Raw genomic sequence first — 70,252 nt, 5'->3', positions numbered from 1 at the left:
TAAAATTAACTAAACTAAGTTTTCCACTGACAGAAGCTGTCTGGAGGAACTTCTACCAATTCCTGTAATAGCTGTGAGGCCGGACAGACTGCACAGAAAACAAGTACAATCAAAAGGCTGTTGAGGAAGCAGAGCCAGGCGACATTCAGGTCCAGGTATGAAGGTATTCCCATGGGCAGAAGAAGGAGCACAGCCAGGAAAACCAGGAAGAAGGTCCATGTGTGGAGAAATCTACACAGGGCTTGTGAAACAAAACGTCTCCTGGAGTGAGTTTGACTTTGGTCTACGGTTAGTTTTTTTTGTGGATTGTTCAGTGATGGCAGTTGATGCCTGAGCATCACAGGACGTCCAGCATGCAGTGCAGTGCAGCCCAGAATGATGAGCAGCAGCAGAGCTATATGTAGGATTTGTGAGGAGGGGAAAACCCAGCACCTGTCTATGTGGTGGTAGGTAACATTCTCCAAGATGGGAATGAAGTCAGACAACAGGAAGATATAGAAAGCAGCAAGACACCACAGGAAGAAAGTCACAGATAAATAGACAAGCCATTTTGCCCTGTGAGTGGCTGCATCCAATCTCTGAGTCACAGTGCAGAAATGGTCCAAAGCAGCTATGACTGCAACTGGCCAATGCAGCACTCTGTGGACTTGTCCCATGATTTGTATTAGCAAACATATATGGTAGCTGGTCAGCAGGTAACCAAGGACAATGATGACTTCATCACTGCAGATGTGAATGGTGGTGACAGTGAGGGTCAGGGCTGCATCAACAACAGCCAGAAAGACACTGAAAACTCCCAGGAAGCTTCTGCTGGCGTGCTGCTTCTGGAAAAACACCAAGACCCAGTTGAGCAGACATTTTCCTCCCAGGGCAAGCAGGATGGAGGTGATGGAGATGAACATGATAAGTATGAGGAGATTTTCAGCAGGACACCAGGAGCAGTGAGCCACTCAAGAGACAGTATTGAAACTGTAAAAGAAAAAAAAACACACATGATCCAAATTTAGTTTCCATTGAAACTAAAAACTAAACTAAAAATGCCAAGCTTTACTGTATAACATTAGCAACACACATCATTTCATCTTTAACAGTTGATCTTTGTGTCAGGTCCACCTAACAGGATCCGCAAGATCACGAAATCACAGGAAAAGTGGAGACTCTTGTGATTCTCCACTTCTAGGATAAACGTCTCGTCGTCTACGATGACAGAAAAAGACAACTGAGACCCCCTGACCGGTTAAACGCGTAATGTTTTCATGGTTCAGTAGCCCAAATCTGCACTGGGACTTTTATTTTGAAAAATACCGAAAGCTTTTACACTGCTCCTGTGTCTGACTTCCTGTCTGTCCATATCTGAACTGCCTAAATTGACGCATTCTAGGTGCGTAGAGCGTTAAAAATAGACTCGGCGCGTAAATTTAGCGGAGCGCCGCGACAACGCGCTTCTGGGACGCTTCTAATGCGTGCTGCGGCGCACCCGGTATAAAACAAACCATTGACTAAAATGGCCACGAATAGCAGCGGAGGCGGCATCGGTATAATTCAGCCTCACTTTCTCTGCAGTTTTGACGCACAGAGGCAAAAACCAGGTTCATGCTTTTGACTGATGGTTTTGACAACTTGGGAAAGAAACTGTTAAGGAGTTTTAGATCTGAGTGTCCAGTATCCAGTAAAGCTAGAAAATGCAGAAACATTAATGTATAGTCAATGTATATAAACCCTTCTGACTAGAATGTCACAGTCAGTTATGAATTATTTATTATAATTTGTGAAAGATAAGTTAAATCAGAATTTGTCTACATTTTGCCCCCCATCACTACCACTAAATTTCCTTTTTTTTACCAACTGAAATCTGATCCCCCAAGTCAACTGAGTTCCTTGCCTGAGAATATTTAATATGAATTTTTGAATAAAAACCCACATTCACTGAGATAAACACGGATTTAGGTATTTTTAAGAGACTGAGGTTTTTATATCATAGTTTTTCCTGTATTCACTCTTACAACAAAACAGCAAAACAGCAGTGTCTAGCTCCTAAAACATGAAGACAGTGTCACTTAAACCATTTGTAAATCAATAAAATACCGATAATAACATCATCCTGTTTAACCTTCTGCTGAGCAAGGATTTTATAAACATGGCAGGACCAATTCAAGAATCTTCTACCAACATAAACAGTCAGAAGTTAGTTAAACACGTCTTTCAAGGCAACAATTAGTGAAGTTAACTTAATACCTCTGACTGCTTATGCAAGTCCTCAGCTCAAAACGGACTGGCCTACAAGAAAGACCACCCCTGGGGGGCTCATGCACAAACGCTGCGTACGCATTAAAATGTTCCGTACCTCATATTCTATGCACACGTTGGGATGCACAAAAAAGAACTTTACCTGGATCTGTACGCACCACACAGGAGTTTCAGACGTTTCAAGAGCAGAATCTTCTGTGAAAAATAATAACTCCCTTCATTGTAGATGTTTAGCTGTATAACTTTATAGAGTAAAGAAAAAAGGAAAATCTAAAAGTATAAAATGCTCCCCTTTAAGTCTGGCTGGTCTTTGTCCATTTAACTTTTTTTTTTCTCATGTCCACCAAGAATGAAGCCACATGTAACCTTTCATATGTATCAAAGGTGGTTTCAGTTAAATCTTTTTAAACTTTTCAATATTGCAGCCAAATAAAATTACAATGATTGCACTGATAACAAAATTTATTACAGGATCAGCAATTAATAGGATATTATACCTTAAACACGAATGTAGGAAGATGGAGAGACAGCCTAAAGACAACATAATTAAATGGACCAAACATGACAGTTTTATACAACGGGTCAATGAGATAAATTGATAAATGGATAAGAGTATCTCAGTGGCTAAAAATGTACCCTTTGTGCTTTTCTCTGAATGATTCGTGGTTTCAAAAAGTGCAACTTCAGCACATATAAGAGTACAAGAGTTTAATTTAAAGTGAAAGATAATGATTAGAACGCATTTATGTTAAATTGGCTTAAGAATAAAATGAACTGGCATTTTTCTAGGAGTTTTATCCTGTTATTTAACAAAACTGGAAATGTCATCATATCACACACTCAATTTTAGGAAAAAAATTAGAATCATCAATTGACCTAACAATCACAAAAAAGCATGTTTTTGAACTAAAGGAGGAAGCCAGAGTACTGTAGTACAAACCACCATGCCACTGTACACACCCACTTCTGCTTGTTTAATGGAAACCTGCTCAAACTTTATATCCTTTTTGTTGCAGGTTTGTTGCTCCCCACATGGGCTTTCAAACTGCACAGATACCCACGACAGTTTTCCATTCAGTAAGAGAATAAATCTATAAGTAACTTAGTGACTTTTTAAAATATAAAAAGAATAAATATACAAAGATCACTCACTTTTTATGGGTGTGTTTTTTAATTAATTTTACGTTCTTATGACTGCCTAAAAATCTTAAGAAACATTCCTTTTGAGGAAAATAATAATATTTTGGACAATTTATGTGTGTCAGGTCAAGATGGCCCTAACTACCCCCCCGACTCTGCCCCCTCTGATAATCACCAAGAGCTCGAGCTTCAGATGACCTTGTCTTACTTATGTACAACCTGTTACCATGGTAGCCAAGGCTGTGTCTCAGAACAGTATAAAGCCTACTACACCTCATCATCTTTTCTTCTTCATAAACCCTTGATGGTGTAGGAGGCATCCCTGTCATGAATGTTGGGTTCAGTCTCACTTTATCCTTTTCCTGTGAACAGTGTGCTTTAAAGTACAAACACAATTTTGTAGTGAGTAACAAGAAAATGACAGAAAATAAATTGAGGATATTTTCGATGTGGCCATCATTAATCAAAAAACATTTTTCACAGTGTAAGGAGCACTGAAGGGGATTTTGATGCTTTAGTTTCTCTTATTGTAAGCTCTGGTTGAATCTTCATTATTCTGCATCTATAAAATCCATGGCAGGTGTATCTGCCTGGGTTAAATGTGACGTGGACACTTGATTGACGCTGTCTCAAAGCTCGAATACAGTGTTAGATATTATCTTTAACCCAGTATCCAGGGGGATAAAAAAGACAAAAAACACGACTCATCAGATGATCAGTGTTTTCTGGACAAAATCCAAGTCAAAGTTAACTTGCATACCTGTGAATTCAGTGGAGATTCATGCGCATATCCATTCCTCCATGTCTGTTTCATCTTGTTCAAGGTTGCAGTGGCCTTTTTCTGTCAAGAAATTGACTTTTAAAAAACAAAGAGAAGTAAAATTTCTCAAGCTTTTGCACTCTGAAGGTCAAGCCATATCATGTAGAAATAAAATTTGAATGCAGCCATCTCATATGAAAAGTAGCAGAGCGGGTTAGTCTTGTATCCCCTTTCAGTTTAGGAGGTGTGGCTGTCACATTCAAGGAAGCGAAGCCAGTGAAGGCAACACCTTATCACACATGAACGAGGAAGTTAAGAAGTTAATGCTAACGCCAAAATACATTTAAACAATCAACAGGCACAAAATCTACACACAAACGCTTATTTTGCAGAGAAGCTTTGTGTGGACCAATCAGAGAGCTGCAAAAAGTGTACAAATATTGACTGTAATGAAAACCAAATGCTAACAAACCGTGGCCATTGAATGACTGAAAATGGAAATCAACATATTTAATGTCTAAAGGGGCAGCATGTAACAAAATCCAGGGTCAATGACAAAAAAAATCTATGTACCATTAAAAATTGGTAAATGATCATTTTACTAAAATAACTATGTTTTTTTTGTTATTTTTTCCCTTAAAGTAAGACATACTGTATCTATAGCCCATAGATCCACTTACATGACAGCAGCCATATTTGTGCTGCCACTTTTACAATGGTGTCTCTGAATGGACAAACGGCTTTATGAGTAAAGTGAGAAGCCTCTGAGCTTTAAAACTATAGCTCTGGCTTTGTTTGATAGGTGCTGAAGGACTGTTTGGGATAAGCAACACTTTTAAAGGTAAATTAAAGAAGACAGTACATGTTTAACATCTTTTGAGGACAATGGATGGAAATATGCCTTTGTCAATAAACTGCACTGTTTACATTAATATTTTATGAAATGTTCATTAACTTGCATTGTCCTGTCCCAATAAATAAATAACATACACTGTTTTAAAGTAGTTACCTGTAGTGCAGTCTGAGGCTGATCCACTTAAAGGTGAAGACATGTGTATGTCTGGAAGAATTTTGGTCACTGACGACCACCATCCATTTACAACTGTGCTTGGCATTTGAAATATTTCTATGGCAATCCAACTCCAACTCCACTTTATTTATATAGCACTTTTAAAACAACATGGTTGACCAAAGTGCTTCACACCAAAATAAAACAATAAAATATTAAAAGAGAATATAAAAACCAGGCGATGCAAGGCAATTTTTTTTTTGTATAGCACAATTCAACGACAGCAATTCAAAGTGCTTTACAGAAAACCATCTTTGCCACTAAATATCAATAATTCTTAAACACTGTACCTTTAAATGAAAGATTTGGGTGAACTCTGTCCTTTTAGATGCTTGTTACCTTGTATTTTAAACTTTACAGTTTATGCCTTGTACAAACTTATAAATTAGATTTTTTTAAATTTAATTTATAAATCCCCCCCCCCCCCCCCCCTCTCTCAATCTTTTTAAGGCAGCATTGTTGAGAAGCAAAGGCCCAGCTGTCATCGAGTCAGAAACAGGGTTCACCCTGGGTATGTTGCTTAAATAAAAACACAGTACTGGTATAATTAAAATTTAATGAAGACAGAGAGAGAGCAACAGCAGGTCTGTACATTAGAAGCTACTTCTTTGTGCTATAAGATGCATAATTAACATCAGGTAATTTAAAGTAGTTCAGCGGTTAGCTAAACAACACAACACAACACTTCTTGTCCAAACAGCGTAAAGGCAGGCCATCAGGATCACCAGCACTTTTAAAATGATGTTTTTTCAGTACTATTTGTTTACTGCTCTGGTGATAAATGCTGCATTAGAATACTAGAAAATATAATTAAACCCAGTAATCAGAAACATAAAGGAACTTACACAACTGCTCAGATTCGGTCAGCTTCACAGTTTTAATCCTTGTTAGTATATCACCAATAATTGAAAAAATTTGACAACTTAGAGGCAGAGATCGTTTTTAAGTGTAATGATAAACATTTTCATAATTTAAGAACGTTTATTTATTTACTTATTTATTCTTTACTGTAGTTCTGTCTGTGACCTGCAGGGGCAAGTGTGGCGCTGTAGATTATTTGTGCAGTGGTCACACGCAGAGAAGGAGCTGCCGCTGACTGTGACGTGTGTAGAAACCGTAGAGAAACGTCCCCTCTACCCTGGTCATGTTTCGTTTTGTAATCTGTTGAATTATTTAACGTCTGTCTTTCTTTATCTTTCTTGCGCTACGTCCTGTAGCGTCTGAACAACTTAACCACCGTGAGCCAGTGTCGATTTGAGCTTGTTCGCTTGTTTTTGAAGAAGTAAGACACAATTTCATTCAGCTTTACGGCAGTTCAGACCCGTTAGCTTGTTAGCTATTGCTAGGTAACACTAGCTGTCAACAAATGAACGGTCTGTTGTGCCGAGGCTGACAGTTGACATCTAGTTGGTTTATTGGTTGTCTGATAGCTTTTTTGTTCGTGTGTTACACAAACAATTATCAAATCTGGACCAAGGCCACTGCTGTGGGTGTGATATTAGATCTTGGCTTGGTATGATGTGTTTTTAATATGCAGTGTAACCACAGTAATATAACCTACATACTTTTTTTTTACGTCAGACTATTAGTCCAATGAAAAGGTTGAACTGAGAAGATGACAGATGGAAAAATAATTATTAGCAACCATTTAGATAATCAGTTAATTGTTTCAGACATTTCTTTTTAACAATGGGATTATCTGCTTATCTTTCAAAAATAGATGCATGAACCTTTCAAAGCAGAAAATTAACCTTTGCACATCTTTTCAACATGTCAGATATGAAGCCTTTTACTCGTTGATGCATCTCGATTGGAAAAGCAAAACGAAACAGAAGCCCACTACAAGAAAAACTAAAAGAAAGATTAGTATCAGTTGATATTTAGAGAAAACTAAAAATATTTAATAATTTACTTTTTTTGATTAACCTATAGTTTTTCATTTAATCCTTTGAGCACTTATTTGTGGTTTTCACTTTGAGTAGTTACAACTGTGATGCTTAAAATACTTAATATCTGTCCTGTGTAAGTAAGCTAATTTTTAAAGTAAACTGACTCATAAATTTAAGTAAGTTAATTAACCTTTTTGTTTGTGAACAAAAACAATAATCAGTAAAAACATGCAGGATCATTTCTTTATCCTAATTTAATCTCCTGATAGTATTGTGTAAAGATGAGAAGTTCAGGGATCAAAACTGGAATATAAAATTATCTAATGCAATGAACAGCAGCAGCAATTGCTTATTTATAGAAGCTGGCATCAAAGCATGTATAACATTTTAACTTAATAACTGATTAATGATCATCATAAAAAGTAGCACATTATTAGGCATATCTTGTTAAGCATTCAATATTTTTTCATGCCAACAGTATTTTTTCCAGGATTTATGCAGCTATAACTTTCTTTTTAACTTCAAAGGTGTATTTTATTTATTGTTCTTTCTCACAGAATGGAGAATTCAGAGACAAGTCAATCAACAAGACCACTTCCAGCGCCTGATAGAGGCATGTTAAGACCATCAGTCTCCTCTGATCAGCAGTCAGATTCAGCCAGGCCGACCAAGCACAGGGAGCACCCATCCAAGTCGCCAAGGAGACGGCGGGACGGAAAGAGGTCGCAGCGACGGGGGGGTGGTCACGACCAGCTGCTGTGGGAGATGGAACGGCGGAGGTTGCCAGGCCAACATGAGCACTTGGAGACCCCCGGTTCATCGTGCGACACAGCAGAAAGCTCTCCTAAGAGGTTTGCTCTGCAGGTTGCCAGCTGGTCTTCTGTGCCACTGTCACGAATGTGCTGCTATGGACGGGAGATGATGTCCTAAGTTTTTTTTTTCCCCCCTCTTCACAGAAAAGCCCACTTTCTACATGGACCGTATCCAGCCACTCACTTTGGACCCAAAGCCTGTATTCTTCCCAATCCAACTTCTGTCATGTAAGCATGAGGATGATGAATTAATCGAACTTTGTATGTAAACTGCTTGTTAGGACATTGACACTAAAGAGTTTGTGTAACTGTGAGATAAGATAAAATAAGCATGTTGTGATTGGCTCTTTGATGAGATGGGAAGGCTCACTGGACAGGCTATTTATCCAAGTTGTCCCCTGTTCGAAAGAGTTTCCTAGTATATACACTGAAATCATTTGCTGGTGAACTTATCTACATAATGCCTATCGTTTCCCGTGCCAAGAAGAAAAGAGAGAAAAGGTAAAGGAGAAAGAGAGTGGCTTTGTTTTATATTGCCATCTTTGAACCTTACCTATACTAAAGTGTCATAACTGTTAATGATTGATTCATCTGCTTGAAGAATGGTATTCAGTCTTTATTTAATTCAGAAGAAATGGCGTCACTGCAGCCCTTGCTTCCATTTGAAGTTTGTAAGGATCTGAAGGCGCCTGAGCCAAACTCTACAATGTAATTTATCAAAGTTAACTCACTTAAAAATATTTTTATGTTTAACCTAGTGTTTGAAGTGTTTGTATATTGCCTTAGACAGTCAGTATGAGTGCTTCATATGTACATTAAAGTGCTTGCTTGCTCGTTTATGTTTATATTTTCTGCTGTATTTGTGTCTCAGGCACATCCAGGATCCTGCCAGCCAGAGGCTCACCTGGAATAAACCTCCAGTCAACGTACTCGTCATCAGAAAAATTAGAGATGAGAGTCTGGTTGAGCCTTTCAAAGAGCTCTGCAGGTTCCTAGTAGAGGTAAAGGAGAAAAAAACAAAACTTCTGATTTTTTTTATTTATTTAATTATTTTTTATATAAAATGTATTTGAAAGACTGCTGTGTCATGTTAAAGTGATTTAGGAGACAGATTTATAATCTAAGATAAAACAAGAACTTTCTTCCTTGACTTGATGATCACACAAACATTAATAATGCATCAATGCAGTTGTATTATGTTATGGGCATGAAATCTCCAGCTCTGTTCTTAAAACAGATATAAACATACTGTTAGCCACTTCAGGCTTATGGTCGTACAGGAGCAGTGGTCAGTGGGTCCAAACTTGGAAGGAACAGTGAAAGATTGTTGCTCCAGAAATCAAAAATCTTGTATTGATTGATCATGACTGATGAGAATGTGGTGCTGGAAATGCTGTGTTGGTGGTTTGGAAACACAGATCTACATGTTATAGTGTTTTGTTGCTAATCGGGGAAGTCTGTGATATAATGTATAGAAAACGGTCTGAGGTGAGGGCTCAGTTGTGTTAGTGATAATTTTGGTTATAATAATATTCCTTTAGCTTTGCCCTGCTGTAGAAAAGACAGCAGTTGTTGTGGACCAAGATCTGCTTGGTGTAAAATGAAGCCAAATGCTGACTTTCAACCAGTAAGCGTTTGGCCCACACATTGCCTAATCTCAAAGGACTACGTGTAGCTAATTTTCTGGGGGACTGTAATCATATGTCTGTGCTGTTGGTTAATTACCTAAAATTCTTCACTTTGCGTGAGGTGAGATCAGCACAGATGGATACACTCTTACATGACATAGACTACTCACACAATATTAAGGGTATTTGGCTTTTTGTACGTCAGAATGTACTTAAAATGCACTATAACCTTTAGAGGCAATCCAAACTTTTGAATGCACTTGTACAACCTTTCAATATTTAAGTACTTATTGCACAACATGCTGTTCTCTAACAGGGTGATTAACTGTAGTGTATTTTGAACATCTGTACTTTGTATGCTTCTCAGTTATGCTTTAAAGGCACTGCTCTAGTTAATCTTGCTCTCATACTGCAGGTTAGGAATATTTAAATTTAAATGCATATATATTAATTATATTTATTAAGACTCCATGGGATTGTAGTTTTGCTACTGACTTTGGTATCTGGGCAAACAGCATTAATTGGTTTTGTCCTAACCCGGGTAGTTGAATCCTTGTTCCTGCTAAGAAACATTTATGGTATTAAAGAGCAACAAGTCTTAAAAAGAATCCAGGAAACGTTTCAGACATTGGGGATAAAGCAATAGTCTGGTCTCCAGCAGCTTGAGCACCTTTTGGCCACATGTTTCTAAAACAAGACTTCATGAAACCAAACTGTCTGAGCTGGCTAGTGAACCCACATGTTTGGATTCCACACAAACACTGTCATTGTGAGCTGCACATGTCTGGCAAATGTTCAGCTTTATTTTAAAAAACATACTTTTGAAAGATGTATTTATGTATTTTGGCTGTTGTCACTAAGCATGCTTTTGTTTATCAGGAGAAGCAGATGATGGTGTATGTGGAGCGCAGGGTAGCAGATGACGCTACGCTGTCAAAGGACGAGGCCTTTGGCTCCATCCGCAATCAGCTCTGCACCTTCAGAGAGGGTGAGACTCCTGCAGCTTTACAGTATTATTCTGTCATAATGGGAGCATTTGGGAGTATTATTTCTAAAGAACTTTTTGTAGGATGAGTCAGAGGTTTGCTGTTGGACAGAAAACATGTCTGTGCCATTCTTCAGTTATTTTGGGTTGGATGAATCACTGAACACATATGGTAACTGTTTCCTCACAAGTCTTAAAAGGTATCAGATGCTGCCACGAAGATCTTTGAGGATATATATATAATATAAAAAATGTATTAGGTCTATCAAATGATTAAAATTTTTAATAAGATCAATCACAACTTTCAAATGAATTAATCATGATTAATTCGAACATAATGCAGAATTCATATATCATCAGCTCACCAACCGTCTCCATGGTGAAAATTTCTGTCATAAATATGACGACATCTGAAACTCTGATAAAACTGATGATCTGGATACAAACAGGTTTTTCCTTTTATCATTGAAGTGTGAGTGTTTATGCATTGGTGATAAAAGTCCTACAGCAGCATCACCCAAAGTAAACACCTGCTGATAAAATACATCATTGGCTGCTTGTTTTACACATTTTTTTTTTTTTTTTTACATTAGATGATCACTTTAGTTGTAATAATCAGTTTAATATTTCGTAAGATCTAGACCTAAAAAAAAAGGTCTCTTTCTCATCTTTCTCATGCGTGCCCCCCTTTTCCTGGTCAATGCTCCTGCTTGGCCCCCCATCAGAACTCTCCCCTGAATAGCTGAATTATAAACCCTCGCTACCACCAGCCAGCTGCTGTGTTAGAGAAGGTCCTGCCAAAAACAATACTTTGAGGTAAATATACAACAGTGTGAACCATGAACCACTTGTATCCTCCTTCTCAGATGATAAACACATGCAACAAGAGAGCCGATCAGCTGATTATCGACAGCTGTCATGATTCACTAAACAACATGAGAGGAGAGGAAGGAAACAGTTGCGCTGCTCAAACATAGATGACCAGAGAGCCACCAGAGCAGACATGTGGCTGGATAGCTCAGCTGGCAGAGCATCAGTCTCCCATGTAGTCAGCCAGAGTTTGATTCCCCCAGGGGATGAATATTAACACCTTAGGCATGCCTTTAACGTTACTGCCTGACCCCTGTAAGCTGCTTTAGATAAACGCTTCTGCTAATGCGACTGTAATGTAATGTTGGTGCAAACGTTGGTGTAGGATAAGTTTAAAAAATATATATATTTTTAATTTTTTTTTCCTATAATGCCACAACAGTGTACACCTTTAATGTTGCAAAAATGACATGTTACATAAAACAGCGCTGTTTAATTTCAGGTTATGATGATATCTCTGACTGCATCGATCTCATCATCTGTCTCGGTGGCGATGGGACTTTGCTGTATGCATCGTCTCTATTCCAGGTATCACTGTGTTTTATGAGTTTACTGAAGGTCTTTGCAAGATAATTTTTAAAAATTAGTCACACCCACATAAAACAAAGGTTTTACATAATCTCTTATGATTCTTTCATCTATGAATTTCATGTTTCCCTTTTACTGAAAGAAAGAACAATTAATTAAAGCAGGTTGTAGAACGTTAGAATTTCCACTTCAGTATTTTAATAAGAAGCATTTATTTCAGTTGTCACATAATGACAGAGAAATTACTTTCTGAATACCATTTCAAAGGGCAATAAATCCCATAAGTTTGGCTAGTTACTTTTTTTTAAGACACTTCCTGGTTTTCCACAATTCATCTCAGTTGTACACGTTATTATGCACACAGATTTTCCTTCCATTGTGTACTAAAGAGAGTCCTGTTATATCCTGGGATGGCTAATAGAGCATTTTGTGATTGTGTGGCATCACTTCCTTGCAGGGCAGCGTCCCGCCAGTCATGGCGTTTCACCTCGGCTCCTTGGGGTTTCTGACACCATTCAAGTTTGAGTCATACAAGACCGAAGTGGCCAAAGTGTTTGAGGGTAAACTTGAACTTTTTATGAAATAAGTTTGTGTAAACCTAAAGATGTCGATCATTAGCAGTGTTGACATATACATCCGTAATCTGATTCTTATGATTATAATTTAGCTTTCAACGATGAATGAAGAGATCTGTAAAGTTGGGTGTTTTCATGCTTTTGACATATAAAAAGTGGGCTCAGTTGCTAATCTTTGGGGAAAAAATAAGCAGAGAGGGAAAGTGGACCCTTATAACTCAGTTAATTTTGTCCCACTCTCTGGGAACTTGGACATGTAACTCAGAGGATCTATGACTAAATTAGTTGTTAAGGAATGGAGTACTGTTAAGATATTTAGCTTAACTCTTCCAAGGTCCAAAAAAAAAAAAAAAGAAAAAAAAAAAAAAATACAGACCATTTAAGTTTTTACTTCCACCATGTTTCTTCCTCTCCTAAACTCATCACCCCACCTAAACCTCCACATGGTTTGAGCATCTGCAGAAAGAAAACATTCATTTCAATCACAGAGAAACATTCAGACTAATTGTATACTCCCTTTTGATCAGATTAATTAAATGTCTACACCATCCCTCTCGATCTGATTAAATTAGACAAACTAATGTACATCTGGGCTCTCAGGCAACGCAGCAATAACACTGCGCAGCCGTCTGAAGGTGAAGGTGGTGAAGGACATGCTTCAGAGAGCTGGACAGCAGTCCTACAGCAGAGACATGCAGCAGCAGGTGGAGCACAATGGACTTCTTCCTCATGGACACACCAACAGTGAGGCTGGCAAGGTTACACTGCAGCTGCAGGTGAGCTCACGTGTACCTAAAGGCAGCTGCTGGACTGTTAATGCGCACAATATTGTTTTGTTTCAAAGCTCTTACTGTTCACTGCTGAGGTTTTCTGGTGAGGATATCAAGATATTTTGGATAAACATGAAACTAAGCAGGACAAAAGCTAAATTGAAAAGGGAGCCTAACTCTAACTTTTCTACTCAGCCGAAGAATAATTTAGTATCTGATAACCAAGAAACTATTGTGGATTTTTGCCATTGAACATGCTGCAGACTGATACGAACCTGCTACAATTTGTGTAATAGTTTTGTTCGATCAGTATCCTAACAAACAGGATTTAGCAGTTTTCACAAATTTTACCATCCATCCCTCCATTATCTGCCGCTTATCCGGAGTTGGGTCGCGGGGGCAGCTGCCGGCAATGCTGACCAAGCTCTGACACCGGTCGTACAGGGACCGGACAGCTCGTACAAGGGGGTCCGGCACGCCATACTCTTGGATTACTACCCACAGGAGTCCCCGGGGGACACGGTCGAATGCTTTCTCCAAGTCCACAAAACACATGTAGACTGGTTGAGAGAACTCCCATGCCCCCTCCAAGACCCACGTCCGGGCAAGGGAAACCTGGGTCCATGATTTGTCGTCATCATAGGAGTGTTTTGAGCCGCACTTCGTCTGTTCCCTCTCCTAGACCCTTGCCATTGGTGACCCTACCAAACTCCTCCACCACGGTAACGTGGCGGCTCAGGGAGGAGACAAATTTTACTTTCATTAGAATTTTCTATTATGTAAGAAAGGCACCTACTGGACATTTTCATAAACTATTTCAGTCAGTAATTCATGGCAGATAGATGGCTGCACAGCCTCTGTCTTTGTCAGTAAGACATCACAGGTTTATACAGATACACCATAGTTGGGGTAATAATAGTAAAGCCATGTCTTTATGTGTATTTCTAGTTTTTAATCATTACAGCATTGGACCAGCATGCCTTGCAACTAACCTGAATCATCCCAGTCTTTTTAAACATGGTTGTAGTGCTGTGGTCCTCTGCAGGGTTTCTCACATGATGCAAAACTGCTCTCAAAACTTTACTCCGGCTGTTGCCTAGCAACTGATATAAGTTTTCTTTATTTATTCTATTTTTGCACTTAGATTATTTTCTTCTAATTTATTCTTCTTTGCATTTTATTCACAGCTGCTAATTGTTTAATTCAACTTGACATAATCATCGTGAACGGTTTCTGAGAGAACGATAAATTTGCATATTGTTATTATTATTATGGTAGAAGGCTGCTTTTAGTAACGCCAGTTTACAGATTTTAGCAATAATGGACCAGCCCTGTTTAGAGGTTTCATTAGAATAGGGGTTAAGCAATTCTTATAATGTTTATTGAACATAAAAAACGAAGTTATGCGGTTAAAACGTCATCCTCTTTTTCATAAATAGAGTTAAATGTATTTGTTGAACAGGTTGAGATAATGCTGAGACTCTGGAGCCACATTCTCGTACTTCATCCCTTTGCATGTCTCCTTTAGTTGTTCATAAGCTCCAGGCAGATATCAGAGTTTAATGTCAGTGATGTCAAAGAACAACACAATAACTTTATTGTTATTGTACCTGTCACATGCACTTAATATTTTGCACCTGCAACCTACTACCTGCTTTGGTACTGTAGATGTTGTGTTGGTGACAAAGGGCACATTTTACTGCTGTTGGATGCTGAAGTCATTAAGATGATGACTGCCTGAATAAATGTGTTTTTGTTTGTGTTCCATTAACATCCCAGAAGTGTTCTCATGTGCATACATTGTGTGTGGGTCAGTGGGAGAGCATCAGCTGTGTTTCCATAGTGACAGTCATAATAAAGCTCTGGGTGCAGATACAGGAGAGAACATTGAATGTTGTGAAGTTCTGTTGAGCCAGTTGCTATGGAGACAGGGGCGTCAACAGTGGAGTCAGCGCCAAATGGTTTTTTAATGATTCCTGATGCTCTCAGTCTGAAACACTGTGTAACTAAACAACATACCTTATTGCCGGAATCGTACACACACACACGCACATGTACAGACACTTTTTTGACTCACCCTGAACTTTTTTCCTCTAATCTTTATGAGATAGTGATAGATTGTCCTGAACTCTGAGCCCCAGTTAGATCTGCCATTACATCACGTCTGCTACGTCCAGCAGGATGTTTGAGATGTGCTCAGCTGACGTCAGAACATCTGCCAGACATCCCAGCTCAGCACTGCAGCATCCTGTTTGACTGAAGTGGGAGAACATGATTTGTATGCTGCCAGACTGCTTGTAGCTTCCCTCAGGGATGTGAGACTGTAATTCAGAGCAATTCTGAGTTGACTGTTGGGCAATTTATTGTTTTTATTGAGAGCATTAATTAGATTTAATGTCCATAAGGGGAAAGTACGTATTGCAAATGCCAGAGAGCTTGGATATGCATCAGAATGTAGTGATTTACTTTGATTGATGGCTGTACAGTTATTCCACCATCCACATCAGACTCAATTATTTCATCTGAATCATCCAGCTAGGTACTTTTGTTTTCAATAGATTAAAATTCACATATACAATGCATAGACTGTACTCCACATATTGAGAACATTTCTGTCATCTGGCCTATAGATGGCACTATAGTAACATTTTTAACTTGCATGGTCATGAATCTGTGATATTGTCCACTATAGTATTTCTGCACAGAATTTGGATTTTCCATGCCCTCTGAAAGCCCTCTAACCTGAAGTCAATGTGTGTGCAGGTGTTGAATGAGGTAGTTGTGGATCGAGGCCCTTCCTCTTACCTGTCCAATGTAGATTTGTACCTTGACGGACGTCTTATCACCTCAGTACAGGGAGATGGTGAGTGGATTGACCCCTGTAATGTGAAATTGCCATATGTACTTTTTTCATGTCCAGGACAACTTTACACTAGTGAAACAAATATGGTCAAAAATTTTAAATAACCATCTGTTTTAAATGTCCTCTAGGTGTGATTGTGTCCACACCCACAGGCAGCACAGCATATGCAGCTGCAGCAGGAGCCTCAATGATCCACCCTAATGTCCCTGCCATCATGGTCACACCCATCTGTCCACACTCACTCTCCTTCAGGCCCATTGTTGTCCCTGCAGGAGTGGAACTCATGGTAAGAGTGGGGATGGAGACATAGAAAAAACACTGATGAATTATTGTTATTCTTCAGGAGATACGTGATTAAATGAAATCAAGTTAAAATCAGCTGCCTCTGATCATAGTCCGACCTCATCTCCTTTGAAACAGATCACCCTCTCTCCCGATGCAAGAAACACTGCATGGGTGTCGTTTGATGGCAGGAGGAGACAGGAGATCCAGCATGGAGACTGGTGCAGTTCACGATCTGACCTTATCTATTTCAGTTTTACCATTAGATTCTTGTTTACTCATAATCTGATTGATTTTCTGTTTTTCTCCTGACAGCATTAAGATCACTACGTCTTGTTACCCCGTGCCGTCCATCTGTTGTCATGACCTGGTGTATGACTGGTTTGAAAGTCTGGCTCAGTGTTTGCACTGGAACGTACGTAAGAGGCAGGCCCGACTCGCTGACATCTCAGACTCATCAGACACAGAAAACTGAAGTCCCCAAGTGTTTTTCCTCGGTCATGTCATTACATTCCAGTGCATACACACTGTAGTTTTATCTGTAGCTTCCAATTAAGAATGCATGTTTCCCACCCAGGAACGGTAGAAGTCCCAATGATTACATCATAATGCAAAATGACTGAGGATGATCACCCAGACATTTCATTTATATTCTGAAAACTTTCTTACTTAATTACTTAACTAGCACGTTTAAATGGAAGTGTTGTATGTTGGCATGAACTTAGTTAATTTATTGACAGGTTAAAGGTGAAATTAAGTAGACTGAACTGTTCCTACTCAGCTCTCAAATGTGAAATTGTACATAAAGGATTCTCTTAGTTTATTTAACGTCATATTTATGTGATATTTATATATTTTTAAAACTTGAGTTTGGAATTGTCGTGATAGTAATTTAATTAATACTTAATTGTTATTGCTTAGTCAAATACACTTGTAAGCAATTGTTTTTGCATCATACAGAACCTCTGCTCTGTAGTTTTAGCTGCCTTCCAGACCGCATTTAGGAGAAATGAGGCAGAGAATCACAAACCAGGTGTGCCAATTTCATGACTGATAACCTGTCAGGCTGTGGCAGAGGGTAGCAATGTTAAAATAAAGCATAAATACTGTTGATTTCTTTTTGTTTGTCTGGTTTTGTGTCAGTAGCATGTTCTCAGTCTAGGCCAGGGGTGCCCAAGTCCGGTCCTCGAGATCTACCATCCTGCAGCTTTTAGATGCAAGCCTTCTCCAACACACCAGAATCAAATGACTGGCTTGTTACCAGGCCTCTGCAGAGCTGAATGACATGCAGATGACACAGTGACGTGCGGTGAAGTTTATGGTTGGTGAGGCACTGATTTACAATTGTAAGAACTGAAAAGAGCATCTTATTTCAATATTCATTTAATAGCATGCAACTACTGGAAATGTTTCATATCCTATCAGCATTCCTCTTTCAATTACACTCACACACCCACTGTTACTAACTCTTCAGTGAGAAAAGTAGCTACTGGCTGTCCTAAAACTTGCTAAATCGCTAAATGACATCATCTAATGTGCATAATAGCCTGGTACATAGTAATGGAGGCTGCAAAGGAAAGGCAAAAATGGACGAAAAGACAAGCTAAAAATGTTTAAAAAGGCAAAATTAATAAAAATAAAACAAATTCTTTGGTTAATATTTTCTTTTTTTCTAGTTTAATTTTATTAAGTGTAGGTTGCATGTTTTCTAATTAGGAGGCTGCAACATTTCACAACACTTGTTTTCCTTCATACTCTTCATAAATAGACATTAATATTTGACGGTAAGCCAGCGTGGGATCGCTCTGCAGCAACTTTGAACGTTTCATTTTCAGCCTGGTCGTGAAACAGGTGATCATCTCCTGCTCTGAATGCAGCTACTGCTGCTGCCAGAAGCCTCTTCTGGTTACTTTTGGACAGGAGAGGGGCCTGCGCAGCAGCACCCACTCCTCATTGAGAAGAATAAACTACTTTGATATACGTCAGTCTACAAAAGTCTCCAATACTGAAAAAGTCGCTAGATTTGTCGCTAGTCGCTTTAAAAAAAACCAAACAAAAAAAAGGTCGCTAAGTTGGCAACACTCACACACCGTGTTGGTGTGCTTGTGTGCCTCCTTGAGGTGAGGCAGAGTACTGTTTGCCTCACCTGCTGACTTTTCTCTGCACTTTATTGTACGATAAACAGGAATATTTCTCTCACAAATACAATTCATACATTACATAGACTGTAGAGAGTCACGGTGTATAACAAATATTTCTGTAAAGTTGATATTGGCGATATGCTGAGGAACAGAAAACGGCATGTGTCATGCAACCCAGTTTGTATTGGATGGTACAGTCAGAGCTGAGGCACAGCTCGCCCGTGCCTCCACTGGGGTTTCTGCACTGGATTTGATCGGGAAATACTCAAATTTGGCAATTTTTACTTAATGAACTGTCAGAAGCATGTTAGTCATACTGAAAATGCATTTTTAACACAGATCAGTGGAAAATATTAATATTTATTGTATGTTTTTTTTCTTTATCCTACCCTGACCGCACATCACTGAGATGACATTTGATTCAAGTGTGTTGGAGAAGGGTTGCATCTGCAAGTTGCAGGATGGTAGATCTCGAGGACCGAACTTGGGTATCTCTGATCTAGGATATAATGCTTTTAAGTACTGATACGAGTCATCCTGATTTAAAATCAGTCTAGCCTTCTTTCAGCTGTGTTAATTCATTTTCATCAACTTTTCAAACTTTGGATTATTGAGAAAAAGTGCAGGGAAAAAATAGAAGTCACAACATGTGCTTTGTATATTTTTATTGCAATGATAACACAGTTATATTCCAGACATCCAATTTTATTAAATTACACTCCAATATTGCAGGAGACGGTCTTGAGAATGATATAGATCCAAATGTGGACAACTAGATGATCAAAAGACGGTTCTTGACCAGAGATAGAATGTGGAAAATTCAACATTTTCACTTTATTTCCCCCAGAAATGTGCGATGAGAAGCAGCAGCAAAGAGAGTAATACTACAATACACAAGAGACCGATACTGTGCAACAGTCAAGAACAACTGGGAAAATAGACTTTTATTTTTTTATGTGAAATGGTTATGCCAATATTCTTAGTCTAACAACGGGCACGCTGGCAACTGAAGAAACAAGAGGTGCACTTTGCCTGTTTAGAGAAGGGAAGGAAAAGAAAAAAAAATATATAAAACATGGAGACATGTAAGACAGACAGAACTACACACCTCAGTGGGATAAAACCAAATAAATATAGTCTGGACGAGTTTGTTTCAAAGAGAAACAAAAATAAAAAATACAGCTGTGTAGAAATATAAAAATATTAAACCGGATTGTGTGGGAGCTGGTAGGTTTGTGGCAGTGTTACACAAGCCACTGGTTTTATAACCTGAAGTTAATGACTGATCGTTGATGGAGAAATGCTGACGTGGCAGCACACAACCAACCAGATCACATTGAACAAAATAGTTGCAAATGTAAAAATCCTGATATTCAATAGATTCCCACCATTTTTCTAATGCCAAATGCTACATTTAAATGAGTACATGTGGTGATTGTAACAAAAGAAAAAAAAACAAAAACACTGGCGAACGATGTTTCACCTGCTAACATAAAAAAAACCTTGTTTCATAAACTTTAGAGTATTGTATGCATATATCTGATATATCAATAGAGTTCACATATAAATGACATATAAATCACTATGACTAAAAAGAGTATCTAAGACAATTCTAGCCAGAGGATAATGTGAAGGAAATAGCTTGGACCTCTGTAACTGGGCCACAGCCACCAGCCTCAGCTGGCTTCAGGAGCTAGCTTGAAAAGGTACGCTCTGTATTCATATGATGGCTTGTGCGAGTTTTTAATGGTTTCATTGAGACCAAAAAAAAAAAAAAATCTTTGTTTAGCTGTTTCTGAGATATATATTGATATATATATATTTTTTTTTTTTTAAAGAATGGAGGAGTTTGACACTGCAGTTACAAAATAACCAAATTAACAAGTCACAACCCCCCCTCTATCGTTCACACTCCACTTTGTGTATTAAAGTATGATTTACAATTATTATCAGCTGTATGGCACTATAGTTTACTTTGTATGTGGTTCTGGTAGTAAATAATAATAATAAAAAAAAACAATTTCTTATGACTTTAGTTGTTCAGCAAATTCTACAATCTTAAAAAAGTAAATGAACATTAATTAAGCCAGCTGTGTCCCAGTTGTTTATATTTACTCTTAAGATAAGTCACATGAACTAGAAGCATTTCACACTGGGTGGAGGATTGCACTATGATCATGAGCAATTTAAAAAAGAAAAAAAGAAAATGACTAGTACCTCAAGAGCCAAAATACTCTGCTGTCCAAACACCCAATCTTCCTCAAAATGGTTGATAACAGTTTTCTTTGACTTAAATACAGGATTTGGTCCAATCTGGCTAAGTTCAGGTTTCAGCTGAGCGCATTCTGTCTAAAGTGCTGCCCGAGAAAGCTATCAGACTCACTGGCATTCAACAGGACGTGAAGCGTGCTCCACAACTATGGTGATTACACCTGCAATGTTAAGCTTTAAAGGACAATATAATGATTGGAAAAAAACCCCCCCAAAAAACAAAAAAACAGGACATGGATGCCAGTCTTCTCTTACTGGTCATTCAAACATTGTGGCTCATCTAAATCATAAAGATCTGACTTCATGAACAAAACATCCCAATGAATATGGTTGGACATAAATAGAACATTGAGCTGAAGTGACAGAAAACATCATGACATGAGGGAACTAAAAAAGAAAGAAAAAAACCATCAGAGCTGTTGATTTGTCTGATGGGTTCCTCAGGCAAACATGTCTGGCAGAAGTTTTATTTTAGCATAAATAACATTTGGGTTGGTGGAATCAGATCCACCATAAGGCTTTTTTTTTTTAAACATGTTTTCCCCATTGTCATGGCCATTAACCTTTAAGTGTGTCTATCCCGGTACTGTTTAGTGGAAGATCTCAACAACATGAGATGGAGCTTCTCTGCAGGCTCAGAGAGGCCAGACTATCAGGTCCTGGGATCACAGCGGGGAGGGAGGGAAGGACAAAGAGAAGAAGAGACTGATGGAATTGGAAGAAGTTTATGTTTCAGCAGTCTGGAGTTTAGTCTCACTCCCATCCCCTTCTTTCCTTACTTGTGTCTCCTCCTCCTCCTCCTCCTCTTCCTCCTCTTCCTCTGTGTGCTGCTCCAGCTCCTCCCTGGTAATCATCTCAAAGTCGTTTCCGTTGCTATGCTGCGAGCCTTCGTCTTCTCTACGGTCGCTGTCTGTGTCCGAATGGCGCTCCTCCGTTCCCTCCCCCTCCGCTTCTTTGCTCTCCTCTCGCCCTGCCTCTTTGCTCTCCTCCTCGTCATCCTCTTCCTCGTCATCAGCATCCTTCTTCTCACTGTCTGACTTCTCGTCGCTGTCTGACTTCTGAGCCTTCGCTGAGGCGCCACCGTCCTTCTCGTCTGTCTTGTCTGAACCCTTCTTGTCGCTAGTTCGAGGTCCTTTGTACTCGTGAGTGTAGAGTGGCCTGAATGAGTCGATGAAACCAACATCTGCTGTCAGGTTGGGGAGGAACCAGAAGTGATGGCGCCCACCGGTCACCAGCCAGATGATTAGGAAGAGGATGCAGCGGGCTGACGAGAAGAAACGGTAACATGTTAAAAGAGTTTATGCTTTGTTTCTACACTGTAACTATTACAGGTCAACCATCATTTTTATCAACATCTTAATTTATATATCTTTTCTCCTTTTTTCTGTTATTTTTAGGATGCTTTTTTTTTTTTAAATCAATGTGAATCACTTAATTACATCCGAGTCAAATCTGTTGCACAATTGGTCAATACACAACAAATTTTTTACAACTTTGTACTGAATTTAATAAAGGTGCTCAGGCTAGGGATGTTGCAGAGACCGTGCAGGTTTGATTTTGTGCAAATGCAACTTGTGTCTTGTTTAGTTTTCTTTAGCACATCATATAGACTTTCACATTTTAAAAGGCAGTAGCTGCTTCTTCCTTCTGTAATTATACTTACCAACAGCTAAAAGCAGTATACTGGCAACAAAGCAGCCGGCTGCAACACTTAAATAGTAAACTGCAACACGCATTTCTGCTGGCCACAGTGGGAACAGTGTGGCGGCTATAACTGCAATAACTGAGACACAAAAAGAAGAAAGATTAGGATGAGATTATCCTCCATTTCATGTTGCTGCTATTATTTTTTTTAAGTAAAAATCCATAAAGGGTTTTAAATCGTACTCACCGAGGATCAGACCCATAGCAAATGTCTTAAAATGAACAGGATCGTAAATCCATACATAAACCTGCAGAGAGATGCAAAATGTTGGATTTCCACATGTTAAACTCTATTAACCACCACCCCCCCCCTCCTCTTTTTTTTTTTTTTTTTTTTTTTTTTTTTTTTTAAATTCCTGGTTTCTCACCTCATTTCCATCCAAGAACAGCTGATCTTCATGAGGCTCCAGTTTAAACTTCTTCTTCACCTCTTTCTTCTTCTTGGGGGTTCCAGGGCTGTCATCCTTAATGAAAGAAATAAAATGAGCATTTTAAATGACGCTCGTCATGGAGTTTCATATTGTCAGCGTTATGTTATTTTACTTTAATGCAGGATTTCAATTTGATCTACAGAAAAGTGGCTCAAAAAAAAAAAACAAAACAATTATTGTCCACATGATCATACTTTTTTCTGACTAGTACCAGACCATGTGTAAACATGACTTTGAACCTCTTTCTGGGATCTCTAAAGATCTGCACTTTAAACTCATTTACCGTCAGGTTAGGAAGAGGATCAGTTCAGCAAACAGTCAAGACAAATCAAAACAAATATCCAATGCAGAAGTCAACTATTTGTGTCACATTGATCCAAAAATTTTAACATCTGACAGCAGAACATGGCCAGCTACACCACTGATGTATGAATATTTTCTCAGTATCTTAGTTGCCACGTTTTCTGGTATAATCTGGAGTATTTTTTTTAATTCATTTATTTTTGGTTAGCGTATTGAATCACATACACTTTTCTCTTTCTTGGTTTCGGCAACCTCAGACTCTTTCTTCTTCTCTTTCTTCCCTTTTTTCTCCTCCTCTTTGCTGCTGTCGCCCTTGATTTTCTTCTCCTCTTTCTCTTTCTTGGCGTCTTTCTCAGGTTTTTTCTTCATTACCTTCAGAGCTCGGTGGAAGAACTGCTTCTTTAGAAGTCTACAAAGGACCACAGACAACAACTGATTAACAAATACTGAATACTTTAGATCATCATGACAAAAAACAAACTGTGCCCAGACTTGAAAGTCATGTAAACACTGATCTGCAACAGGAAAAACATTTGCCTTGAATTTGCAAAATTTGATTAATCTGCTAAAGACTGGGTCACCAGTCCATTGCAGGGCCAACACAGAGAGAGACAAACAACCTTTCACACTCATTTCTAGGGCGAATTTAGATTGATCAATTAACCTAACATGCATGTCTCTGGACGGTGGGAGGAAGCCGGAGTACTCGGAGAGAACCCACGCATACACAAACCAGTGACCTTCTTGCTGTGAGGCTGTGGTGCTAACCACCACACCACCATGCAGCATAAATAATCAACCGATAAGAAAATTATTTATAGATAAAAACATCTTTACAGTCCCACATACCAGTCTCTCTAGCCTCTTTTTAACTTCATGGTACAGCACAACTTCACTTTAACTTTCAGAAGCAGCAGCATCGTTCTACTTTTCTAACTTTACTTCTACTACAGATAACAACCCACAACATTTAATTAGGCAGAAGAGATTATGAAACTGTTTTGGGAACGCACAGCGCCGAGTGGATCGCTGACTCTTATAACCAGCTCTGAACACACAAGTGTTAACATATTTGGGGAGTATGGCCTGAGAAAAACATGGTGGACAAACACTGTTGCTAAGCCTGCAGGAAAAACTCCTCTCTTCTGACCCGTCAGTGTTTGTATTGTTGTATCGCTGCTTTATATGTGGACCCCTGGAAGACAAGCTGCTGCATTGGCAGCAACTAATGGGGATCCTTGATACAAATAGATGCAGAATAAGCTCAATTTACTTTAAATCAAGGTCACGCTACAAAACAGTAACTGCACTGAGTATCAATTACTATCAACAACAGTGAGATGAATTGATCCTATTCATACTAAATAAGCACAGATTTTGAGGGATGTCTGAGGTGTAGCAGTGTGTGTTACACAGCAGACCTGTTGCAGTAATCCACCACCGAGTCCCTGGTGGTGAACAGAGCTTCCTCTCCCTTCTTGGCTTTGGCCCATTTTGAGTCCAGCAAACAGTCCACTGCCTTGGAGGCTAAATGCAGAAGCACAAAAAAACAACAGCCTGGTTATGAATTAAAATGTCATGTAGTGATTATTAAAGATGATTACAGCAAAACACACCATAGCTCCTCAGTTACACATCCATCCAGTCAATTAATTCATCTGAAAACAGAGCAAGAAAGAGAAGATTGCAGACTTTACAAGATGACATCCTTATAACTGCTTAACTCAATAAAATAGTGTGACACTGGAGCAGAAACACACTGTGAACAAGTTTGTTCGCCGAACTTGCTGCTCGATTGCAAACTCAGGAGTAATAAACTACCTTTACAATTAATCCTGATTGCTGTTCTTGGCTACCTGGTGAATGAAATCAATATTTTCTCTGAAACAGTTTTGCTTTCCATTAACAGTGTAGTAAGCTACACACAGAGCCTCCTCTGTGAAAACAGCTGCCTGTCACCACTAAATATTACACCACAATCAGTAACTTTGTGGACTGACAGCTTTACAATGAGCCGAAAGAGACTACTACATCATCCACCCACACACAGAGGCTTCCACAAGTCAGTCAGGTTGCAGTATACTTTTATGCCTCTCCAGATTCATACTGTTTTACATGTAATGAAGACCGAAGAAACTGAATGGAACAAGACACAAGAACAGCCTCCAATTCAGTGTCTAACAAAGTGTGAAATATGGTCACAGCTAACACTGAAATTGTGTAAAAAAAAAAAAAAAAGCTTTTTCCTGTGAAGTTGTGATGAAGAGGAGTTACAGATTGAGGTCACAATTGTTTTTAGATTCATATACAAGAAACATTGTTATAAACAAACTAATTTTAGCTGCTTTAAGAACAGCATTTAATTAGGAGAATGATAAGTGTAAAGAAATTTATCTGCAGGAGTCAGACCTCTAGTGAAAGTTTGGAACTCCTGCCAATCGTTTTTCTGCTTGTTGGCAAGATTTCACAAAAACTACTGGGCTGAATTAAAACTTGGTAGAAAGGTTAGGAATGGCTAATCATAGAGCATGTTAGGCTTTTGGCAGACAAGGTTCTGTATATGGAAAAAAAAAAGGAAAACAGAAAAAAAGAGCAGCTGAAAGCTATGCAAGGCACTTGAAAAGTTATGTGATGCTTATGAAGAATAACAGGCTTCGGTAGTCATATTATGCTCCACCCACAGCTACTGAGTAAACAGGATTTCCCAAAAATGACAGATAGGTTCCACTGTGTCACAAAACAAGATAAATATAAAAACAAATGTGGGAGAAAGAGGTTGTAAGTATTGACTAAGCATTCAACATGTTTATATGTGACCAAATCAAGTGCAACTCTTCCATAATGTCGGTGTCTGTGTGTGCTGGATAACAAACAGAGGGTGGGTTTGGACAGCCCTTTACGGAGTCAAATCCTAGCTGATGAAAATGTGTGTTCAGCTGGGCACTAACCAACGAAGTAGTCAACTCGGTGGCCCATCATGTTCGTGGACTTGGTTGGGCAATTAAATCGAAGGTACTTTGCCACCGCCTTCTCCTCCTTGGTGGGTTCACTCACCTCCTGTGGAGCAAAGAAACAATCACATGCAATTCTCCCAAACAAAGTAATGCTTCGCATTTTTGTGGGGATGAACTACAGTCAACCACAAAGAGCAGATCTTCCAGCTACCTCCTGGGGTGGATAACAACATTACATTACACATCATACATTAAACCAGATGTTTGCAACCAGCCAGTCACCTCTCAGTTTCCTAAATCCAATCAATTTTTCATTTTAACTTAATCAAGTCAAACATTTGATCTGAAGTCAAAGAAGGAAAGTAAAAAAAAAACTGCAGTGGTGGTTCATTGATTTTTTCATTATTTTAAGATTTTTGTATTAAGCAATGACACTTAATGGTAACAGGTGTCAGAAATAAAAAAGAAACCACTGCTTTCTTTTTCTTTCAGCAATGTTTAGTGGAAGGTCAAGTTTTACAAGCATAATGGGGCCATTAGTGTTTTATGGAGGGTTGTCTATTTTCTTTTTGAATATAAACTATTATAATTTTATTTTGCACTGTGATCTGATATTTGTCACAATAACTCCACATCTGTCCTGCCAACAGCATGTTTTCTGTAATGCTGTCTGTCAACATCTCCATGCAAAAACTATGAGGACAGATTTAATTAAACTTACTGAAGCTGGGACTTTGGGCAAAGAATGAACCCATGAAATGTTGGTGAAGATCTGGATTTCTGTCCATAAGCCCTCCGCAAATGTTTGTTCTAATATAGTTACATAATCTAACTGTATTTAACAGGTAACTATTAACTGTAGACACTTCATTCATTCAATGAATTAATTAATCAAGCTTTATTTATATAGTACTTTTCATACAACATGTGCAACCCAAAATGCTTTGCAGAACCACTGACATATGTCACAAGAGATATCTATCCAGTCAGACACTGTGGTTACATGCACAGTTCAGTCAAGTCATTGTTTAGCACAAGCTTTCTGTTTAGTTGGACTATTGCACTTTACTCAGTAGAAATGAGTGGGACAGCAATCGAGTCATTCATCCAAGTATGTTGGAAGGGAAGATCCACTGGAAGAAAAGTCAAATCTACTGCACAGAATTCACCTTTATGTTAGCTGAATGTTGGAAGTTTTTCCTTTTTAAAAAAAATACATATAGAATATGGAACTTTGAAGCAGCTAGTATACGCTGAAGGAATCAAATCAGCACCATCTACATTATCTAGGTGAGACCTTGACATAATAGTTTAGGCTATTTCATTTTTTAAAAATGCACCCAACATGAATCGAAAAATGAAAGAAAATAAAATAAAATGTTCTCCTAAACCTAAAGAGAATTGCAATTCAAATACGGAGGAATCACAGTTATCATTTAAATCTAAATCTCAGGAGAACAAATTTAAATAACAAATAAACCTGTGGTAAATGTTGATCTTTGTCATCTCAGGATACTTTATTTTCTAATTATGTGTCTTATGTATACCTACAATTTATATATTTAGTTTTATTCTGATATATTTAATACAAAAAAGTTAATCTCCAATTGCCCCCAGTATGAAAGTGTATATTGTGATGGTTTAAACGGTCAAAAATGAAATAGGTGATGTCTTGTGTACATGCAATGATGTGAAGCTATATAATAGGCTGTGCTTTTCTTTCTCAGTTTCAGGGAATTGTTTGGGAGTTTTTACTAAGAGCGTCCAACTATAATTGATCAAAACACTGGTTACAGACATGTTTATTTTTTAAATTCCGATTTAAAACAGCTACAAATGCATGTTAGTATGTTATAATTTCATTTCATTATCATGTTCGGAAAAATGCAGCAACTATAGGTCCCTATAAACACTTTGTAAACTGTTGAACTAACTTAAAGTGTTGTAGTGCATAGCGCTCCTGGAGACACATTAGGTTTCCGCTAACTACAAACTAACATACAGAAACATTTATTATGTTATGTATTATGACTTACTAATTACATTCTTACAGATTGCCCCATGTTATGTAAACACGCCTGGTTAAAGCTGACGCAGCTTAGCCAGCAAACGTTTACAGTCAGCTCAATCTCAATTAACATAAAAATGGCTGCAGAGCCAACTCAATAGAAAGTGTATCAATCCCAATAGATAACTTAAACCAAGATAAGTGTTGCCGGCAACGAAGAGAACAATAAACTCAGAAACATCTTGACAGAGTACAATTAAATAAAAATGTTTGTTTTCTGTACCCAGCTAATGCTAGCTACCGTTAGCTATCATTTGGCTTCAACAGCCGCCTATTAAGGAGTCCTCGTGCAAAAGCAGCCGTTTACAAAAACCCAGAAACTGCTGCTATGTCTGCTCTTTAATTCCATTAGTGCCCCATCAACTTGAAGGAGCAGAATTTTATCAGCAATAAAGTGATGTTACCTGGACCCGCTTCTTGTGCCTCTTGCGCTCCGCCATGATCCTCCAACTCAGCTTCTTCGTGCGCGACGCTACGCACGCGCGGTAAGTATCGCGAGATTAGCTGAGTAACGTCGTGGAAACAGTATGCGCAGTCCTCTGTCAAACTTCAAATTTTAGAGTTTACAAATAAAATACCAACCATTTTTCTATTTAGGTGAGATACAACAGCATAATAGACAATGTGTTTGATCGTTATATTTGGTTTGATGCAAAAGGAAAAAGCACAGATCAGAAATCAGAACGTATGTCAGTGGATCATTTTCAGACTATATTTAGATTTTTTTATATTAAAAATATATTGTCTTTTTCTACTATGAATCATTAATGAATAAATAAATAAAAACATACAAAACAACTAACAATAACTAGATTTTAAGCATTTTAAACCACCTAAAAGGCATGACTACGGATTGCAAAGGTTTACAATGATTGGATTTTTATAATGATAAATCCTGAAACCTTTACTACTTGATATTGACACGTTTATTTATCAGGACAGAAAGCTTCTGCAACAAGTTTCTATGTAGAAAAACACTTTATTTACAGTCCAACAAATGAAAAAGTAATAAAATCCAATCCAAAAAATATTAATCTGATATTTTAAATGTTTTTCAGTATGATTTCTATGATCCTTCTTTTCAGACTACTGTAACAATTTAATTTAGCAATGAATAGGAAAAAGCTACAATCAGACACTGATGTGTGCAATGAAAGATAAGAGAAGCCATGTAGAACTTTCTAAATATTGCATTCCTCAAATTTTACATCATACTCACTCCAATGATTTAAAAAATGTACATATGTGAAAATACAAATATTTAGTGGACATCTGGGCATGTTGCAGACCTGTGTAATAGTAGGAAAGTATCTTAATTTCAGTGAGTCATGTAAATAAATCCACCACTGCGGCAGTTCATCAGATCTGAGGATGCAGTTGAAACCTGTTCAGTTAGCATTTTTCCACATTATTACTACCGATCAGGCTGTCTCACTGCTGGCAGATGGAGGGGAATTGTTTTCTGCCTCGTGGAGGTGCTCAGTGGATTTGAGGACCTCAGGGTCTCTCGGACTCCCCATCATGTCCTCACTGTTGCAGTTAACAGGGGAACCAATCTCTGGAGAACGATCTCCAGGCTTTTCAGGGTTGGTCTGCAGGGTGGTGCTGGATAGTGGTAAGTTCATCATATACATCATGCTACCAAGGCGTCGTGACACCTGTTGAGGAGTGAGGAAATTCATGTTGTTACATGATGTTGCACTGCAACACAATCTGCACAAGTTTTCTCAGTAATTCTCTATAAGACACAGTGTGATCCCATTTATGAGTTGCAGTTTCAGCATCCTGGTTCAAAGTCAAGAAACTAAATTCAACAAAACTGTTGCTGATATAGATCATCCCATATTTTTTTTCTCTTGAAATATTAAAAATGTATATTCTGAAAATGGTAAATGGTCCGTATTCATATAGCACTTTACTGTACCTGGGATGATACCCAATGCGCTTTACATCATACATAACATTCATCCATTCACACACACATTCACACACTGATGGGGGAAGCTGCCATGCAAGGCGCTCAACCACGACCCATCAGGAGCAATTAGGGGTTCCGTGTCTTGCCCAAAGACACCTCGACATGAACTCGACTTGGCCAAGGATCGAACCGGCAACCCTGGAGTTACAAGATGATCGCTCTACCTTACCTTTGTTGCACAAAAGGCCTGTTGTGCTCTGTTTTATTAGAACAGTTGTTTAGCTACTATTATATAGCCACTTCATGGTTTAGATGCAAAATACTTTTGACTTTACATCTCTTAAACAATTTAATTTTGTAATTGATATATTCTTTCTTTCTCTTGTAAAAGAAACCTCCACCTATGAGTAACTAAGCTGGCGATAAACATCTCGAATTTTGTGTATATTCTTTGCAAACATCAGTCTCTGAGGACAAAGAATGGGGAGGTGTAAAACACCAACTTATACATTTAAGCAAACTTTCATTTAAAGAGGTTCAAGTTCTTTAGTGACTCAATACATTTTCAGTTATTTTCTGTTTGTGTACCTGTGAGCGGATCTTCAGAGCGGGCCCCAGTTTGAGCCCCAGTGTGTCCAGTAGGTGCTCCTCTGATAGAAGAGGCAGTGTCTCCCCGTCAATCATGTGGTCCTTGAATGTCTGGTAAAATTAATCTAACATTAGTACAAAAAAGACTCAACAGATTGAGTACAGAAAATGAAGTTATAAACATCACAGTTACCTACCTGAGCATATTCAGAACATGTGGGTATACTGCTTATAAAGTTGTAAACATCATTAACTGTCCACTTCCTTATGTCTTCAGGCACCTCATCACCATTAAGAAAGAGATTTGGTGGACCTTAAAAATAAATTATGAACAAAAATTAAATGATTTAGTGTTTTTAAGCACTGTTATTTGCCATATATTTACTCCCCAAACTCACCAGGTGGAAGGAAACCATTTCCAGGGACTGGGAACACGTAAGGCACCCCTGTCAGAGCTCCACCAGTGGAGGGATATATGAATTTCTCCTGGAAAGCAGAGCATTGGCTGGATATGTCTTTATCATTTGCACCGCTGTTGTTCACATCTGAACACCCATCTTGAGAGGTCACACAGGCCTTACGCAGGCCTGCCTCCCCTTCCTTGTAGTTCTTTCTGCTTCCTGTGGTAATTTCAGAGTTTATTTTGTTCTGATGGTGTGTCTTACTGGTGGGGCATTCTTCTCCCAAATCTTCCTTTGCTTCCATCTCTTTCTCTTCCCCTGATGTGGCTTCTGGGCTCTGCTCTACACTTTTATCTTCAGTGTGGCCCTTCAGGTTGGCCACCTGGCTCTCTGTACTCTTGTGAACATTCGGCCTCCTTCCAGCCCTCCGTCCCCTCTCTCTCTGCAGTGTGCTGATTGGTGGGTAAGGGCTGGCTGACATGAGTATGCTGTTGGAGTGCAGCTCATCCAGGGATGGTCGGTGGATGAAGACGTCATGGCCATCTGGCATGCGCTGACGACCTCTGAACAACATGGGGTTGGAGGGATATGACATAGGATTTTCGATTCCCATCAGTCCTTTCTGGTGAGCATTCTCCAGCTCTTTCTGATGCAAGATGGCATTCATCTCCATTCTGAAAATGAGTGCACACAAATATTTGTGCAACAGTTATGACACAAGCACAAACACAAGCTTTGTTGCATCAAAATGGATCAATTGTATTCAGAAGAATCTAACTAAAAACTATGTGTAGGTGGAATCATGTTGTGAGATGCTGATGATATTCTGCATGCACTACCTGGCTATATTTTGCTTGTGTATGAGTTCCTGTCGCCGAGCAACTGTTTCCATGGGTTCGGAGGGCAAAAAGCCATAGCCAGCTGAGAAACAGAATAATAATAATTAAAAAAAAAAAAAAAAAAGAAAAAAAAGAGAGATAGACTGGTGATGTTTATTCTTACTTAAAACTGTACAGCCAGTCTGAGAAATCATCTCATGTGTGACTGCTGTGCTCACCTGGTCCGGGAAATGATCTCCCTGGCAGAACATTACCATGGTGGGGTAGAGGGGGACCGAGGTGAGGTCCCATGTGCATCTGTCTGGCATCAGATGCTACCATCTCACTAGGAGGGACCAACTCCCTGGTGGGAAAAAGGCAAAAAATATAAGTATTAAAACAGGTACAAAAAAAAAAGTATGCCGCTGATCACTAAGCTATATTCTGGCCTTGAAACATTGTATTTGCACAAAAGCTCCTCCACACTTTCCATGTCTACTGTTTAAGTTTGAGAGTGAATTCAAGAACAGACCTTTCCATGAAGCGAGGTTCGAACTGTGCCGGTACCCCCTGTAACCTCTGCTGCCCCTGTGCAAGGATCTGTGGAGCCATGGCCATCTGGTTCCTCATTATCAGCTCCTGCCTCTGCCTCAGCTCTGCAAGAGGGGAAAGAGCACCTCAGGCCACCTGAATGCCAGTTTGATCACAAAGCTTGGAACATGTACAGACTGCAGAATCTGCACCCTGCAGCTGCTGCTACTGTGTAATCCATAAAATCCCAACATGATGCCTCATACAAGGTTGCAAAGTTTTTAACTTGTTTCCACTGCAGACTTTTACCAAATTTAAGCACTTGCGTCATTATTGATCAAATTAAAGGACAACAAAACTAACTGTTATTGTATTATTTTATTGTGGTTATTCTCACCTCCAGCTGACATGCCGTTAACCAGTCGATACCAGTGCTTTTCATCCAGAGTTCCTTGCTCTCCTAGCGTTGTCATCTTCCTCAATTGCTCCCGTGGGGTCATGGCATGCACACAGCCTTCCACCTACAGGCGAATACTGTTAGTAAGAAGATTCACATTAATAATATGATTTTTACCAATCTGAAAAAATACTGTAAAGTCCTAAAATCTGTTGTACCTGTTTGATTCTGTTTAGGGAAAATTAAAGTAAAATGGCAGATGTTATGTTAATACTTGAACTTTAACTGGTTGTGATTTTGAAAAGTCAAGATGAGGTACACAGTACAAGCTATGTTTTTGTAGTTTCCTCTCATGACCACTGGAGTGCAGCAGTTATCCATCACACGTAACATTTAACTGCAGATTACTGAACACTAAGACTGCATAATATCACATGTATAAATTCTACAAGTATACAAAAAAATAAAAAAGTGATATTTTAAGACTGCTGAAAACACTTTATTCCAGCAGCAACTAAATATTCCTGCTGTTGCAGAAACACCTGAATTGTGAACTTACTGGTTGAATTTTTAGTGGCGGAGATGTGCTCTAATAGACGATGCCTGGACCTGTACAGCTAGCACAGTAACCTCTGACCCCTACTCTCACTTTTCTCACCTGTATAGCATTAAGTATTAATCTTAAACCCACCTTAACGCTAACCTTCACTGGAATGCAAATTGATCCTAAACCTGTAAATCCAAATCCTATCATGTGATGACCTGCAAAAATGCTTCCTCACTGCAGAATTGTTCTCATCTTTTAAAGAAAACAGACACACACTTATCTCAAATGGCTTTGTTGTTATTGGCAGGGCCAGCAGCCTGTATATAAAAGTATTGTCAACTTAAGCATCTTTAATTAGCCATCTCTACTGCAGAAATCTCATTAAAAATATGATAGTGTAAACAATACATTAATCCAGCTCTGCTAATCCAAGGCCAGTCTGTGACAGGCATCTGGTTACATGAACATGAACACGCACCATCCTGAAATTCGCAAACTACCTCCTTGTATATATTAGCTTGTGCTGGTTAAAACATTGTTACATATCTGTCTTCGTAGGGGGCATGCATAAACTGTACTTGTTTTTTTTAGCTTCTCCCTCCCCCAAACAAATGCTGCTATAAGAACTGCCCTGAGGCTCTGTGCATTATCCACAGTCCCTCAAGTTCCTTCTGAAACCCGTATAATCTGAGGGCTGTAATCCTCCTGTTAGCCCTGCAACAGTCTGCTGCCTACATCTGCTGACCTTCTTGCCCTGTCCAACCCCCATCCCCACCTTCTCAGGCCCCCACTACCCCCAGGATCCTATTAGCTAAGTCCTGGCTATACAGCACTTTAAAGGGATGTGTTGGAGGTAATCTGAAGGTTTAGAGTTTTACCCTCAGCAAACCTTGCCAGTAAGCACCCCGTACAATACACCTCTAAGTGCTAAGCCTATTAGTGTCCATTAGATTCCTGAATGTCCTAAAAACACCTTGAGGATAAATCTGGGGATGCAATCGGTTTATGTAGAGCTATGGGGCGCAAACACATGCACCCTCCACCTCCTTTTCCACCAATGCTACAACAGCTCATATCAGCAAATGAGAAGAAATGTTTTTGTTTTTTAATTTTTAATTTTTTACATTTACTATTAGTAACACCCAAGTGGGCACCAAGCTCCATGCCTCAGGCCCTGTTATGATATCCCCTTTAGATACTTGCAGCTGGGAGTTAAATACAGCAGGACATATTCAAAATGATTGGATCTCTAGGGTTGTAATTTGAGAGGCTGAGCAGCTCAAAAAGTTAACAACTCAGTCTTAAGAAATTATTTAACATGTCAAATGAGTAAAATAATTTTCATCCAAATGTCAAACTAAGCATTAGCATTCAGGATGCATTCAAAAACCATTGCCTGTGTTAGCATACATGATGCTTATTAGGTGCCAGGACACTGAATTCACAGAATTGCCAATGTCTAATCTTCATTCTACCTCTTTCATAAATTCTCAACAATCCCTATATCTACCTGCACAAAACTTTAATGGCAGTAATTTCTTGAGTGAAAAGACTTAAAAACTTTTGAAAACAAACAAATAAAGCAAACAAACAAACAAAAAAACAATACATCACTGCTGTAGATGACAATATTCTGGCAAGTCAGATTTTTTGCACCCTTCTCAATATTGTAGTCACATCTGTGCCTGTGTGATAACTTTACTTCAATTTACATAAAGTATCATAACTACAAATGGTAAATAAAATGTAAAGTCAAATTGTTCTTTAGTGAGTGAGTTTTGCTGGTTTTTATTTCAACATATTGAACTGCAGTGCAGTTTCTGCAAGAACTGTACAATTTTCCTGGAAACATCCAGATGCACGTGTGGAAATGATTACATAAATTGGTTTCCTTGTGTGGCAGACACATTTTCTCATACATATGGCTGAAATAGGCAAACAACAATGCTGTCTATGTTTCTAATATTTCTCAGTATTTAAAAAGAAAATAGATGTTCAGATTTGTTACTTAAATCTAAATATGATGCAAGAGGCATACAAACTGAAGTTTCTGTGTGAACTTGAAGGCCTGTTTGACACAACTCAAACTTTTATTCTCTACAGCAATGTATACTTGAATTATTCTTCTGAAACACACACTAATCTCACTTCTCTCTTGCTTCATTGGTAAATGAGCATCCTTGGTTTAGGTAACTGTAACATTTTGTGAGTGAAACTGTTGCCAAAGATGAGCTACAAAAACCCTTGTCACATTTCTTGAAGTGAGCGGAGGCCACACCACAGCTGCCAAATCCGGGGATTGGACTCCTTGGATTTGCTGTTGCCTGGTTAATCTTATTACAAGAATGAATTAAAGAGAAAAATTGCTGACAACTTAGATGGAGCCCTGAGGAGGTCATATCAGACAAGACAGAAGCAGTGTCTAGCCCATCCTAATCCCCTAACGCAATACACATGAGCTAAAGCCATGCATATTCTGTAAGTTGCATGAAGCAGATTACATTTCTCGAGACTTTTACAATGAGTGGTGACATGCAGTTAGTATTGATGAACTTTATACATGCTAACGTCACAAAATGATTGGGGAACAAGTTTTCTTTTTTAATTTTTTTTTTAGCATAATTGTAATTGTTGCTTTATGCTAAATCTGGGCTAATTATGATGATTTCATGCCCTTAACTGAACATGTTGGCCTTTAGATTGATCACTCAATGGCTTTATAAAAGTCTACTGTTCACATTATTTGCATTTGCTGTATAATTTAATTTGGACAATTTGGAAAAAAAGCCTAAAATGAAATGCATCAGATGTGCTTTTGCTGATAAAAAACAATATAGTACTGATTTTCTGACTTAACAGCAAAAAAAAAAAAAAAAAAAAAAAAAAAAGCCACACAGACCAGACACAAAGAGAACAAAATAAATAGAAATAAAAGCTAAATATATATATATATTTTAAATTTTGATCAGCTTACCTTTAGGTTCACACTGGTGAGCACAGCTTGGAGCTTGTTTTTTCCCAGTTCAGCAAAAGCAATAACAATAAAGAAGTGTAAAAAGTAAACAATAATTATTTCTAAATCTCACAGAGCTGGTCTCACTTCTGTCCCTCTTTCAATTCCAACTTCTCTGCATCCCACTGGCCAGCTAACTGCTCTGAGCGTGGTCTGCTGCCATCCAAGTGCCTTAACTAAAAAAAAACCTGTTAAATACTGATTCATTTCATCTCCATTAGCTGGCCTTATCTCCTGCAATAAGCCCTCCCTGCCCTGACATCACTATGATCTCCTATCCAACCGCTCGCTGTACCTTGCAACTGATGTGTAATTACTGTAGCAGCATTGGTCCTAAGCATGGAGTGCTAAACCTCTTTCAACGTTTACCTCACTAATCCCTTGTTAGCACTTTAGGCCATAGTTAAGACACCTAAATGCTTAGCTTCCTTTTCCAGTGGCAAAATGGTGAACCCCCTCCTTCGCTGCTCTGTGGCACCATGCAGAGAACTTGCATGCTGCTGGTTATAGACTTTAACAGTCCAACAGATCAGTCTAGTTTTTTTCACATGTCTAGTTTGGGTGTCAGAAGTGTTTCGCTCCCCAGGGTGCTAAAGAGCTGACCCAAACATGCTTGGTGGTAATTTGCCAGAAATCCGACTGAATGTTGGCTGGATCATCCTCTCAGACCTCTTAATCTGACAGTTTGTGCTCACCAAGCTTACAGCATGGGCCTGCACTTCTTTGAATGATGTTTTCTTAAATGCCTGGTGGGCTGTGGGGTACGCACAGTTGGTGAGCTGGTAAGAAAGCCAAACAGCAGACACAATGTGGAGGGAGACAGTATGGGACTTCTGGATCCCTCTTCAATCTGCAGGAAAGCAAAGAGCTCCTGGAGAGATAAATAAACCTTTGAGATCATCAAACTACTGTGTTGTTTATCATAAATATTGCAAATAGTTGTGTGCTCATAGTTGACCACTTGTCATGTCATGTCATTAGTAGCTGGGCTGTAGTTCAAGATTCATTAATCTATATACAGTAAATACATACCAGTAACTAAATGTCTGAAATGACTATATATATATATATATTTGACTGACTGGAAAATATAAATCTAAAAATATATAATGTGTATTTGTATAATACACAATGTTAATTTTTAATTTAAGGCAATTTTAACTCACATCAAGTTAATGTAAAAGAAAAAAAAAAGAAAAGAAAAACCTCAGAATCTTGTGTTTTAATATTACATCAGTGGGACTTCACTGCATAGAAATGCTTGATTATAATCTGATCTTAGGCTTATTTCTGAAAAAGGAAAATTCCTCCCCCCAGCACCCATCTTCTTAGGATTGAAATAATTCATAGGGCACAAGAGTGTGCTGCAACTGGCAGCTGCAAAATGGATGTACTGTAATCCAAGTGGCACTTTTCTGTGTCAGGCTCATCTCGTTTGTCTAACTTTAGCCTCCTTGTCTCCCATGTCCTTCTGCCAATGACCTGGAAATCATACACTTCCAAATATTATGAAGGACACTCTAGTCCCTCACTCTGCTCCTTCCAGAGTTTTTTCACTTTCTGACTCTTTCCAGTCCAGTCATCCTGGAGATAGTGCCTTTTGTTAGACTAGGACCAAGCGAGCCTGTCACGACTCACCAAATGCAGCAGTTCTTTGCTCATCCTTTTCCCTATCTGTGCGAAATTACTAACTACCATTTTTTGTAGTTTGCTTACTTGTCATTTCATCTGTTCCTTGCAGCACGTTTATATTTTTGTATCGCAGTAACCCACAAATAGTCAGGATTGGTTACTGCTGGTTCCTCTGAATTATCTACGTTGAACATACAAGCTGTCTGTCTTCACTTTTTCAAACAGTAGCTGGTGCTCTGCAGATTTAATGCAGAAGTTCTCTTAGCTGATTTTGCTAATGCTGCATCTTAAACAAGTGATAAGATTTATCAGACAATATGATTTGCAAATGATTGCGTTCTGTTTAATTGTTGACATTTTATAGCCCTTTACATTTGTATGATACACAAAGTTTTTAATTTAGGGCCATTTGATCTCACATCAAGTTGATGGGGGGGGGGGGGGGGGGGGGGTACAGAGCTGGAACCTCAGAGTCCTGTAACACTGTTCGTGACATAGCTGAAATACCTTGGTGGTAGTCCAAGCTTTTCATCTGTCACCACATCATCAACATCCTTTTGTAATATTACTTCAGTACTCTGTAAAACATAGCTGGTTAGAAATTAGCAGCTGCCACAGACCTCCATTATATCCTGATTGAACTATTGCTGTTAACGCTAAAATGTCTCAGCCATGGGAATGACCTCAGGTTTTCTTTTCTTGGCTAGAAGAACTAATCCATTCCCACAGTTTGAGAAACCAATAACCCAGTGGATTAAAATTTGCATGACCATGACTTTGTAGAAGCAGAAGTAAAACCAAGGAAGTGGTTAGCATAAAGCTAACACTATTAAAATCTACTAACTTTTTCTCTGTGCTCACACAAAACCAATAAAAGTGTTTTTATTTATACATTTGTGTGTTTTACAGAGAAAATGCAAAGAAACAGAAAGCAAAACAACTAATTCTAAATTCAGCCACATCCAATCACTGTGCAAGAGAATCACATCATGGATTGGGAATAAGCCAGAGTCATCTGCTCAGAAAGCAATACATATCACTGATATATTGGGGAGGCCACAGAGATTCAGAGACGGGTCCCAAGGACCATCAACAAGGATAAAGGATCTTGTACTGTGTCACACACCTGGGAAACCTTGGAGAGAACCTACAAGGCACTTCACAGCAACATCATGTCACCCCTCTGAGAAAGGCTACAGGAAGTAGCTGAAACATGTCAAGGTAAAAGGCCACAGACCTTAATTTCTTATCTGTCTTACAAAAAGGAAACTTTGTGTGACTTTTCTGTTTCTGTTGCCAAACAACAAAAACAAGTATGCAGTATGACCCATGTCGATGTAGCCATAGTAGAATTCCAGCAGTAAATTCCATACTATTTCCTGACTGCTTAAAATCCTGATATACAACTAACAAAGCAACCATAAACATGTGAAAGGATGGTTTAGACAGTGTGACAGAGTCTATAACCCACACAAGTGGCTCAGGTAGTGCAGCTCATCCAGGATGGCACATCAATGCGAGCTGTGGCAATAAAGTTTGCTGTGTCTGTCAGCATAGTGTCCAGAGCATGGAGGTGCTACCAGGAGACAGGCCAGTACATTAGGAGACATTGAGGAGGCCGTAGGAGGGCAACAACCCAGCAGCGGGACCGCTACCTCTACCTTTGTGCTAGGAGGAGCACTGCCAGAGCCCTACAAAATTACCTCCAGCAGGCCACAAATGTGCATGTGTCTGCTCAAACGGTCAGAAACAGACTCCATGAGGATGGTATGAGGGCCCGACGTCCACAGGTGGGGGTTTTGCTTACAGCCTAACACCGTGCAGGACGTTTGGCATTTGCCAAAGAACACCAAGACTGACAACTTTACCACTGGCGTCCTGTGCTCCTCATAGATGAAAGCAGGTTCACACTGAGCACATGTGACAGAGGTGACAGAGTCTGGAGACGCTGTGAAGAACATTCTGCTACCTGCAACATCCTCCAGCATGACCGGTTTGGCAGTGGGTCAATAATGGTGTGGGGTGGCATTTCTTTGGGGGGGCCGCAAAGCCCTCCATGTGCTCGCCAGAGGTAGCCTGACTGCCATTAGGTACAGAGGTGATATCCTCAGACCCCTTCTGAGACCATATGCTGGTGCAGTTGACCCTGGGTTCTTCCTAATGCAAGACAATGCTAGACCTCATGTTGCTGGAGTGTGTCAGCAGTTCCTTCAAGAAGAAGGCATTGATGCTATGGACTGACCCGCCCGTTCCCCAGACCTGAATCCAATTGAGCACATCTGGGACATCATGTCTCGCTCCATCCACTAATGCCATGTTGCTCCACAGACTGTCCAGGAGTTGGTGGATGCTTTAGTCCAGGTCCGGAAGGAGATCCCTCAGGAGACTATCCACCACCTCATCAGGAGCATGCCCAGGCGTTGTAGGGAGGTCATACAGGCACATGGAGGCCACACACACTACTGAGCCTCATTTTGACTTGTTTTAAGGACATTACATCAACATTGAATCAGCCTGTAGTGTGTTTTTCCACTTTAATTTTGAGTGTGACTCCAAATCCAGACTTCCATGGGTTAATAAATTTGATTTTCATTGATAGTTTTTGTGTGCTTTTGTTGTCAGCACATTCAACTATGTAAAGAACAAAGTGTTTAATAAGAATATTTCATTCATGTTATTTTAGTGTTCCTTTTTTGAGCAGTGTATATCAAGACTTCCAAACAATTCTGAAGAAGTGTGTCCTTGGGGGCAATTTATTTGTACATTTTATTAATAAGGCAAGTTTTCTTTTTTCTTTTTTGTTTGTTTGGTTTTAAAATCTATTTGATTAGTTAAGTTAGACATCTGAATAGAATTTTCCAATATGAGACAACCTGAACTGACAGGGATGACTGCAAACTCATCATTCAAGAACCAGAGGCTGACATACAGGTCATGCTCAAACACTATGTCAAACTGAGACTTGGGTGAAGTGCACAGCAAAAACAATCGGAAACAGGCCCCTACAGGCAAGACTGGAATCATGCAAAACTCATCTTAATCTTTGAGAAGCAAAGACCTCAGGCTGAAGTTTGAAAAAGACCACAGGAATTGGACAGTAGAACCCTAATGGAAGGTCATCTTCTTTAAATCCAGTTTTCAGCTTTGCCCAAATCTGGTTGTTTAATGGTTAGATGGAGACCTGGAGAGGCCTACAAGTCACATTATCTCACACTGAATGTTAAATATAAAGGGGGATCAGTGATGAGCAGGGGGTGCTTCAGCAAGGCTGGAATCAGGCAGATGTACCTGTGAAAGATGTATTATCCTAGAAAAACATTAACTTCCTCATGCTAAGACTGTGCTCCCCAACTCAGAGGATTACAGCAGGACAATCCTCCAGGCCACGCAGCTAGAAGAATCAGAGTCTGGATGGAGGATCACCACATCAAGAGCCTGTCATGGCCAGCTCAATCTCCACATCTGAACTCTGTTGAAAATCACAGGAATAACATAAAAAACAAAACAAAACAAAACAAAACAAAACAAAACAAAACAAAACAAAACAAAACAAAACAACCAACCAACTAACCAACCAACCAAGCAAACCAACAACCAACCAAAAAAAAAAAAAAAAAAAAAAAAAAAATATTATATATGTGTGTGGGGAGATAGGGAGCATTTCTCCATTTGAGCTTTTAACTAAGAAATACGGTCCACAATCGCTTTTAAACAAATTTACTGGCGGTCTGGGCCCTCTGAGAACTTCTAGTACTAAATGAAAACCAGCAAAAAAAAAAAAAAAAAAAAAAAATAGAAAGAAATCCTCCATCTCATTCATTCCAAAATGATGGAAATGATGGTAGCTGTGAAAAACATGAAACATTTAATAATATGGTGGTGCAACATAGCAGATAGGCAGGGAGAAAGAGTTGCTGCAACATTTTTAGATTTATGCAAAGTTCTGCTTTAGATTTTCATCCATTTGGTTCATTAATGTTATGCACAACAACATAAAAAAAGTTCAAACAAATTAAATGATCTGTGGTGTATAAGTGTCTGTAGTGCATGGTGGTAACTTCAGCAGGAGAAACTGAAATATCTTATTAGAAACATACCAAAAAACAATACATTAGCTCATAATGTAGATATTTATCACTTTTATGAGCAGAGACAAGGGATCATACTGCATTTTCTATGTGTTTGTATTTGTATGTTAAATGTAGAATTCTACTGAAAAAAAAATTAACAGGTCTCGAATGAAGGACTTAGGAATTAAGAGAACAGGGCTTTGGGATAACTAAACCGCTAATTTAAGAATCTCCCAGGTGTAAGCTTTTTACAGGGGATTTCTGTTCGTGTTGTTTGCACCCAGTATTAAGAAGTCACAGTGAGGCGAAGGGATCAAAGCAGGTTTAACCTTAACAAACAGTCCTGGCTATAAATTCACTGGGTCAGTGGAGACATAGACCCTATCCATTTTCTAATTACAGCAACAATCTGCTATCCGGATCACCTGCACTTCCTGTATTCTTGCTGTCAAATGACAACTGTGTTTAAGCTGTAATCCCTCAGAGTTAGAAGCATTACGTCTTTCGTGCCTGGGTAAAATCTTGTTTAGATCTAGATCACTGTGAGATCCTGGATACGGAGATTCTTAAGGATGAAGAATCCCTGAAATATTATATTGTGCATAAGTTTCAGTCTTCTATGAGCTTTTAGAAGAAAGCGCTAATGAATTTGTATTACAACCACCAAAGAAATTGAGGAGATCATACAACACCCAACACTTGGAGGGGGTGTTGGAGAGCACTCTTTCCGGGGGACTCCCTCGTTCTGCTGGGGGACTTCAATGCTCACGTGGGCAACGACAGTGAGACCTGGAGGGGCATGATTGGGAGGAACGGCCCCCCCTAATCTGAATCCAAGTGGTGTTTTGTTGTTGGACTTCTGTGCTCGTCATGGACTGTCCATAATGATCACCTTGTTCAGACATAAGAGTGCCCACATGTGCACTTGGCACCAGGACACACTAGGCTGCAGTTTGATGATCGACTTTGTAGTCGTGTCATCAGACTTGCGGCCGCATGTTCTGGACACTCAGGTGAAGAGAGGGGCGGAGCTGTCAACTGATCACCACCTGGTCTTGAGTTAGCTCAGATGGTGGGGGAGGATGCTGGTCAGGCTTGGCAGACCCAAGCGTGTTGTGAGGGTCTGCTGGGAACGTCTGGCAGAGTCCCCTGTCAGAAAGATTTTCAGCTCCCATCTCCGGCAGAGCTTCAACCATGTCCTGGGCGAGGCGAGGGACATTGAGTCCGAATGGGCTGTGTTCCGTGCCTCTATTGTCGAGGCGGCCAGCTGCAGCTGTGGCCATAAGGTCGTCGGTGCCTGTCGTGGTGGACACTGGCAGTAAAGGATGCCGTCAAGCTGAAGAAGGAGTCCTATCGGGTCTTTTTGGCCTGTGGGAGTCCAGAGACAGATGATGGGTATTGGCAGGCTAAGCGGAGCGCGGCTTCGGCAGTCGCTAGGGCAAAAACTCGGGCATGGGGGGAGTTTGGAGAGGCCATGGAGAATGATTTCCGGACGGCTTCGAGGAGATTCTGGTCCACCATCTGGCGGCTCAGGAGGGGAGTTTGTGCTCCAACTACAGGGGGATCACAGCCTCCCTGGTAAGGTCTGTTCAGGGTTGCTGGAGAGGAGGGTCCGTCGGATAGTTGAACCTCGGATTGGGGAGGAGCAGTGTGGTTTTCGTCCCGGTCGTGGAACTGTGGTCCAGCTCTACACCCTCTTCAGGGTCTTTGAGGGGGCATGGGAGTTTGCCAACCAATCTACATGTGCTTTGTGGACTTGGAGAAGGCATTCGACTGTGTCCCCTGGGGACTCTTGTAGGGGGTATTCCGGGAGTATGGAGTGCCGGGCCTGCTTGTATGAGCTGTCCGGTCCCTGTACGACCAGTGTCAGAGCTTGGTCCACATTGCCGGCAGTAAATCAGAATCGTTTCTAGTACTGGTTGGACTCTGCCAAGGCTGCCCTTTGTCACGATTCTGTTAATAACTTTTATGGACAGAATTTCTAGGCGCAGCCGAGGTGTTGAGGGGATCCGGTTCGGTGGCCTCAGGATTGGGTCTCTGCTCTTTGTGGATGATGTGGTTCTGTTGGCTTCGTCGGGCCGTGATCTTCAGTTCTTACTGGAGCGATTGGCAGCCGAGTGTGAAGCGGCTGGGATGAGAATCAGCACCTCCAAATCCAAGACCATGGTCCTCAGCCAGAAAAGGGTGGAGTGCTCTCTCTGCAGTGATGCAAACTCTGCATCAGTCTGTTGTGGTGAACAAGGAGCTGAGCCAAAAGGCAAAGCTCTCGGTTTACCGGTCGATCTACGTTCCTACCCTCACCTATGGTCATGAGCTGTAGGTAGTGACCGAAAGAATGAGATTGCGAATACAAGCGGCCGAAATGAGTTTTCTCCACAGGGTCAGTATCTTGTTAGGATGCCTCCTGGATGCCTCCCTGGTGAGGTGTTCCGGGCACGTCCCACCGGAAAGAGGCCCCGGGAAAGACCCAGGACACGCTGAATGAACTACATCTCTCGGCTGGCCTGGGAACGCCATGGGATCCCTCCGGATGAGCTGGTGAATGTGGCCGGGGAGAGGGAGGTCTGGGTTTTCCTTGCTTAGGCAGCTGCCCCTGCGACCCAACCCCGGATAAGCGGAAGAAAATGGATGGATGGATGGATCATACAAAGAAAATGTTTGAATAATTTTCTCATATCAAGGGAAGAGAGTTCTATAGTTAGCGTGATAACATTTTTATGTAGACACAACAGGAACCGCTGTTGCTGGCCCGTCTGTTGTGTTCTTCAGGCTTCATGATGCTTGTTCACTTATGTGCTCTAACAAACCTCCAATGCCTTCATAAAACAGCTGCATTTGTACTTACAATAAATTGCACACTGCTTACCAATTAGTTTAGTTCTAAGGATAACTGGATATACTGGGTTTTATTTATAGGTATCTGAATTCAGGGGGCTGAATACAAATAATGTCTACAAAGCTGTGAAAACCATTTGTCATTTTCTTTACACTTCACTATTATGCTCTTCTTTATGTTGGTCTGTCACATAAAATTCCAATAAAATATATTTAAATTAGTGGCAAATGTGGAAAGTTCAAAGGGCATCAGTGCTTTTTCAAGGGGCTGCATATCACCTGTGAACAATTTAAACACACAGTGGAAAAAACACTGAAGCAGCTAGAAAAATTCAGCTACACACTAAATAAGGATAAAAATACACACACACACACACACACACACACACACACACACACACACACACACACACACACACACACACACACACGCACACACACACACACACACACACACACACACACACACGCACGCACACACACACACACACACACACACATGCACACACAGCCAGTGACATAATTTGTTATCATACTTCCAAGTTAACACAGGTCATATTAAATAAATATTTACCCACCAGCCAAGGTCTGTGTACAACATAAACCTTTTCTGTCATAGGTTATATTTTTAAACTGAACAGGTGCCAAAAATCTCACTCAGCTGTCTCAAGATAACCTAATAAGCAAATAGGTAAGAATGGTTGCAAAACATTGTCACTATAAATAGGGCATCAAAACACTGTACCTCACTCCTATCCAGTAAAACAGGTGAGCACTCAGTCCTGTTCTTCTCTGAGAAGCTTTTTTTGCTCAGATTTAAATGAGTTATTTCAGAAAATGTAATAACTTTAAAATCTGCTTTCTGTTTTTAAAGGTTGTGGAGAAAAATGACTGCCTTCCAGGTGTTTTCACTCTTTTTGCTGTCTGTTCTGGCAGCCAATGCTCAGGTTATCATGCCAGGCAAATGCCCCGATGCTGCTGTTCAGCAGAAGTTTGATGCTGCAAGGGTGAGACTATAAATGAATGAGAAACCAAGGCTGAATTAAAATTTATGTTTTTAATAATAATCAATAAGTTTTGCAGTGATCATTATCCTACTTAGCAAAAACTGAACACAAGAAGGATTCTGTGGCATGTAATTAACACTTAATTTGATTACTTCTTCTGCAGTATCTTGGTAAATGGTTTGAAATCCAGAGACTGCCAAACAGTTTCCAGACAGGCCAGTGCAGCACTGCCACCTACAGCCTGAACAGCCCCGGAGTTGTTGGTGTCCTCAACAGAGAACTGAAGTGAGCATCATCTGTTATCATTTGATCACTTGCAATTTTTTTTGGGAAAAGTAGTCTAATTACTTATTTATACTTAAAAAAAGTTTGAAAAGTTTTTATGTGGCTTTCATGTTTTTTATGTCCAGTTTTTTTTTTTTAAATATATTGTTTTCTGGCATAACTCATGTTTAAACTTGTAATTATTTTTCTGTTTTAGGGCTGATGGGACCATTGATGAGATCACTGGTACCGCCAAGCCCAGCCCCACTGAGCCTGCCAAACTGTTGGTCTCCTTCTTTGAGGGTATGGACCCTTCATTGTCCTCACACACTTCATTATTCCAGCATTTTGAATTACATTTGAGCTGTGCTACTAAACATATTACAAATGTAAGAAACATGTTGACTGTTCTGTCCTTTCACACTTCCAGACGCTCCCCCTTCCCCTTACTGGGTCCTGTCCACCGACTACGACAACTACGCCCTGGTCTACAGCTGCACTGACATTGGTGCAGTCCATACGGATTTTGCCTGGATCCTGAGCAGGCAGCCCACTCTGCCTGACGAGACCCTGGAGGAGCTGCACAGCATCTTGACCTCCAATGGAGTTAATATCAGCAAACTGCTCAGCACCAACCAGGATGTCGATTATTGCAGCCTTATGAATCTGTAAACCAGCGATGTGGTATCTTTTAATCTAATTTAGCAAGATCTGTGTAATAAATCTACGTGCTTAAAACAAACATTTGAGTTCTTGTGGTTCTGTGGGTATATGTGGTGGTCTGATGTAATATATTAGGACTGAATAACCGCTGTAATATAATGGCAAGGATCCTGCTGTTAAGCAAATGTTAAAGTAATACAAGTTGATAAAACTAGGCAGTCAGATTGAAAAATTTTTGTGATTTTTACAGACTTATCGATCCCTTTTATACAATACAAAACTCTACTGCCTCCAAAATTACACTCAGTTTAATCAACACCTTTAAAATCAGTGCTGTGCTTCAGTTACCAAAATCTTTTTTGATCTTTAACCTAAATGTCTAATTTTAATCTAAATGTAATACCTTTGTCTTTAAAATGACCTGTTAATATCCCAACTTTTCCCAAGTCAGCTTAATTTTCTAGCTGTACAATTAAGGTTAATCTTTAAGAGGTTAAAAAGAAATGATTTATTGTAAGAAGAGTACTTACTTATATTCTTAATACTGTTTTAAAATACATCACTTTTCAATCAATAGATTTTTATGTTGTCTTGTAAGCTTGTTCCTACTTTTAGGTTTGGTTTTGTTTTCCTTTAAAGCATTCCCACAGTGTTTACAGATCATTGCTGAAGTTCAGCGAACAGATCCAACTCTACTGTCCAAGTCTTCTTTTTTATTCTTTGAAACTCCTTTCCACAGGATCTTAGGTTTATGACACTTTAAAGATATCTCTTAAGCTGTATTTTTTCTTGGAGTTCACCTTGGTTTATGGTTTCATCCAGGATTTTTAAGAAAGGATTGTAGGGACTATATTATCTACACTGATGCCAACAGATTACAGGATGTTATGCAGCTCCTCGATGGTTTTCTGAAGCAGGCTGGACTTTGTGCTCAGGATCCAGGATAGCTCCATGTGGAATAGGTCGAACTTGGTGCAGCTGTAGACCAGAGAGTAACTATCATAGTTAGTAACCAGAACCCAGTAGGAACCAGGGGAAAGTCTTAAGGAAAAAACCCTTGGTGGTTAAATAGTATTAAAGCTGCTGAGTGTAACTGAACTTGAATATAAGGATATAATTGTAATAATTTAAATTTTACTTTCAGTGAAAGACACCACCAGCTTGGCAGGCACAGTGGAGTACTTGACCTTGGCAGAGCCAATGGTGGAATTAATGGTTCCATTATCACTAAGAGAATTAAAAAACATGCAAAATAATTTCATTCTGTAATGCATTTCCTTTTAATTAAAGTGTAACATTTGTACTGTGGTGTACTCTGTACACTCTTGTTCACTTTCAAAACTCTGACATGTATGAAGGATCAGCTGTGAATGAGGAGGGACTTTTAGCCAAGCAAATTTTACTTTTTGAACGTCAAGAGTCTTAAAATACTTAGATGAATAACATATCAATTTAAAAATGAACATGAGTGAAACAAAGAAAATAAGTGAAGAGGAAAGCTATAAAAAAAGATTGCACATTTCTTAAAGATGAAAATAAAGTGAACATATGTGGTTCCGGTATTCACAGCAACTCACTGTTGGTGAGTACCGGACTTCAGTGATGTTTGGAGCCTTCGGGCTGCTGGCAAAGCTGCACTGACTTGTCTGGTGTGGAAGAAATTTGGCTTATTTTGCTCTCCATATAATATTATAATCACACCTATAATTACTTTGTTTACTATATTAATTTATAAATTGTATTTACAATGATTGTTACTATATTACACTTCATATACATGCTCTGTTAAAAAGTTCACTACGAGGGTAAGATGACCTTTATCTGGTCCTTCCTCAGACCCTTAGTCAGACTGGTTCTGGTGGAGACACAACTATGTGAGGTTGTTTTGATGCCAGCTCTTGGAGTTGTGTGTTCACCCAAGGTCTTCAGGAAGGAGGATTCTTTCTACAGAAATGTATAACTATTGTTTTTCCTCCTGCTTTCCCAGAGTCTCTCCTGACTTCACGTGAATCAGGATGACCACTCTCATGACTTGATATAAATGGCAGCAAAGGAACGGTAAAAAGTGGATTCATCATGGAAAATGTCAAAGTTGGCCTGGTCTGCAGGCATAGGACATTTTCCAATCTTAACGAACTTGGCACTGGATGCAATAAACAGCAGAGTTAAGGAAATCATTTGCAAGGCCTTCATATTCTCACCTCAACCTAGAGAATAAAACAGACAACCAAGTTCATCTTTGAGCGTTGCCTTTCGAGAGAAAGATCAGGAGACATGAACAGAAAACAGAAAAAGCTGTGGTCTTGTAATGTGCACAGAATTTTGTTTCTGAGGATTTTTTTTTCATTTTTTTGAAGACACCTGTAAATTTGTTATTGATCACATCCTTTAGACCCCTCTGAGTGATGAAGATGGGGGAGAGTGAGAGAGTTGGCACCTGTTCAAATAAATACGCTGTTCAAACAGGCCTCTCACCAACGTTAGTCGTTAGTGATGGAGCAAGTGGTGGTGGGACCTGGATGTATCTCATTCAGTTATGAGTCTGCTCAACTCAACAGATCATCAATAGTTATTCCCCTGTAATATCTAAGGCAAAATAAAACAAAGAAAGAAAAGAACAAACCCCACCACAAAATAATCTACAGTTTTATTTCTTGAGCTGGAGACCACTTTTCCCATTGGGTTTGTTTGATTTTCAAATGAGCAACTTATTTCATACTGATACTCGTAATCATTATTTCCATAATCAAGACACTTTCATAATCTTTGTGAATAGTAACATTTTGAGTTTTTTTTTTCTTGTATAGTTGAGATTAGAGCCGAGTCTTTCTCCTCTTTAAGGCACACGACAAAAGATTTTAATGTAAAAGACAAGTTCCTTCATTCTCTCTAAATTAAATTAAATTAAATTAAATTAAATTAAATTAAATTAAATTAAATTAAATGACATTAAATTAAGTTTTTATTTGAATTTGAATTCTTTCTTTCTTTCTTTCTTTCTTTCTTTCTTTCTTTCTTTCTTTCTTTCTTTCTTTCTTTCTTTCTTTCTTTCTTTCTTTCTTTCTTTCTTTCTTTCTTTCTTTCTTTCTTTCTTTCAGTTGATATGTTGTTCTTCTGTTTATCTGTTATTCGTCTGCTATTGGACAAACCAGTTGTTTTGTTAGCTCACTTTTTTCATTTCTTTTTGTTTGTGCAGGTAAGTATTTGCTAAGTAACCTTTTTTTGTTAAACTGAAAAAGTAGTAAAATGTTATCAGGAGAGAGAGAGAAAACTCAACAAATGCCAAACACCAGACAAATTACTTGCCAATAAATACCTATGAAACCTAAAGTTATTGTTCTTTTGTCGTTCTTGTACATGAATTTGAACCAGACCTCTGTAGGAGAAATCAACTCCAAACAACTCTCTTGGATGTTGGACTGTTCACTTTCCTGTTGTTGGAGTATTTGTATCAGTTTAACAAAATACAAACATCTCTTGAATGGAGAAGAAATGGCCAATCCAGAGACTTGGTTTAAATAACTCAAAGTTTTATCCTATTTTGGATTAAACCATATCAGTTGCAAAAGTGATGAATATCTAAGACTAAATTGATTCTTAAACTAATCCTTCAAAGGGGAAGGTTTAACTTCTGATTAGAAATGTTTGCTGGGGGCTATGAAGACCAGTATGCAGCAGTGGCCTGCTACAACACTGCTTGCAGACAGGAGGAATACACTGATTTATTTTGATCAATTAAGTTTTCGTGACTTATTTTATATGTACGAAAGAAGAAGTGCTTTAGAGATAATGTCTCAGCTTGCACAATGACCAAAAAGGATCTGAACACAGATGTTTTCACAATGCAGCACTTCAGTCAGATATAGAAGGTATCATTTTTTAAAAGTAATTGTTGTTTGTTGCTTTAGGTTTGTTTCTGAGTGGGTGGGAATGTGTGTGTGACAGAGAGGAAGAGTAGGTGTGTGTTTCTAATTTGTTATTTTATATTCTTTTTGATATGTTATTTTATGTGTATTTTATTAAAGCACTATGTACTACTCTATGTATAAAAAGTGCTTTATAAATAAAATTTAATTTGATTTGACTGCAAAACACCTATGAATATTTAAATAAAAACACAATTACTGTAAGAAAATTACTGTAACATGTTTACTGAGTTTATTCAGTGGATCAGTAACTAGTATAAAATAATAAAATAATACAATAAAAATAAGTGTATTGAAGTCATTGTTCAAAATATATTCTTTAATTCATGCATTATGCATCTGAAAGTCTGCAAAGGTTTATGTGGGTCTTAGTAAAGCTAATTTTATTACACTTGTCCACATGGAGATCCTCAGGGACCCTTCTTTATCTCAATTAATATAATTAAAAAGCGCTGCACTGAAATACAAGACATCTAGTTTTCTTCATGACAAGCACAGGAGCCATTACTCCTAATTTCTTGTTTTAACAGATCAAAGAATTTGTCAAATGGCAGGTATCATGAAATGACCCATAAACATAAAGCAGCACTACTGACTTTTTCACTTTGGTGCCCACTAATGAATTTTGCCAACATTCTGAGACACATAACACACTATAGTCTCTCTTCATTACCCACCACTGGCCATTACTATTATTTGACCATTTCCTGGTCAAACCTGGTGCAAGAAATGCCTCATCCATACTGTCTCCTCTTTTTTTTGGTAGTTGAAATCTGTGATGCTGATTCACCATCATTTGCCCATTGGTACTTTTACAAATTTGTCCATGTTTTGCTAACAGTGCAAAAACTATAAATTTTATTTAGCCGTGCTAATTCCCCTTTCAAAAACCCTTTTTAAAATACGGCAGCTCAAGTATGCAATCTGTTGGATAATTTCAGGTGAAAGATCAAAAGGATGTTGTGACCTCTGTTGTCCCTCAGCAGCAGGAAATTTTCTCAAGCTCTGAGGACACATATGTAACCCCACACTTTCAGGCATTTTCTCTTCCAGATTTAAATCTGCAGTGTATGTGTGTGTGTGTGCACAGCTGCAGAAGCAGCAGTGTTTCCCACTTGTCATGTAACACTGTAGTTCAACTATTACGAAAGCAGCTGTTGGGAGGTGTCTTTTATTTTCCTGCACAAAAGTTTAGACTTTTTTTTCCTTTGGGTGAAATGTGGGTTGATTGATTTATTGATTGAGAGACAGATTGTTTTAATTTTTTGATTTTGTTTGTGAGCAGGTCCACAATTTTTTTGATAGCTTTATTCATTTCCAAAGAGAAACTCCTTTTGTCTGTTATTATTGTAAGTAAAACTTTGATCAGTATATATATGATCAAAAGGTCAATGACTTCACTAAAACTGTTGTATTAAAGGCCTCTTGTGCTGCCCCCAAGTGGAGAAAATCTAAATGAATTTATGCTTTAGAAAACTTCCACATCCATCCAGCATTGCTGCAGTACAAAATACAGTAATCACAGCATTTGGTTAGTGTGAATAAGCTGGACAATAAAGTCAGTGTGAAACTGAAAATTAATGGCAATAGCACTTTAAAGATTTTTTTTTTATGTTTTTTGTGAAACTGTAGAAAAAAGTAACTGTAGAACTCTTGACTTCAATTTAGGACACATCAAAATCCTGGATACACTGTTTGCTGAACTTCAAAAGATAGATGAGCAGAATAAAATCATAACTAAAGTGTGTGATACAAACAAGTGGGGTCAGATTGTCCTCAGAAATCTGTCTTTATGGTCTTTACATGCAGCATCTTTAGCGTTCCTCCGCCCTTTGATATTTTCTCTCTCTCTTACAGCACACTTGGTTCTTTCCTTGATCTTCTGACCAGTCGTGCTCATCGCCTTCATCCACGGAGAAACCAAGCACTGCTGCTTTAACCAGGCCTTGATGTATCTGGCTGCAGCTAACAAGTCACTCCTCTCTGAAGTGCATTAGCTGGAAATGTAGCCTTTTGATCTTTTTCTTCTTTAATTTAAACATGTTTGTAGCCAGCAGGCTTTTGTCAAGAAGCAGACAGCATTTATTAGTTTTTGCATGTAAATGATATGATTTGTTTAAACTATTGTGCATGTTAAACAGCGACAGGACATTTCAGATAATTAAATGTCAGAGAAAAAACCAGAGATACTGATGATGAATGCTTTTCTGGTCCTACACGTTTATGGTAAAACATTCTATGTCTCTCTTGAGAAGTTTGGTTTGTAAAAGCACTTTTTGTTTCTCACTTTAAATATTCCTCAGTAAATGGCCAACATCTTTTCCCCTTCCAGATCCAAGCTTCTAAACTGTTTCAGATCCAAAAGTAGCATACTTAATGGCAAGTTATTTTAAACCATTTGTGTATTCACTAAAAAAAAAATCTGATTAACTCTTTTAGTTTGGCCAATAGAGATGTACTTAACCTCTATTCTTTCAGCACTACTGAAGCAGCCCAGTAACTTAACTATTTTCACTATTAACACACAACGTGCCTTCAAATGCAACATGAAGCAACGGCATGCATTCTGCAGGCTGTACCTGATAATCACAACATTTTGAAATCATTAAACTATAATTACCTATCCGTGACTGCACTGTAGACGTCAGCCCCACACAGCAGGGATGAGAGGGAGCTGGCTGTTTTACAGACAAATACAATCAATCTGTCTTTTCTTTGTTGTCTTTGGCTTGTTTCTTTTATTTTTCTAATCTCTACGTGAGATATTAACAATGACATAAGTGACTTTCTGTAATGAAAAAGTGAACTATGCCCACTTTTGCAACCCTGAGTGCCGCACCAATTTCCAGGGTGAAATTTGTATTCCCTTATAATAACAAGGGAATCGTTTTATCCAAGGACAGAAAATAGTAGAAGACTTTCTCAGTTTTCTATGAGATTAAACTTGTTTATGGAAGACAGAGGATAATGAAAACAAGATTGCTGTATATATTTCAAATTCAATGAAAACTGTTAAAATATTTGCCAATGATACACAAATGTAACGTTAACATCTGTATTCTGGTTAAAAAAGTTATGTGTTTGGATATTCCTGCAGCAAAGAGATGGATTTCCGGACTGATGCTGTTTTCTTTGCATGTAAAACTGCTAAAATCCTGACCTGTGAACTATGCCAGTGAGCCACCATGATGTGAACATGACAAGATATTTTTAAATGAAGCTAAATCTAATTATTCTGAACCATCTCTTTGCATAAACAGAATTTATTTTGCCAAGTTCTTCCTCAGATTTGTTGACCTACTACTTTCCTGTACCTAAAATAGTTTTAAATAATTCAGCAGCAGCTTTGTCCACAACAAAGACATCATGCATTCAAATAAACCAAATAAATACACGGAGTAATATAGAAACGACACAATGATGTAAACAAACAAATGAACTTATTGAAAAAAAAAACAAAAAAACAAAAACAAAAAAAAAAAAACAGCCCATTTTCCCCCAACTAGAGCCAGAGAGCATCCTGATTGTTTTATAACATTTTCACTGGAATGTCCTGCATGACTCTAATTTGTTAATAACTTGCTTCATGTCAGAAATAAAACACAAAGACTCTCATTGATGACCCAGAGTCAGAGAATGGCAAAACCGCACATAGAACTACCTCTCTGAGACAAATAACAGAATCTGTGAAGAGAAAGCACATATCAGACCAGCGGGGCAAAGAGGTAAGAGAAAAATACCTCACAATGCATTTAAATATTAAAATTACGAACAGATAATAGATTAGAACAATGTTTTGTGGTAAAAGTTAATTTATCTGAAGTGATATGGATCTTTTTCTTGTGGAACAGTGTTAGTAAAGATTATGTGTTTGAATAATGAATCTGTTTTTATTTATTTTATATCTCTCTGCAGGTAACAACGCCTGTACTATGAAGTTTTTTCTGGTTTTTGCTCTCATCCTCCCGGCCATCTGGGCTCAGATTCCCCACTGGGGCCCATGTCCGGAGCCAGCAGTCCAACCAGCCTTCAGCCTTAAACAGGTACCAGTGAGGGGTCAGAAGGTTTAGTTTGGATAATTTGTCCGTGATTGGCATGATGTCCTTCTGTTTTGCAGGGTTAACTTCTTCAAAGAGTCTCAGTAAGCTCATTGTCAACTTACGTCTATCTATTTAGATTTTGATCTATAGAAATGCAGAAATTTTATTATCTTTTTTACACATCAGGATAGATGTCATTTATCTATCATTTTGAACAGATTCAAAACCTTTGGAGGAAGTTTTTAGATCCTTTATTTAAGAGCTACATTTAATTCCTTTTTTTTTTTTTACATGTTTTGTATGAGAAAGCTTAAACACAAATGCACATGAAAATTGTAAGTAGGTCAAAACTGCACCTATTAGTGCAGCTCTTGAGTAAATAAGATAACATTCATTATTGTCCTTGAGTGGAAAAGTTTGAAAATTTCTTGTGCTGTTCTGAGTAAAGCACTTAATGACTTCCCACCAGTGTTAAAGAGCAAATTTAAAAGGACATCTGTCGTACATGTTACACAACTCATTACAGTATGTAGATTTATTCATAGTCTTTTCTAACGTTGCTCTAAATTGCCTTTGAACTTGTGTGCTTGTGCCCTTGCAGTTCATGGGGAGATGGTTTGAAATTGCCAAACTGCCAGCCCAATTTGAGAAGGGCCACTGCATTGAAACCAATTTCACTATGAGGACCGACAACTCCATTCGAGTGGTCAGCTCTGAAATACTGTGAGTCTCTAAGTGCTATTCATTAGTGCAAATGTGGAGTCAGCAGGTGATATTTGCATACTGTGAATTTGCTTTAACCCAACATGAAATTTGTGCTTATGGAATGAAACAGAAAAGGAGAGGTGAGGAAAATCGAAGGGACTGGTGTCATAGAGGATATGAAGAATCCAGCCAAACTTGGAATAAGTTATTCCTACGGTGAGTGGAGCCAGCATTTGGTGAGACTAATCACCACTGATCTGTGCTGTGGAAGAAATGATAAGAAATTAAAATCAGAGATCCGATTTAGTTTGTGTTTGCTGCCTAAATATTACGTGTTGTGTCTTCTCTCTGTCCGCCACAGTTCTTCCCTATTCCCCTTACTGGATCATGTCCACTGACTATGTAAACTCGGCCCTGGTGTATTCCTGCACGGACGTCCTCAGGCTCTTCCATGTCGACTTTGCCTGGATTCTGGGTCGAACACGGAGCTTGCCGGAGTCCACCATCGAGAGAGCCAGAGAGATCTTTGCCACCAACAACATTGATGTGACCAGGATGATTGCCAGCAGGCAGCAAGGCTGTGACAAAACTCTCTGATTGGCAGTGGAAATTCAACACAAGGTGGTGCTGTTACTGACAGAGGGATGGAAATTATTGTAGAGTTTGGTCCAGAAAATTTTTGTCTAATATTTCATGGTGATTGTGACACTAAGATAAAGTCAGCTGAGTTTCACGTGTTTGTTTGTGTCAGGAAATGACGAAATACATGTTTACAGCACTGTAACAGTTTGCCTGCACAATAATTAAAGTAAGTAATCTGATGTGATGTGTTTTTGTGTATTTTAGAACAAAGTATTGCATGAACATAATTTTCCATTTTTTACATAACACAATGTACAAGCTAATAAAGGTGTTTCATTGGAACAAAGTGGTGCTATTATAGTGGAATCACATGACACTGAGTAATTTCAATATTTATTACACAAACTAGAAACATTAAGGGTCACATTAGTCTCAATAAAAGTCAATTAAACATGTGATCTTTGTTGGTCCAGGAGTTTTTTTTTTTTTCAAATATAGATGTCAATCAGCATCACAGCAAACAATTTAAACTAAAGGCTTTTTGTTAAACACATCAGAACATATATTTTCATCTCATGTGGGCATAACTAATTCCACCTTCAGTTTTCAGCCAATTCCTTTTTCCTATGATCCCATCAATCCTAAAGAGATCAAAGCAGCAAATTAACACTTCTACTTAAAAAAACAGTTTTTTCTAAAGAGTTAAACTCAATACACTTACCAAACATCACAAGACTTAGAAACATCTAGACAACCAAGTCCAGCACTATAAATGACATGACGAAAGTCATCATCCTGCATTTCTTATATTTATCATTAACACGATGCTCCCCCTGTAGGATCTTACCAGGAGATCTACAATCATGTCTAAATATGCACATAATTTTTCAGTTATAGACAAATGGACGTCCATTGTTCCTCTGACCATGACAAGGTCATTTACTGGAAGGTGACTACAAAATTTTCTCTAACAATAGCAACAAGCATATACTGTCATACTGCTCAGACTTCAACAAATGTGCTCATGTGTTTCTGGTTATTTAATTTCAGCTTTGTTCGGTTGCTTGAAAACATGGGACCATTTTGTTCATTCAGTCTGTGCATCATCACCTGGGTCATATTGCTTCATGCAGCCTTTATTAGTTGATATTAAAGCAGATGTTTATGTTGTTTGGTGTGCATCATGTGAGTGTTTGTCTCTTTCATTTCCCTTTTAATGCAGTAGTGTCCTGTCCACATACTTTGCCTCTTTCCCTATGACATCTAGCAGAGGCTGTAGCCCACTTGAAGACCCTCAGCAGACTACAATTGACATGGAAAATGAATGAATGAAGTTTTGGATTTGTATATGATTTTACCCCTGAAAAAAATATTTACATATATCAGTACTTTCTGCATCCTTTTACACATTTTAGTAAAGAATCACATTTTTTTGGCCTACACATTTGAGGAAAACTTCATGTTTTTTTCTTTCTTTTAATAATAATCACACACACACACACACACGCACACACACACACACACACACACACACACACAAAGTTATTATAAAAGTTTGGGAAATGTAAAGCAGAAAGTGAACAGTAAGTTCTTGAAGCTGATGTGTTGGAAGAAGCAGATGGGATAAGCATCACAAGGATCAGAATGTCTTTGACAAGTACTTAATTGTGATGGCAGGACGGCTGGGTCAGACAACCTGTAACAGATTTTGTCTTTCTGACATGCAATGATTAGTTTTTAAAGAGGCTCAAGGAAAAATAACAGGCAAAGCACATTTGGACACCTAAAGCTCACAAATGCATACAAATGAGTGTGGTCCAATTCAAAATGCACATAGAACCATTATGCAAGACTATAAAGGAGATTTCAAACATTGAACTTTCTGTTTTTTAGGTTTAGCTGCAGAGTGTCTGTGCTCACCTCTGTCTACTGCCATAGCTGCCTAAAATTGAAATAAAAGATGGTGGCTTTCTCTCATTAAGAGAAGCAGTTTTTTGCCTTTGACTTTATTGTTAATTAAATCTACATAAAATGGAAATTACTATTCAGCATCTGGAGAAAAAAACTCCAAAAATAAAACATAAATAGAACAAAATCCATGAAATTGCATAAATTATATAAATCACTACAATACATTCAAACATCCACATATGTATGCACTACATTCACTCACAGATTCATTTATACATAATTTCCACAATCTATTATAATTGGCTTTGATAAGGGAGTATTTCAACATTTTCCTATTCTAAATTATGACAGCAGCAGGAACAAAGGATTTTTAACCATCTTTTTGAGCTGATAAATCATTTAGTCATTTGCCAGCAACTAAATACCTGAAGGAATGGGATGGGAAGAGTTATTGCAGGTCTCAGCTGCTTTCATGAAATGACAATAGAAGTTCTGCAGGAACAGCTGGTTAGAGTCTTACTGGTTTGTTTAACAACCTGGGTTGATTCATTTGAGTGACTGATGATTGAGTTTCTGACCCAAGATGTAATGTTGAAGACGAGAATGCTCTCCGTAAATGACCTAAAAATGATCTTCACTGCAAAACTGAAAGATGAGTCTATTGTTCATGATTGTTACCATGTATATAAAATGAGCAACCTGTTCTGCTTCTTGGTCTTATAATAATAATAATAATAATAATAATAATAATAATAATAATAATGATAATAATAATAATAATAATAATAATAATTTTATTTCTATAGCACTTTTTAAGGCACTCAAATTGTATTCATTCATTCCCAAACCACCAGCCTTCCAATCACTGGATGATCCACTCTACCACCTGAGTCACTGCCACCCTAAGTATAATCAATGTCCCTGTGTAGCCTCCTCCCTTTCAACCAGATATGTTTGAGGATGCCAAGACTGTGGTGAAGAAACAAGATGGTTAGGATACTGAAAGGAGGAGGAGGTGTTTACATCCTGCAGGCAAGCAATCATGGACCATTATTTGAATAAGGTCTTCTGTGTTTTGTTTTACCTGATTTGCGTATATTGAAAATAAAATTAAGATACAACACATCCTTGTGGAACACCAGTCTTAAAGTCAAAGCAGTCACCAATAGTGGAGACCTGTTAACACTCTCGAATCCTCCTTACTTATCACATTAAAGCCTCAGTACTGAACTTTGACAGACTTTCTCTCTCTGGTGCCCCCTCTAACGAAGGTTAATTATACCTTTTCTAACATCCTGTATCTTCTCTGAGATCGCTTCGTCCAGTAAAAGTCAGTCTGAAATAAACTCATGTCTTATCTCTTGCTGCCACTTTCTCTTTCTTTTCCTCCAAATCCTCTGAATATCTTCTTGCTGAATCAGCCATGGTGCAGGTTCAAAATGACCTGTGTGTTGATAACCAGTTGCTGGCATGTGGTGCTGTACTGTAAAGCAAACCACAGCTGTCACATGATGCCCTAGGTTGGGGAGAAGTAAAAAAAAATGCTGTGGTTTCTCAGCTCCAGGATGATGCAGGGCAATCAGAGCTCCAGGAATGTACATAATCAATTTCAAAGTTAAGGTCACATAAACATTTCAGTAGAAGGTGGGGTTGGACTGAATTCGAGGCAGAGGATGAATCAATAAAATCTATGCACTCATATGATTTGGCTTTGAGTTTGTCCTGTGAAGGAGGATCTTTGCATCATTACCAGAGACAGACATATCTGCAGGATACACTACAGAAAGCTGGTGAGCTAGTAGAGGCAGAGTGCTGCTCTGGGCAATGCTCTGCTGGGTAGCACTCTTTCCTGGCACTCCCCAGGTTACTTTGACACGTGTTACTTACACAATTACTGCTGCAGACAAAGTTAACCCTGTTTATACCAGGTGGCTTTATAATTCATGACATGAGTAATTGTTTTTATTTGTCCCCCAATTCCTTCATCTCAAAACTCAAAAATGAGGTACAACGTTATAACATGGGACATTTGTTTCAGCAACATGTCCCAGCAAGATACCACATCAGCTTTTCTAAGATAAGTTCATCTGAAGAGCTGCAGTTTGGAATTGAGAAGCTTCTATATGAAGTGACTGGTAGTGCAGCAGTAAAACCAAACAATGGTAACATTAAAAACAAAACAAAAACAAACAAAACCAAACTGGTTCAACATTTTCTTTTAGTTTGTTGATCATTTTACAGATGTTAAAGTGTTGCTGTGCTGCCACTAAACTGCTGACTGGTTTCTTGGGTTAAGTTTGTGCCTGTTAGCTGCATGTTTGCTGTCTGGCAGGCTGGGGGAAGCACAGGACTGCTGATGGACAGAGCTGCCAATAAACAGGCTTTGCTCTGCCAGAGTAAAGATTTTTCATGTACACTCACTAGACCTTATCTTTCCAAATTAAATTAACTCAAATCGATCTATTCACCAACATATGTATCTCAGCCACAAACAGCTAGCCTTTTTATTGCTAATGCGAATGTTTCAGCCAGCTCTTTTTGCATCATTTGTATTTACAAAATTAACATCTGCTTCTAAGTGCTGCACAGTTCCAAGAGGCAACTGAGTCTAGTTTGCAGTGAGTGGCATAATCTTAGTTCAGCAAATACCAGATAAATTATATATACTAATATATATATATATATATGTGTGTGTGTGTGTAAATAGATTTCTGACACTCTATTAAGATTTAAGCTAACTACAGTTTGATTTAAGAACATTTCTGTCAAGATTCATTTGTCTCATTTTGCACTTAACAGGGATATTATGTTTGTAAAAAGAAATTTATGAAGCTAATATTTCCTTAAACTTACCATATCTAAGATACAAAAACAACAATGCACCATTTTCAGTAAGTCAGGTATTTCTGAGCTGGAAGAAAAGCATGTCTCCAGATACTGCTGTCTTGTGAGTTTTTAGTTTTATATTCTGGATGCTGAAAACAATCTGTCAACTCTGTAAAGTCCAACTTTGGACTCAAGGCTGTGTTGCAAATACACAGCAAGTATGACAGTTTTCTTTAGATAGAAGAAGGAACTTTAAGGTGTTTGAAGAGATTTTGCAGGATTGTTGGAGAGACCACAATTTTAAAAAATCAGACCAGATTTGGAGCAGATTTTGATCACAACCAGCAGCTTTTAGACTTCTAGACAGTCCTAACACCCTGCTTTCAGAAGGATTATAGCACTTTCAGATGTACTGATTGTCTTGACAAATTTAACTAATACAAGTTATTTTTTCCAGTTGGGTAATTTGAAGTGAACTGAGGAGGAGCCTGTCATCTTCAGATAGGAAATTGTCAGTCAGGGCAGATTGAATCCATTAGCGCATGATGGTTAGCTCCTGGGCGTCAGAGCGCTGCTGGTTCCACAGCAGGAGATCTTTTTACTGGCCTTCAAACAGTCTGGATTCCCCACCCCCATTTTACAAACTGTGTTTTATGCTGGAGTGTGATCTCTGTCCTGAGGCCCTGCTACATCAAACAGCCACCACTTCACGGCATGTGTGACACAGATTCCACACAGACCCCTCAGCAGGAGTTTTGTTGATGTGCTTTGTATGAAGCTCATTTAGGGTGGCAGGCTTTATTCCCCCGTGATATAGATGTGTACCATTTAGCTGTCTCGTTGCCCACTAAAGCAGCTAGCTCCCAATCTGCTGGCCTACATTTATGAAGAGATTTTAAATGTTCATTAGTTTAAACAATCAGCGGCACAATGGCTCAGTTTTGTCACAGTCACAGGACTAAACGGCTTTGACAGTTTTGTCTTATGTGTTCTGAAATATCCAGGCTACAGTAGTTCTGGGAAAAATGAACTTTCTTGTCTTGTGAGTTTCTCTTTGAGGCTTTAACAGCTTTTGGCTTTAATAAAACAATATTTCTTGGGGTTTTTGTTGAAATGCATGTTCAATCTCAAATGTAGGTATTTCAGTCCAGTTTGACCATGACGGGCTCACATGTTCAGCCTGAGAACTTCGGTTTCTAGAGCTTCTGCAAGTAGAAGGGAAATCAGTTATCAGGCTCCTCTTTTATGGAATCAGTTCCCAGTTTGGGTTTGGGCAGCAAACACCCTCACAACCTTTAAGATTAGGCTTTTAACATTCCTTTTTTGATAAAGCTTATAGTTATGCTTGGTTTGGGTAACCCTTAGCATCCCTTTCCTGTGATACTGCAATGGGCTGAGGCTGCTGGGGGATGTTCCATACACTGAGCAAGTCCCCACACTTTTCTCTTTTTGTTCTTTATTGTCCAAATATAAATACATGACATTGCTGTTGTCACTGATTTGTTGCCCTTTTATTGTTTCTCAGCAGGTATCCCTGGCTTAGAGTTATGGTGCTGTTGACCCCTCTTTCCTGTCCTCTTCATTCCCAACTGGTCAAGATAGATGGCTGCTCTTGGTCTGGTTGTGCTGGAGGTTTTTCTGTTAAAGAGTTTGTCCTTTCCACTGCCACCCTGTACATACTGAGGGTTGGGGACAAAATTGAGGAAAAGAAGAATATTTGAAAAAAAATTCTGAAGTTGGGACAAATTTAGTGAGAAATTTAGTCAAGAATTTCTAAACCAAACTCTAAAATTCATCCTTCTTTAACCAGTACCTGACTTCCTCTCTTCAAGAGACAACCATGACAGTAGTAACAATATATAGTTAATTTGACCTGATCTGTCTGTTGGTGATGGTTTGGGGCACATATATACTTTTTATCAGATCAAATGCTTTATTGTCATGCATCCCTCCATCCCAACGTGACAAAGAGACTGTTGCTATTGCTGGTGTTACATGGATAATGTTGTTTGTCCAGCTGGAAGAATGGCTTGTTGGAATATATATATAAATGTTAAACTGCAGCTTGTTGTACATGTTATTGCAGCCAGAAAGAGGAATTTGTTTGCTGTAATTTGTAAAAGAGTTATTAATCTGGGAAATTCTGACTGACTGACCGAATAATAGATGTCAGGCAGTGATGGGAGTAACTGTGTTTAAATAATCAGTGTTCATTTTTACTTGGTAACAGGCAATCTAACTAATTACTCTTTCCATTGTAACAACAGTGTTACCGTTACAGAGGATAATGATTTTTCTGTTAGTCATTTATTCCATTAAGTCTCCATTTGATTTATTAGTTAAATCTAATATTCAGTTTTATTATGAATAAATGAACATGTAGAAGGATTTGAAGTTCTGTTAAAGGTAACAAGTTTGAATGGAATAATTACTTTTCCAAGTAAATAATTACTCTTATGCTGCTGTAACTTTGTTGCTAACTCAGTGACTTTTTGCAAAAAGTAACTAGTAATCATAATTAACTACCTTTTCAAAGTAATGTGCCCAACACCTAAAACCAGACATAAAAAGATCCAAACAGTATCTGAAAATGGAATCCTTAATAAACAAACAAACAAAAAAACAAAACAGCAATCTGGACCAGTTGACCCATCTACTGCTCATTAAAGCCCCATTGGAAATATTTTCCATAGAAAGGTGGATGTCAACAAGCAAAGCAAAGCAAAGGCTGAGGTATAGAAAATATTAAAAGAACTGGATTGAAAATCATTAACAACAGGTTTTATGGAGGGATGAATTCTCCTCAAAGCACAGACTTTAATATTATTAAAGCTCTGTGGGATCATCTTGACTGAAGCAAGAGCTTCAAAATGTCCTTCAAAAAACCTTGAGAACTCTACCTGAGGACTGAAGAAATGACAAAACAGCTTGTCTAACAGGGGTTAGGTTTTGTTGAAGAACAAAAACGGTCATAAATAAATGGACTTTAAAAGAATTGCATGAACTAGTTAATGTTTTTCAGTAGGTTGCTGTATCTACCATTTTCTTGAAAATGTATAAAGAGAGAAGGGTTGGCTCAAACTTTTCTTTTGTACTGTAGAACTGATGCATTTAATGACCGTCTGCAACCAAGATACCATCAAAAGGCCTTTTGCTGCAGCTAACTGCCTGCTTGTTTGTGGGTTTTATCTTCAGCGGGGTTAAATCACTCTGTGCTGAGTGGTGGACACATGATTAACTCTGCTATTTAAGACCATGACATTTCTTTGCCTTAAGAAGTGTAAGCTTGTTTGGGTGAACACCAAAATGCCAATCTGGTCACTGTTTTGGAGTTATGGTGAAGTTCTATTCCAATTAATTCCAAAGTACTATCATCAGGCTTGACATATAAGACTGTTACCCAACCTTCTACCCAGGCTGGTGCATCTGTTAATGTCAACAGATTCTGAGAGATTGAATGGATGGCAGTGGCAAAGAATAGCTATGAGAAGAATTTTCCCACCTTTTCTACATGTGCTGTGGGTTTTTGGTTAATGATCTTAAATCTTGATTTGGTTTCTCAATCTTAAATAGAGAAAAGACCAAAAGCAAGTAAAGTCCCTTTAAAAACAAGGCACTAATTCCCTATAAGAACTAAATCCTGTGCTATTTATCCCACAGTACATCTTTCTAACTACGTCCTATCTTTTATTAAGCAGCTTCTAAGCTGGAATCTACCTAAATGTCCAATCCTCCTCTGTTTTACAGCTCATTTAAGTACTTTGGAACTTAAGGAGTGGCTCTACATATCAGGTCATGAGGAACCTGCAGATGACACACAAACCAATTTACATGGCAGTCCATATTCAAATCAATATGTTAGATCAGCAGGAACTGCATGGGTGATATGGTGCATTCATGATACATTTTTTTGGTTAGATAAAGGTCGCATTTGACAAGATGTCAGTGCTCATAGAACCATGATGTGCATGCAGCCTGTAAGTACAACATTCTGTCCTTGAGGGTATCTTCATGTGCAGTTTACTTTAAAGCAAGTGACAGAATCAAATCAAATCAAATCAAACTTTATTTATACAACCTTTTCATGCACAATAGCAGCACAAAGGGATTTACATGATAAAACAACAGTACAAACAATCTTAAAAAGACAAGCAATCACACACTCAAGTTTATCACAAAACAAATCATAGCATTCACACACACACGTAATCATACTCTCTCCCACACACACACACACACAAACTAAAGGGACATAGACCCCCACTCTCCACCCCACACAAACAAACCCTCCTTATTAAATAAATAAATAAATAACAGTATGAAAGGACCAACATGTATAAAAAATATACACAAGTTGTCCCCTGAGTTGTCTCAACGCGGTTTCAACTGTGCAGAAACGATCATTTCAGAGCTGGATGAGCTTTTTCTGATGTTTTCTATTAAAGTTTAGTCCAGCTCTCTGTGCTTGAGTGTTACCAGGGGGTTGCAATAAACCATCTGTATTTACATTTATAAAGATGTCCCTTGATTATAAACTACTGCAAAGAGGTACTTACCTCCTGATAAGTGCTCATGACTCATTTATATATTGTAGAGGGATTTTTTCCCACCAATCAAGAAACTCTCCCACCATTTTAGTTGTCTTTTCTGGATATTTCCTGCTCTCAGACTTTAAAGTCACTGAACCACTGTGGTAAGGACAGCAGACTCATAATTTGAAACCAGTAACTATTGTTTTTGTTTCTGTCTCACAAGAAGACATCCATCTCAACTTGAAAGTAAAACCTGTTAAATACATAATTGAATATTATGTGTGAGTTTCTCTCTCATATGTGTAAACCCATCAGCCTCAGCTTAAATGTAAACATTGATATTCTGTGTTTGTCAAAACCTTTCCGGCCCTGTTCATGTGTCCAACATTTGTCCACTTGAAGAATCATACCTAGGCATTCTCTAAAGTGCTCTGTCCATTTCAAGGTGGTGGTAGATATATAGGGAGAGAGGTTTCACCAAACTGGTGCCAGTACACTTCAACAAGTAGGTGCCCAAGAATCATCACGAAAAAGTATCTGAAGAATTCACACTTTTACTCAGCTTTGTAAAAGAAGCACGACCACATTATTTTTTGATCATTAAACAGACTTTATAATCGCAGGTGAAGGCCATGATATGCAGTAGGCCAACTCAGATCCTTATTAACTGCAAAAGAAGAACACAGTATCAGTATCACAGTTAAAGCTGCAACCAGCCCATGGTCGGACCTGTCTCCTTTCTTCTCTGGAACAAAACACAGAGATACCTGAATGCTAGACTTGCACAAGTGCATGCCAGAACCCAGAGGACCTCTGTAAATAAGGGAAGAAAATTGTTACCTTGCAGGGAAGAAAAATAGGCACCTAACCCTGGAGCTAGGCCTTTGGGACACATGATGAGTGCTTGGAAGCTGAAATAATGATGTGGGCTCATCACTTATAAAGCCCAGAGTTGTCTGGTGTCTCTGAATCATTTTTGTCCTGCTTTGTGTATAAAAATTAAATTTCTTCTTGAATCATGCTACACACAGTGTAGTGTAAAAATAGAAACGTATAAAAAACATGTCACTAACCAGCATTAGAGAGTTTTATGTCTAGTAAGTTTAACAGATTTGTTTCCTTTTCTCCCAAGACAGTCAAACTCTGATCAGCCGGACAGAGTAGGACAAATTGTGATGCGGGTCACTGCAATCAAATCTCAATCGCCATACGTCCAATCCATTGTGGTGGTGTGCAGAATTAAAATGTCAAAAGATTTCATCGTTTTCTAATTACTCATGGCACTGCCGAAAGCAGACATGCTGTTGTAGTCGCTACCGTAGGAGCAAACTGCACCAGGAGCCATACAGGATGTGTTTCACATAGTTTTGATGATGTGGCGTAAATAACAGGAGAAAAACATTTTGGTTCTTTTAATTTGTTTAGTCTTATCTTTTTAAATGCTATAATTACACTGAAAACATTGTTTTCTGTCTGTGCTCTTTAAGCTTTCAGTGGTCTGTATGAAATGGCATGTTAGAAAATAGCACAGTGTATAAATAACAGTCTTGTGTATAACACATGTAGAAATCTGAATATCTAGTTTTTGGACTTTGCAGCCACTTGTACTTGAAGAATCAGGGGCGGTGCTTGTGTTTTTTTTTTTTTTTTTTATCTTTTCTGGGGCTTTCCACATCAAACGATTGATTAAGAAAATAACTGATTTTTCCAGGAAATAACTGGAAATGCTAAGACACAACATCATTCACATTTTTACCTTGCAACATTTTCTGAAGTCAGCTGATGCAATCTAGTTCAATGTACTTATAAGTGCTTACATGCTCAGTTTTAATTGGTTTTATTTGGAGATTCTACTTTAATAGAAACAGTTTAATGCACTGAAGTCAATTACACCATCCACTGCAGCTTATCTTTCTAACTATGTTTAAAAATAATGGAATGATCTACTTAGGAGATGCGGCACCCACTTATTGTCATAACATTCACTCAGAGATGACAGCTTATTTTCCTCCGAGCTGAATTTTAATGAGTGTTAAATGTCAACTAGCTGCAGCAACAGAGGATGTTGCACATATTCCCGTGCATGTTCATACAGTTCTTCAGCTGACCTATGACCTCACAAACTGTCAGACCCACAGGAAGACCACTCTGCAACCTCCCCAGCAAGTGCATTCCCAGATCCTTTTAATTTTATTACCTTGCACCCCTCTGACCCACCAACTTACAAAACTACTTTATGGGAAATTCCTGGCTTGCAGAAATAATTGAAATATATTTTGTTCGTTTTTCTTCCATTTAATAATTGTGATTCATTTTTCATTGATTTTGAGAATTTTTTTTTTATGCTTTTAGAAACAGAGACACATCCTCTGGAAGACTGATGGATAAAATCTGGACCCTTTTGTCCCTGTGCATTTTTTGTGGGCAGCAAACTAATAATTTTCCATCTAATGACATATAATTTCCTTTCATAGTTGTCCAAGTTTCATGTTTTTTGAAAGCATCCTTAAAAAGTTGTCACCCCCTCCAGATGTTGTGAAATTCTTGAGATCCCAGGGATTTGGCATGTTAAAATTATGAGTTTGTATCGTGTTCATGTCTTTGACTGCTCCTGAACTGGATTGTGGGTTTAAGTGCATATGGGAACACCTGTTAGAGGTATAATTATACTGTACTTACACTGTGCTGTGGCTCCATATGCTGTCATAGTTGAATGTTCTGCAGATGGCATGTGATAAATGATGGTTGTGCTAAAAATCTCTCTATTACTTCTATGAAAGTGAATAATTGTCACATGCATTTTGCACGTTTGGATTTATATGTTCAATGTCTACAGTTGCATCATGAATTTACACATGGCCCTGGTCAAACCCATAAATAATACTTTGTATACATAAACCATAAAGCATGTGGGTATTTTCTTTTAAAGATGTAATCAGTTTTAGTTGCATATAGTTTTACAAAGTTTTGAGAGATGCTTTAATTTGTATTATTATTATTATCACTATTTTATTGCATTAATTGATAAATAACACAAGTCAAAGTTATTACATCTAACTTCTATTACGTAACAATTCCCATGACTAATTCTAATTTCAACATAAGTCAAAAAGTTCATATAACGAAATGACCTAATCTGCAGTTTGCTGATATGTGAGTACTCTCTAATAGAAACCTTGAAATGAAATAGAATTATTATAGTTATTAAACTCATTTTAAAATTCAGGCAAATGACAAATCTTTTACTTGTACACGTTTCTTAAATGTAAAGATTTGCTATTTAACTTATACACTTATTCTCAGAATGAAGTTATTAGGATAAATTTAAGTCATAACAGTATTTCTCTATTCAAATATTTAAAGATAAGTGGTTCAACACTGTTGGCAATGTGCAGAAAGTGCAGCTCTGATCAAAAGTTTAGGTATGAAACTTGAGTAGTTAGAATAATTTGGCTTTTTTCTCCCACACATCCTTATAATAGCATAAAATACTTGCTAGTTTGGAACACAGTGTAAAAATATAGAGCTCAGTGGAAACTGATATGATGTGATAAATGGCTTATTCCACCCATCAAACTCATGTTAACGATAACGTACCTTTGTAATAGAACTGTCAGTCTCTTCATTAAGTATTTGTAGGATTGTTGTTTTGACTTTGGTTATAAAAGTTACATCCAGGGAAGAGTTAGCTTGTTTGAATGTAAAGTAGCAATCAAAATATTAGCTGTTTTATGTGGATGAAAAGAAATGACGTGAACACATTTGACTAAACATAATATGTAAACAATTAAATGTTCTCCTTTGATCGTGAGCACAATGTCAGATTTGTTCATATCTGGTGAAGACAACAACTCCCATGATCCCACAGTGCTTTGTGACATCTTCCAATTCTTTTGTTACAGTTTTGATATAGATTATTTTCCCCTTAAACCATTTTCCCATTTATACAACCTCAGCTCTGTAGGCGATGACTGACATAAGGAAAAAGCTGGAGAGGTGTCAGACATTTAATTAAATGACAGATATTTACTTCAGAGCTATTATTTTAAAATCAACATCAGCCCAATATGGCCGATGACTCAGCTGCATCTAACCATTGTTTTGATGCAGTCTACTGATGTATTCTGTAATTTCTGTTAAATGAACATTAAAAACTCTATATAACAAGGTGTATTTGCTTTTCATTCACTTTATAGTGTAGACTGAATCTGTAAGATGTGATGGGAGCTGAAAAGACTTCCTTCCTGCTCTCCTCTTCCTCCTCTTGCCTCCAGGTGAATTTTTGGAAACTGAAACAATAAAATGTTTTGCTGATGTTTTGCTGTGTAAACTCATACTGTTGTTGAAGGGATAGATATTCCTGAATATTCAGCTCAACAACAGACGGAACTGGAGACACAGAGGCTGTTGATGGATATACTGTAAATTGTTGTTCTTGAGGATGATGGCTGCTGGCCTCAGTGTTGCATTTCCAGTCTATTCTGCTGTCCAGCTGAACTCAGGGATTTTCCAGTCCTCCATCACCTCCTCCTCTGATGGAAATTGTGCTGTTCTTGCCCACTATTATTATTATCTCTTGTTATTATGTGAGCTTATTACTACAATTGCTTTTTTTTCTTGCAGAGATCTTTATTGGAATTAGGATCCTGGAGGTCCCGAGGGACCCTCTTGTATGGAGCAATCATTTAGAAAATAAACCAGTATCCAACTAAGTACAGGATACAGCTTTTGTACTTAGCTTGAACCAAAATATTGG

General features: G+C 38.5%; 6 protein-coding genes across 12 annotated transcripts in view; 3 read left to right on the top strand and 3 right to left on the bottom strand.

Annotated features, from left to right (window-relative positions):
• Positions 1-4,725, bottom strand: part of gpr160 (G protein-coupled receptor 160) — a 6,117-nt gene extending 1,392 nt beyond the window's left edge. The window contains exons 1-3 of one of the 4 annotated variants that reach the window (XM_041992441.1): positions 4,148-4,725; positions 3,661-3,763; positions 1-969 (exon numbers count right to left, since the gene is read on the bottom strand). The exon at positions 1-969 is cut by the window's left edge and continues 1,392 nt beyond it. In XM_041992441.1, coding sequence (XP_041848375.1) covers positions 15-902 — 888 coding nt within the window. In that variant the 5' untranslated portion in view covers positions 903-969; positions 3,661-3,763; positions 4,148-4,725 and the 3' untranslated portion in view covers positions 1-14. Of the gene's footprint in view, positions 970-2,235; positions 2,331-2,389; positions 2,460-3,660; positions 3,764-4,147 lie in introns of those variants that run through there. The other 3 variants (XM_041992440.1, XM_041992443.1, XM_041992442.1) reach the window with 3 other exon arrangements.
• A 1,030-nt stretch (positions 4,726-5,755) lies between these two features.
• Positions 5,756-17,531, top strand: nadkb (NAD kinase b). Of its 2 annotated transcripts, XM_041992637.1 has the most exons (12): positions 5,756-6,498; positions 7,663-7,956; positions 8,062-8,145; positions 8,789-8,918; positions 10,425-10,533; positions 11,843-11,928; positions 12,386-12,488; positions 13,104-13,279; positions 16,037-16,136; positions 16,265-16,422; positions 16,557-16,639; positions 16,734-17,531. In XM_041992637.1, exons 2-12 carry the CDS (start codon positions 7,664-7,666, stop codon positions 16,891-16,893), a joined length of 1,482 nt encoding a protein of 493 aa, XP_041848571.1. In that variant the 5' UTR covers positions 5,756-6,498; position 7,663; the 3' UTR covers positions 16,894-17,531. The 2 variants fall into 2 exon arrangements, with proteins under 2 accessions (XP_041848571.1, XP_041848572.1); XM_041992638.1 differs by lacking the exon at positions 5,756-6,498 and having other exon boundaries at positions 7,168-7,956.
• Positions 17,532-19,209: 1,678 nt separating this feature from the next.
• On the bottom strand, positions 19,210-28,790 carry sec62 (SEC62 homolog, preprotein translocation factor). Its single transcript, XM_041992303.1, has 8 exons — positions 28,695-28,790; positions 26,217-26,325; positions 24,690-24,795; positions 23,494-23,677; positions 22,903-22,998; positions 22,722-22,782; positions 22,494-22,613; positions 19,210-22,094 (listed from the first exon to the last, which is right to left on the bottom strand). The coding sequence occupies exons 1-8, from the start codon at positions 28,728-28,730 to the stop codon at positions 21,556-21,558; spliced, it is 1,251 nt and encodes a 416-aa protein (XP_041848237.1). The 5' UTR covers positions 28,731-28,790; the 3' UTR covers positions 19,210-21,555.
• A 341-nt stretch (positions 28,791-29,131) lies between these two features.
• samd7 (sterile alpha motif domain containing 7) lies at positions 29,132-37,568 on the bottom strand. 3 transcript variants are annotated; one of them, XM_041993705.1, is made up of 9 exons: positions 36,465-37,568; positions 32,944-33,080; positions 32,548-32,671; positions 32,255-32,379; positions 32,037-32,118; positions 31,195-31,871; positions 30,994-31,109; positions 30,797-30,907; positions 29,132-29,948 (listed from the first exon to the last, which is right to left on the bottom strand). In XM_041993705.1, exons 2-9 carry the CDS (start codon positions 33,044-33,046, stop codon positions 29,712-29,714), a joined length of 1,575 nt encoding a protein of 524 aa, XP_041849639.1. In that variant the 5' UTR covers positions 33,047-33,080; positions 36,465-37,568; the 3' UTR covers positions 29,132-29,711. The 3 variants fall into 3 exon arrangements, with proteins under 3 accessions (XP_041849639.1, XP_041849640.1, XP_041849638.1); XM_041993706.1 differs by having other exon boundaries at positions 32,944-33,067; XM_041993704.1 differs by lacking the exon at positions 36,465-37,568 and having other exon boundaries at positions 32,944-35,514.
• An 8,325-nt stretch (positions 37,569-45,893) lies between these two features.
• Positions 45,894-47,053, top strand: apoda.2 (apolipoprotein Da, duplicate 2). The gene is made up of 4 exons (XM_041992625.1): positions 45,894-46,047; positions 46,211-46,332; positions 46,529-46,614; positions 46,742-47,053. Exons 1-4 carry the CDS (start codon positions 45,928-45,930, stop codon positions 46,981-46,983), a joined length of 570 nt encoding a protein of 189 aa, XP_041848559.1. The 5' UTR covers positions 45,894-45,927; the 3' UTR covers positions 46,984-47,053.
• A 7,485-nt stretch (positions 47,054-54,538) lies between these two features.
• apoda.1 (apolipoprotein Da, duplicate 1) lies at positions 54,539-56,466 on the top strand. The gene is made up of 5 exons (XM_041992920.1): positions 54,539-54,625; positions 54,816-54,943; positions 55,542-55,663; positions 55,776-55,861; positions 56,007-56,466. The coding sequence occupies exons 2-5, from the start codon at positions 54,833-54,835 to the stop codon at positions 56,240-56,242; spliced, it is 555 nt and encodes a 184-aa protein (XP_041848854.1). The 5' UTR covers positions 54,539-54,625; positions 54,816-54,832; the 3' UTR covers positions 56,243-56,466.
• The last annotated feature ends 13,786 nt before the right edge of the window (positions 56,467-70,252 follow it).

This window comes from Melanotaenia boesemani, chromosome 8, assembly GCF_017639745.1.
Source record: "Melanotaenia boesemani isolate fMelBoe1 chromosome 8, fMelBoe1.pri, whole genome shotgun sequence".
Classification (NCBI taxonomy): domain Eukaryota; kingdom Metazoa; phylum Chordata; class Actinopteri; order Atheriniformes; family Melanotaeniidae; genus Melanotaenia; species Melanotaenia boesemani.
The sequence above is the reverse complement of the archived record's forward strand: the minus strand, read 5'-3'. Positions and strand labels throughout refer to the sequence as shown.

What these genes read in the sequence shown, in the direction of transcription:
- apoda.1 (XM_041992920.1), top strand. Translation starts at nt 54,833, where the DNA reads ATGAAGTTTTTTCTGGTTTTTGCTCTCATCCTCCCGGCCATCTGGGCT. An exon ending in CAGCCTTCAGCCTTAAACAG is followed by an intron (nt 54,944 to 55,541) that starts GTACCAGTGAGG and finishes GTGCCCTTGCAG; the next exon opens with TTCATGGGGAGATGGTTTGA. An exon ending in GTGGTCAGCTCTGAAATACT is followed by an intron (nt 55,664 to 55,775) that starts GTGAGTCTCTAA and finishes GGAATGAAACAG; the next exon opens with AAAAGGAGAGGTGAGGAAAA.
- sec62 (XM_041992303.1), bottom strand. Translation starts at nt 28,730, where the DNA reads ATGGCGGAGCGCAAGAGGCACAAGAAGCGGGTCCAG. An exon ending in TGTTCTTGGATGGAAATGAG is followed by an intron (nt 22,783 to 22,902) that starts GTGAGAAACCAG and finishes ATCTCTCTGCAG; the next exon opens with GTTTATGTATGGATTTACGA. An exon ending in TGCTATGGGTCTGATCCTCG is followed by an intron (nt 22,614 to 22,721) that starts GTGAGTACGATT and finishes TTTGTGTCTCAG; the next exon opens with TTATTGCAGTTATAGCCGCC.
- nadkb (XM_041992637.1), top strand. Translation starts at nt 7,664, where the DNA reads ATGGAGAATTCAGAGACAAGTCAATCAACAAGACCACTTCCAGCGCCT. An exon ending in TCTGCAGGTTCCTAGTAGAG is followed by an intron (nt 8,919 to 10,424) that starts GTAAAGGAGAAA and finishes TTTGTTTATCAG; the next exon opens with GAGAAGCAGATGATGGTGTA. An exon ending in CACCTCAGTACAGGGAGATG is followed by an intron (nt 16,137 to 16,264) that starts GTGAGTGGATTG and finishes AATGTCCTCTAG; the next exon opens with GTGTGATTGTGTCCACACCC.
- apoda.2 (XM_041992625.1), top strand. Translation starts at nt 45,928, where the DNA reads ATGACTGCCTTCCAGGTGTTTTCACTCTTTTTGCTGTCTGTTCTGGCA. An exon ending in AGAAGTTTGATGCTGCAAGG is followed by an intron (nt 46,048 to 46,210) that starts GTGAGACTATAA and finishes CTTCTTCTGCAG; the next exon opens with TATCTTGGTAAATGGTTTGA. An exon ending in GTTGGTCTCCTTCTTTGAGG is followed by an intron (nt 46,615 to 46,741) that starts GTATGGACCCTT and finishes TCACACTTCCAG; the next exon opens with ACGCTCCCCCTTCCCCTTAC.
- samd7 (XM_041993705.1), bottom strand. Translation starts at nt 33,046, where the DNA reads ATGACCCCACGGGAGCAATTGAGGAAGATGACAACGCTAGGAGAGCAA. An exon ending in TAACGGCATGTCAGCTGGAG is followed by an intron (nt 32,672 to 32,943) that starts GTGAGAATAACC and finishes CCCCTCTTGCAG; the next exon opens with AGCTGAGGCAGAGGCAGGAG. An exon ending in GAACCTCGCTTCATGGAAAG is followed by an intron (nt 32,380 to 32,547) that starts GTCTGTTCTTGA and finishes TTTTCCCACCAG; the next exon opens with GGAGTTGGTCCCTCCTAGTG.